Source organism: Pristiophorus japonicus, chromosome 19 (genome assembly GCF_044704955.1).
Source record: "Pristiophorus japonicus isolate sPriJap1 chromosome 19, sPriJap1.hap1, whole genome shotgun sequence".
Lineage (NCBI taxonomy): Eukaryota > Metazoa > Chordata > Chondrichthyes > Pristiophoridae > Pristiophorus > Pristiophorus japonicus.
The window spans coordinates 12,432,510-12,493,737 of NC_091995.1; the positions used below are offsets into that span (position 1 = coordinate 12,432,510).

At 45.0% G+C, this 61,228-nt stretch overlaps 1 protein-coding gene across 1 annotated transcript; it reads right to left on the reverse strand.

The window, feature by feature from the left end:
* Positions 1-11,447: 11,447 nt before the first annotated feature.
* On the reverse strand, positions 11,448-42,593 carry LOC139229712 (zinc-binding protein A33-like). Its single transcript, XM_070861244.1, has 6 exons — positions 42,045-42,593; positions 41,862-41,957; positions 41,536-41,769; positions 24,734-24,756; positions 24,525-24,640; positions 11,448-14,782 (listed from the first exon to the last, which is right to left on the reverse strand). The coding sequence occupies exons 1-6, from the start codon at positions 42,453-42,455 to the stop codon at positions 14,232-14,234; spliced, it is 1,431 nt and encodes a 476-aa protein (XP_070717345.1). The 5' UTR covers positions 42,456-42,593; the 3' UTR covers positions 11,448-14,231.
* Positions 42,594-61,228: the final 18,635 nt, after the last annotated feature.

Below are 61,228 nucleotides of genomic sequence, written 5' to 3' on the forward strand. Positions count from 1 at the left end.
AAACAAGAAAACACAGTAGTAGGCTCAGAGCTACACGAGGATCAGGCTATGGCTGTCCATTTAAAATAAATTGTGGCTGAGCTGGAAAAACATGCACAGATAGTGAATGCACTCATACAGGAGGACAGGAATGCTTCGGACCAGGCTGCACAGAACGAGGTGTGCGTGCTGTTTGGGACATGGTTGTTGGGCGAGGGCCGCAACAACCTGGAGGATTTAAAACAAGGTTCAGTCCCCTCCTGGATCAGTAACAAGCACCTCGCAGCCCTCCACCTATATAGTAATTCACTAAGCTCGTGCCAACTCTGCCTAGCCTCTGAAGCCTACCCTGTCCCAGTAGACTGTGGGAAATCTAACCACACCATTATGGGAATAGTACTAAGGATGCCGGTCATGGGTGGGACAGCCCGACCCGCACCAGTTTACCGGGTGGAAAACATTGGAGTTATTCAAGGAGGTGCCCACATTCGTTTCGCAGCGGTGCCACCCTATGTCATAAAGTCAGCGCATGCTGTGACGGGGACTGACCTCTCTGGGTCATAATACTGTGTCCCCAACACTTGAGTGCCCATTCTAAGTCACAGTGTGGGTTTAAAGCTGCTGGCGCACAGCCTATTAACTGTACCATGGAGGTAATGGCACATGACCATGTCCCTCCACAGGTAGCATACATAGGGGCTGGGACATATTGTGTCACCACCAGTGCGCCCCACTACCAACATGGACACTTCTGGTGTCCGGTGAGTGACAGTAGTTTTTGCTTCAAACCTGAGGCATCAGTTCAAGTGGCCCAGGAACGGATTGTTCCCATTCCTGAACCCTCCACTGTCCACCTCACTGTGAAGGAAAACATTACAAACCTGAAGGATTATGTTGTACATTTTGGCTATGCAATTCCCCCTCTATCCGAACGCCTTACCGTTCTGCTAAAAGCTGTAATAATCTCGCAAAAACATTTCTGTACTCTAGAACAGAAAATAATTGAGATAGGGAGAAAGATTCTCGAGATTACAATTCCGCCTTGGTGGGACATTTTCAGAAATATAGAAGTCCCAGTCTGGATCAGAATCGCTTCCCACACTTTAGTTATCTGTCAACTCGCGATTATTCTTTAATTATGGTGTCTCACTTGCCGAGTGAAACGCAGAAGCTGTCAGGTCAGGCACCAAAGGGTGCTGCACACTCCCTGGCCGAACTTGGGAATCGCGCAGGGAGAGGGGACACTACCATGTTTAATTTGTGTTTAATTTTACCTGCTGTGGAACGCAAATATCGAGTGTTGTAAGAGCGTTAATTAAGATCGTGTTTGACTATGTGCCTTTTATTTTTACTGTACTAAAAGTTGTGTTTGACTATATATCGTTATTTTACTGTGAAAACAGAGTAAAGGAGGGGCGTCGGACCCCTCTACGCTGTGACCGAATTGTAATGACTGTATTCGCCTGTAAACTGCATTGTATTCCAAAGGGGGATGCACGTTAATGTTTAGCTAAGTAAATAAGGCGAAGGTTGGCTCTCGGGGTCAGGAATTTTGCTTACCTTGCATGACACTCAAGTGTGTAGAGTATCACAGGGGGGACTGTAAGAGACAGGCAAAATTTGTGGGAAAACCCCCCAGTGTTTGGACTCATTGGAAAAGAAATTTAATTTGGAACTCTCTACCAGAAAGTTTGAAGTCCTAAAATGCTCATGGAAGAAACTATGAACTTTAATCAAATTTGGGATTCTACAAGACAAATTAAGTCTGTGGGCAGGTCTAGAGAACTAAAGAAGCTAGTTTGATTATTGAAACTGTCTGGGGCATTGAGACTAAAGTAAATTATGTGGAAAATGGATACTCGAAAATCCTTCTCCACAAAAGACATTAACATTGCAACAATTAACTCAGAGATGGCCAGCCATCAACCTGAACTTGGAAAGCCATTTTCAGCCTATGCATAAAAACAAAAGGCCCACTCCAGCCTGCATGCAAAAACCAAGCACAAAAAACATTGCGATTACCAAGCTAATATTTCCATCAATAAACAGATTTAGAAGATCAACCCACCCGAGACATATTAAATCTTTACGAGCCTGCCAAAAATATTACAAGGAAATGTCGAGCCCGCCAAAATTAAACAACGAATTGGCGGACTCGACATTCGGCTCGAAGATTAGGACAGATCCTACAGTATAACTGGCCCCTGTTTTAACAAAGGGTAAGCCATACTACGCCTGTGCCATCAAGAAGGGAGAGAAACCAACGCGACAGTTATAAACTAACTTCTCCAGCCTCGACATCCTGAATTCGAAAAGGAAGGAAGAACATCACCATCGCGGCAGCAACCGACCACAGCCAACGTGGTACCACTAAAAACCACTGCGACCGACAAAGCTTCACAAGGAAGAAACCGAAGAATCGAAAGTTTCCACTCTACAATCTAGGCCTGACTACCATTAGGTGAAAACGCTACCTAAAAGGACTTTGAAGCCTATTTCTAATGAAAGAAAACGGGTACTTACCCCACAAATCTATAACGCGCCCAACCGCATCAGCGGACTCAACCCAACTGAAGATTGCGCAGTAAGAAGTCTTCTCCGACATTCGGGGTACGGCAAGCAGAACCTACAGAATCCAACGAACCCCGAAATCGCGAACTACTGCTAACTGACCAGAAAGGATTGGTAAGCATAGTCTCTGTCTGCCCTGGAGTCTAACCTAGCCAGTATTAGCTATTTGAAAGGTGGGAGGTGTAATTTTCACTGCAACCCCTTTGAATGTATGATATACTGTTCTTTATTAGTGTAATTATAAGTGTGACATTGCATTTTCTTATCCTTAATAAAATCAAAGTTCTTTTGCACTTTATCACATACCCCAAATAAATCCAGAGTCTAGAACCCAAGGGAGTGGTAGCAATTCGAACCGCTCAAGTAGGTCAGAGGTGAACCTGACCCCCGGGACCACCCCTTACACCAAGAAGTGGAGCACGAAATCAAGCGCTCCACTTCCTTCTTGGAGCGCAACAGGGCGCAGGCGGTGCAGTAGTTGTGCACCGCTGTACAATGGGCCATGCAGTGCTGCCGCGTTCCGAGACTCCTTCCCTCCCTTAAAGGGAAGGGCCATTGCTGCAGGCTCTGCATTGGTCCTCAACGGCAGCCGCAATCTGGTCCGATCAGCCTCATGCACTCCAGCAGAGTTCCGGGCTGATCAGTCGTGGCCGAAGAGGAATTTAAAAAAAATTGAATAGCACCATTTTTGAAATGTTGGACTTGCCTCGGTAACCTCCTCTTTAAATATTGCCCCCAAAGCGCCCAGCCAACTGATCAACATCACCTGCAACTGCTGGTGTTTTCATCTGCCGATGCTGCAGGAGGCGAAACCGAAATTCGGGTCCGGGGCACTACCGGGGCGATGCGAAGGAGATCGGGACGCAATGTCCTACTGTCGCTGCAAACCTCCTGTTGAAATTAGTGGGAGTCGTTCAGCTTGCCGCGCCCGATCGATAAGTTGTTAGCGTCCCTTCATTGCCTCCAGAGGCGATAATGGGAGGCGGGAACGTGGCCAATTTCTAGGCCTATGTCTTTTGCCAAGCTTTTAGTCACCCCTCCTATTATCTCCTTCCTCTGGCTTGGTGTCAACTTTTGTCTGATTACACTCCTGTGAAGTGCCTTGGGACGTTTTTCTACATTAAACGAGTTATATAAATGCAAGTTGTTGTTGTACTGGATGCGCAGAAAGTTTCTCCAATTAAATATTTGGAAAACCGATGCCATTGTCTTCGGTCTCCCACCACAAACTCCATTCCCTATCCACTGACTCCATCCCTTTCCCTGCCAACTGGCTGAGGCTGAACCACACTGTTCGGTACATATTTGACCCCGAGATGACCATCCAACCACATATCTATGTCATCAGTAAGATTGTCTATTTCCACCTCTATAACATTGCCTGACTCCATCCCTGCCTCAGCTCATCTGCTGCTGAAACGCTCATTCATGCCTTTGTTACCCCTAGACTTGACTATTCCAACACATCCCTAATCGGCCTCCCATGTTCGGCCCTCTGTAAACTTGAGGTCATCCAAAACTTTGTTGCTCATGTCCTAACTCGCACCAAATCCTCTCTACCCATCATTCTTGTGCTCTCTGACCTAAATTGGCTCCCGTTTAAGCAATGCCTCAATTTAAAAATTCTCATCCTTGTTTTCAAATCCCTCCAAGTCCTCGCCCCTCCTTATCTCTGTGATCTTCTCCAACCCCACACCCCTCCAATTCTGGCCTCTTGAGCATCCCTGATTTTAATCGCTCAACCATTGGTGACCATGCATTCAGATGCCAAGGCCCTAAGCTCTGGAATTCCCTGCATAAACCTCTCCATTTCTCTACCTCTCTTTCCTCTAAAATGCTCCTTAAAACCTTTCTCTTTGACCAACATTTTGGTCATTTGCCCATATATCTCCTTATGTGGCTCGGTGTCAAATTTTGTTTGTTAATGCTTCTGTGAAGTATCTTGGGATGTTTTACTACATTAATGGCATTATAAATACAAGTTGTTGATATTGAGCCATTTAAAATAAGCAAGAAAGTACCTCAGTTAAAATAGCAAGCAGAGGACCATCATCCCAACATGTTTGTCTGAAAATATCATCCAACAATAATACCTAGGCTACTCTGTTTTACAGAGAAGGGTTCACCATCCTAAACAGTTGAGGATTTCTTAACCTGTCCATTAATCCTTGTGATTGTTACCATGGTTCTCCAGATTTCTCTCTCGGATCTACTGTACAATCCCACACCAAGGGGATCTGCATGTGGTGTGTGCCTCACCCTACGAAGTGCAATTATTACTTGGTGCTGCTGGATACAGAAGGCCTGGGTGATGTCGAGAAGGTATGGAGATTTGGATTCCACTTAACCCCATTAACTGGTTAACTAAATATTGTGACCAGGTGACTATATTTTAACCAAATATTTGCTACCTGGTTCTAGTATTGAATTTTAAAATCTCATCAATGATGAGTCTCTGATGGGAACTCCATTCTCTTCTTTTTGTTGTATAATTTGAAAAGTGGCATTGAATCGAGGAAGTAGCGAAGCTTTAATTTAAGGGCACCCTTTGAATGATGTGTTTGCTCAATAAGATTTTGGGGGAAATTTTAACCTAGCCTGCCCATGGGAAACAGATAGTATAGAGTGCAACGCCGTTTTTACGGCCAATATCACTCTCCCGATGAAGTCAATGGAGAGTGATATCGGGTGGGAAGTAAAACCAGCATTTCAGCCGATCCTGTGGGATTCCTACTTGGCCAGTTATGTTTAAATTACCCATTTTCTTTTTGAACTCCGGCTCCAATTTGCACCTCTTGTCTCCTGAAAGCTCTTAACTCCTACAGATGGTTGGTACTACCTGTGCTGGCCATTCTCCTATTCCTCACCAAAATGTGAATCTAGCCATCTTGGCCTTGATATTTTCCCATTTCAGCATCCAAGCATAAAGGCCTCGTGAAGCGGAAGCACTCAACAGATTTTTGGATACATTCTGCCCACAACCTGCCTATGTTAAAATTATTTCCAAGAACCACTTCTGCCCAACAAAGCTCTCCAGTTAAAATTGCAGCCAGAGCCCGATGACGTCATCACACAGTATCTTTTAATGACTGAAGCTACTGTTTCATTTCTCGACAGAGGTTTAGCAATTGCAGCTTCGTTGAAAGGAAACCTGTTTTTCAAAAGACACAATGGGACCGATCATATGTTGGTGGACTACTGATGGAACGGAAATGTTCTGTCGTTAGTGATATAGCCGGACCGTCTAATCAAATGTATTAGTTTACCCTCATCATACCCTCACTGTTTCATATCATTGTACCAGGAGCATGATCTCAGTGATCTCACATGAGTTTCTGGAAGACCTTTTGAGCACATTGAACAGTCCTATTTTGCATATCTTCAGTGCAGTACTGAAGTAGTGCTGCGTTGACATAGGTCTCGTTTTCATATCGAATGTTTAATTGAGTAAATAGTTTAAAAGTAAAGAGCTTAAAAGTAAAGAGCTTTGGAATGTCCTGGGGTGATATATTCAAGTTTTTGTCTTTCTTTCCAATAAAGTGGATTGAAGAGGCCATTGATTCTCTGGTTCAAACCAAATTTATTCACGCTCTATCAGTATCAGAGTCACAAGACAAAATGGAACTCTTAAATATAGATACATTTCAATCCTACAAAATGAGCACATGCGTAAGGAATATAAGTTCTTTCATCTCTAATTATTACTGTTTATAATTAGTTTAATTGATTAGTTGCATAATTGAAATAGTGTCATTGAAAAGTGCCTCTGTGTGGTTAATTTGTATGCATTTCTCACTAAATTAACATATTCGCAATATTCACTCAAATATCTCTGAATCCAGGAAATGGGATAAACGTTCCCTGTCAATGCATTAGAAATGTTGTCAGCTCCTGAAAATGATTACTTTTGACCAGCCTATTACTGACCAGAATTTGCAACCAGTTGGGACCCTCCCAGAAAGCCAGCTCAAAGCCCTGTTTGTTGACAAGTGTTGTGAGTTCTGTCAGTACAGAACTAAGTGGATCAGGAAACGCCAGCAATACAATAGCGCAAAAAATATGTGAATCCAATAAAACTTTGTTCTAGGGAATTTGGTGCTGCAATGGGTGAGAGGTGACAGAAGTGACCTTTATCCAGAGAAGTGTTGCCTTTTTGCTATTTACTTATTGTTAATTTGTAGGATATGTAATAGGCTTTAACCTACACTCTGGGTTGCAAGATATATTGCACTAACGTCCCAACGCAAATGTGTTCTATTTCAAGAGTTGGCAATCTTGATTAAAACCTATGTTGACACAATAACCAGTGGGGCAGTGCCCTGCCTAGACAATGCTGTTACTAGCTTGGCCAAGGTTGAGAACACAGCAGCTGTTGCAGATGCCCTAACTCAGTACAAGAAACAAATGGAAGGGATGGTCAAGCTGCCGGTTGAAAATGAAAAGCTGACAGGGATACACAGGCAATGCCAGAAGGAGGCCTTTGACCTTTTCATGAAGCGCTCCTTCAGTGACCAAGATCAGGAGTATAACAAGCAGCTTGTGGTGAGGGTCTACTTTGTTTCTCTTTATTTCACGTAAGTTGTTTCCTTCTAAGTTGCTCAGCCCTCACAATCCCATAAATCGTACCTTGGAGAGATCCAATATCGGTTCAGAATCAATGCTAGGACAATATTCAGTTGTTGTACTGTGCAGAAGGAACAAATGGGGGCAGGACACCTTTTTGGGGAGCGTGGAATGTCAGAGTGCTCCCAGAGGTCACAGGATGATCACTGCCGCAGAGTTGGATCAGCTCAGTCCATATTATTTTTATTAAGTAATAAGTTTTACAAGAATACAAGGGCCTTATGTATGACAAAAGTCCTGAAATAGAAATTGTGGCCCGTTGCTCCATATTATATGAAGATTTGTTTTTCTTCTTGCTATCCCCATAGCCATTGACTCATGTTGGAGTGCAGCCCAACAGCAGGGGGGTAGCTGCTGTCTGCTTCCTTACCCAAGTGGCCATTATTTTTGTACAAGTGCAGACAGTGAGGCACAGGCTTTCCAGGCCACCACACCCCGCCCCCCCCCCCCCCCCCGTCTCTCAACTAATTGTGGGCGGGACTCTTGCTCACCACAGAGATACGTCACTAGCCCTGGCTGACTTTCTAGCCTTAGGGTAATTAACAAATTGGAGACCGGCTCCTTGGCCTCTTGTTAAAAATAGGATGAAGTTTCAACTTGGCAGGCCTTCAGAAAAAGGCAGCCTTCAATTTTTTTAATGGGAAATATTTTGTCCCTGCTTTTTGGCCCTGTGCAAGGCAGTTCTCCCTGAGTACTTGCACAGACCCTGGCTTCTCCCAGATTTCTGGCCTTTTATCGGCTATCATGAAATTATTTTTTTTAATTCTCAGGTTGTGGTTCTGAGAAGGTGGTTATGGGCTGCCTTCTTGAACCTCTGTAGCTGCTTGATACACCCGAGTGGCTTGTTAAGTCATTTCAGAGGGCAGTTAAGAGTCAACCACGTTTGTGTAGGACTGGAGTCACATATAGGCCAGACTGGATAAGGACAGCAGGTTTTCTTCCCTGAAGGACATTCATGTACCCGTTGGGTTTTTACAACAATCCAACAGCTTCATGAATTCAAATAGAGTAGTGCGATGGCTTAGATTCTCCTATGATCATATCCTTTGCTTATCCTATCCTGATCCTGCTCCAAAGATCAAAGTCCATTGTTTTAGGCTTTCCATTTTTTTGGATCTGAGAGAAATCAAGAGATGATGATTACATGATGTTGAACTTGGGTTTTAAAAGCCTGTAATATGTGAAAGGGAGAGAAGACACAGAGATATGGAATTCTACAATTTAGAGATCATGGGAAAGAATGAGCCAGAGTAGGAGTCATGAAATGAGTATTGATTTCAATATTGTTGAGATCATGGGAGGAATAATGTCTACAGTGGTATATTTGGAGTTTAGGATGGTAACAAAAATCCACCTCCAATGGAGGCCCTATTAAAGGGAAAAGGAAAATGCTACTGCCATGAGCAGGGCTCCCTCAACAAATAGAATAAATGTACGCCATATAACTTATTTTAAAAAAAAGAGTTGCATTTATATATCGCCTTTCAGGGATCAGGAGGTCCCAAAGTGGTTTACAGCCAATGAAGTACTTTTGAAGTGTAATCACTGTGGTAATGGTTAGTTACAAAGAAGCAAATGATTTGCACTGTCAAATTGATGAGTTGAATCCTAAAATGGAGACATTTCACAGGAATATTTAACCTCGAAATGTGTGATATTAAAGGATGAATACTTAACATGTTCATTCGATATTCTCTCTACTGTGTTAACAGAAGGGTGACTTTAACATATCCCTACAGGGTCACATCACTGTTTAACAGCTGCAAGCGAATTCCACAACCAGCCATTTCTTGTCTTAAGTAATTATGCAATGATCACTTTATTCGCTTCACTTACAGCCTTGTTTTTAACCTTTGATATTTTCTGCAAAGTTGGTTGAGATCAATTATAAACCCAGCAATCACTGATATTCAAGCAATGTTGTACACCCTGTGATGCTAGCTATGTCTTTCAGTACAATAAAACTAGGAGAAATATATTTTGCTTGTAAGTCTATCACTGCCAGACTGCTCTGAAGATTCCCTCTGAACTCTTTAAGGTGTGTTTTAACCATCCTACCCCCTTTCACCTTCCAGCCGACTCCTTTAGAATTATCACAGGGTAATTACAGATAAGGAAGACCATTCGGCCCATCTTAGTTGATCCATTCAGATAGAATATGATGCCCCTTCAATTCAATTGTAACATTCAAATACGTTTTGAATGATTCTTGGGTTTTTGCCTCCATTACTCCATCTTGAAGTTTAATCCATGTGTTGATCACTCTGTATGTTAAGGTGAACTTCCTGATATCAGCCCGAAAATTATTGTTTACCAGTTTGAACCTGTGTCCTCTAGATGTTCTCCTACAGTTTAATTTAAAGTAATATTCTGGTTAACTTGTTTTTATACCCTTAACAATCTTATTTACCTCTAAGATCACTTCTCAGACAACTTATTTCCAGGCTGAAAAGCCCAAGTCTTCAGTCTTGATTCATAACTCAGACCCTTGACACTGGGGATCAGTCTCGTGACTCCTCTCTGCACTGACTCCAGCACTTGGCTGTCTCCCTGACTAGTTGGTGACCAGAACTGGACACTGTACTCATAGTGCAGTCTGACCAGAGAACTATAAAAGTCAGTTACATTCTCTGGCATTTGTTTTCCTGTTTTGGAAAGTAGTTCACCATCCTGTTGGCTTTGTCGGCAATGGTTGAACAGTTGAGCGGCAAGTCTACAAAGGCGGCAATGTCTCTTTCAGCTTCACCTTCAGCTAATACACCACCATTCATGGAAAACGCACGTTGTCCATTTTCCCCTTCCTACCTGTCGTACTTTATACTTTCCTGCATTAAATTTGATGCCATTTTGTTCTGCCCACTTACAGATCTCGTCCAACTCATTCTGTAATTTTTGAGCTGCCTCCTCTGATTCCAGGACCCCGCCTAGTTTGGTATCATCTGCAATGTGACCAGTTACATTTTCTCGACACTGCAATAAAAACACTTCTACCCATGCTGCTCTCAGCTGGGGCTGATGGGGAACTGCTACCATTGCCCTCAGTGGGTAACAATTCCTTTGGTCACTATGCGGGGCTTCTTCTGCTCGTCAACAGGATTCTTTCAGATCGTGTTGATAAATTTTGCCAGAAAGAACAGAGGAAATTGTCACAAAAATATTTACACCATTGTTACATGAAAGACAGAACAAACGTACATTGATACAGTGCCCTCCATGATCTCAGGACGTCCCAAGGGAGTTTACAGCCAATTAAATACTGTTTTAAAGTGTAGTCACTGTTGTAATGTAGGGAAACATGGCAGTCAATTTGTGCACAGCAAGATCCCACAAACAGCAACATGATAATGCCCATATAATCTATTTTTTTACAGATGTTGGTTTAGGGATAAATATCAGGGAATTGTTCATGAGGGTGTGAATTCGCTGTGGCAAATACTTATTTTAAAGGATTAGTGGTTGTGTGAGTATAGGTGACAGTGAGATGTCATGAACACACTAAGCATTCACCTGCTAATAGCGCCAATATATTTTTTAATTTGTTCTCAGGATGTGGGTGGTGCTAGCAAGGCTGCATTTACTACATTGCCCTGAGAAGACTATGATGGACCTTCTCCTTGAACCTCCCACAATGGTGATAGGTAGGGAATTCCAGGATACCTATGAAGGAAAGAAAGAAAGACTTGCATTTATACAGCGCCTTCATGGTCTCAGGAATTCCTAATGCATTTTACAACCGAAGAAGCACTTCTGGTGAAGTCACTGTTGTACTATAGGAAACATGCTTTTCCATTTCCTTGCTCCACCTTTTATAATCAGATGAGTCTGATAAGCAATGTTTAACTGCTGAGCAGAGGAGCACGGCCCCGCTGCAGAGCGAGTGAAGGCGGCTGGACAGCGGGTGTGAGCTGCGTGCTCAAACCTCTACAGACAAAGCGCGAGTGGCTGGTGTGTTCTATCAAGCGTTCTTTCTAAAGAAGGAATAGTCAGATATACAAAATTATAGAAATTTCAGGGGTGTTTGAACAGCCTGATCTTGCTCCCTCCCTGCCAAGGCCCCTGCGGTGCACTAGAGATTACAATATGCAGAACATTAAACCATTACAGCATACAGGAAGGGGACCCTCTGATGAGATTTAGGGGGAAGGTAAAAACTTTGAACAAAAATACAGGAAGTTGCAAAGCACGAAATGTTACTTCAGTGGTGGTATTCAGGCAGCTTTAATAAGCCAAACCGGTGGCCCTTGGAGAAATTTAGACATATTTTGAATATTTGGATTTAAATTTAATATTTCTCAACCTCTTACAAAGGGCAGACTAATGATAACATATTGTCATTGATACTAACCTTGTTAATATGACATAGTTGGCATAACAAAATGGGAATATAAACATTTGGGTAAATTACTGAGTTACATAAAACTTAAACAAAGAACATGAATTACCTGCTGTTCCGATAAGCTGCCTTCTAATCTAATAAACACAGACCTTTGCTCACACTGAGAGTGTTCTGTGCTTAATAGATTGTCAGGCATGTGGCAGCAAATCAATCATCAAAGTGATTGCAAAAGTATCAAATTCACAATATTCCAGCTGGAAAAATTACAGAAACAAAATACATCTGGAAATGTACATTTCTGTGCCGTTATAGACATTGACATGAAATTGGTCCCACTGAGACTTGGAAACATACACGGGAAGCAAATAAAGATTTTAAGATCATTCCAGATGAGGAAGGCTATTCTGCCCATCTTGATCCATCCAAAGAGATCTTCACATCAGCCCATTGTAGTATCAACTTGTTTCTGAAATGATTCCGGGGTCTTTGTCTCCATCATTCTATTTGGAACTTTGCTCCATGTGTTGATGACTCATTAGGGTGAATTTTCAGACCTCCCGCTGGTGAAAACAAGGTGGTTTTGCCCCCAAAAAGATGGGCAGTGACGTTGCATGACGTTGTATAGCCATGGTGATATTTCCCCGAAATGATCATTGAGTGGCAGGTATACCTCCCAGTCAAGTGGTAGGCCCATTTAAAATATAAATCAGGCTCATCTAGAATCATAGAATCATACAGCACAGATGGAGGCCATTCGGCCCATCGTGTTTTTGTCGGTTTTTTGAAAGAGCTATAATTTTTTGAGAATTTTAGCTATGTGTAAAGTTTGGAAAGGCAGGGGGTGTTTTCTTTGGAATAGAGGAGGCGGAGGGGAGACCTGATTGAGGTGTATAAAATTATGAAGGGCCTAGATAGAGTGGCTATGAAGGACCTATTTCCCTTAGCAGAGAGGTCAATAACCAGGGGGCATAGATTTAAAGTAATTGGTAGAAGTATTAGAGGGGAGTTGAGGAGAACTTTTTTCACCCAGTGGGTGATGGGGTTCTGGAACTCACTGCTTGAAAGAGTGGTAGAGGCAGAAACCCTCATCACATTTAAAAAGTGCTTGATATGCACTTGAAGTACCGTAACCTACAGGGCTACGGACCAAGAGCTGAAAGTGGGATTAGGTTGGATAGCTCGTTTTCTGCTGGCACAGATATGATGGGCCAAATGGCCTCCTTTTGTGCTGCAAATTTCTATGATTCTATAATTAGTTGCATTCCCAGGTTTTTTTCCCCATATCCCTGCAATTGTTTCTCTTTCAAGTATTTAACCAATTCCCTTCTGAAAGTTATTGAATCTGCTTCCACAACCCTTTCAAGCAGTGCAGATCATAACAACTCACTGTGTAAAAAAAATCTTATCTTCCCTCTGGTTCTTTTGCCAACTACCTTAAATCTGAGTCCTCTGGTTACCGATCCTTCTGCCAGTGGAAGCAATTGCTGCTTATTTACTGTATCAAAATCTTTCATAACATTGAACACCTCTATTTAATCTCCCCTTAACCTTCTCTGCTCTAAGGAGAACAACCCAGCTTCTCTAGATGTACACATGACTCTGATTGACATGTTTTGACTGAGCTGGGCAGAGTGTGCACCATACACACTCTGAGCACTATCAGCTGACAGTCCGGCCAAGGAGGATCCCAAAGGAAAGTTCCCCTTCATTACTGTGGGACAGGGTGGACCAGGAGCGCTCCCCAAAACCAGACTTTGCTACAGCCGCTCTGGTTTCTCCCTCCAGACATCGTATAGTTCAATATCCTATTCATTCGTTGATTGCTGCTCTGTAGGCAGGTTGGGCCTATACTCATTGGAGTTTAGAAGATTGAGAGTTAACCTTATTGAAACATACAAGATTCTGAGGGGGGCTCGAAAAGGTAGATGCAGAGAGAATGTTCCCCCTCGTGGGGGAATCTAAAACTAGGGGGCATAGTTTCAGAATAAGGGGTCGCCCATTTAGAACTGAGATGAGGAGAAATCTGTGGAACTCTCTGTCCCAGAGAGCTGTGGAGGCTGGGTCATTGAATATATTTAAGGTGGAGATAAGATAGATTTTTAAAAGTAAGGGAGTCAAGGGTTATAGGGAGTGCGCAGGGAATTGGAGCTGCGCCCATGATCAGATCAGTCATTATCTTATTGAATGGCAGAGCAGGTTCGAGGCGCCAATAGCCTACACCTGTTCCTGTTTCTTATGTTTCTTATTATTTGGCCATAATTAGCATTGTATTTACCAGCTTGAGTCTCTTATAGGTTTAGCTTCAGCTATTTCAGCCCCATTCACTCAGTGTGCCTTGGCTCACTAACAGCCTTCACTTAGTGGGAGTACTCTTGCCTCTCTACAGACTTGAGCACATAATCCTGGCTGACACTTCAGTGCAGTACTGAGGGAGCACTGCCCATCTTTTAATTCTCCTCTGTCTCTGTACCCTGATGATTCTCGATGTTCTTGAGGTTTTTATTTAATTTTACAGGAGTCTCTGGAGCAGTTGTGATTAGTTTGCTCCACTGCACCGATTAAACAAACAACTATCACCAACAAGACATTGTCACTCTGTTGTACCCGTCCTGACCTCAGGTGACATTGGGACTATCCGCACCCACCGTGACTGAGACCGACGCCCATCAGTTTGCAGCGGACAGGAGGCAGGTAGCCAGTTTGGAATTATGGGATGTGTCTGTTAGTGACCTTTAACCCTGCAGATTGTCATCGGTGCTGATTGTTTCCCACCACAATTCCATCCTGGACTGAAGATCGGAAAGAGTTTCTGAGCGAAAGTGTGAGTGAAAGTATGGAGATGGGTCATGTTATCTGCATTGTAAAATGACACCTGTCCACCCTCATAGTCCAGGTACACCCCGATCTTCCGCAGCTTCACATTCGGGGTGAGTGGGGTCCATAACGGGGAGGTGAAGGCAACATGGCCAATTCCAGGGAATAGCCACACAGTCCAGAATCCAGTCTCTGGTCTCAGTCTGATTCCCCCTTTCCTGTTGACAGACTCTCGGGCCACTCCCACAACCCAGTCAGACTTGTCCCCCACCTCCACCTCCCAGTAGTGTCTCCCAGATATGAATCCCTCTGATCCCAGGACGCAGGCCCAGGAATCAAATCTCTCTGGCGTATCAGGAAGGTACTGCTCTCTGTCTCCGTCTCGCACACTGGTCCAGTCCTCAGATATGATGAGCCGGGGATTCGCTGTGTTTGGATCTAGAGTCAGAGAGGCTGGAGCTGGGAAGAAGTTACAATAACACAGTCAGTGATTTAGATTGTTGCTGTGATTTATTCAAACACTTTTCATTTTAAAGTGCGCACTTGGGGGATTCCTGGGAATTTATGTGTTTTAAAGGGCTGCAGGTTCTGTTACTGGAATCTGCTTTCACCGGGCTTTATGTTCCTGGAACCGCTCTGACCTCCCAACCCGGTAAGTGCTGAATGGGGACCGGACGCATGATATCATAGAATCAAAGAAACTTACATTTGGAACATCATGCCTGTGCCGGCTCTTTGAAAGAGCTGTCCAATTTAGTCCCACACCCCAATTCTTTTCCCATAACCCTGCAAATTAGTCCTCGTCAAGTACATGTCAATTGCCTTTTCAAAGTTCCGATGGAATATGATTGCACCACACATTCAGGTACTGCAGGTAGTTAACAACCCTCTGTGTGACAACATTTCTGCTCATTCCCCCTCGATTTCTTTGCCAATTATTTTAAATGCATGATCTCTAGTTACCAACACACTTGTCCCTACTTGTTCTAACAAAAACCCTCATAATTTTGAATACTACTATTAGGTCTGTTATATATGCAGACTATAGATATACTCACTGTGTAGTCACTGTATAGTTGCATAAGATGGATACTTGTTTACCTGATGTACTATCTATAAGGTTTACACTGTGTATATACTGTGGATGGGCAATGGCAGACATTTAGAGACCGCATGGATGAACTACAACAATTGTACATTCCTGTCTGGCGTAAAAATAAAAAAGGGAAGGTGGCTCAACCGTGGCTATCAAGGGAAATCAGGGATAGTATTAAAGCCAAGGAAGTGGCATACAAATTGGCCAGAAATAGCAGCGAACCCGGGGACTGGGAGAAATTTAGAACTCAGCAGAGGAGGACAAAGGGTTTGATTAGGGCAGGGAAAATGGAGTACGAGAAGAAGCTTGCAGGGAACATTAAGACAGATTGCAAAAGTTTCTATAGATATGTAAAGAGAAAAAGATTAGTAAAGAAAACGTAGGTCCCCTGCAGTAATAATCAGGGGAAGTCATAACGGGGAACAAAGAAATGGCGGACCAATTGAACAAGTACTTTGGTTCAGTATTCACTGAGGAGGACACAAACAACCTTCCGGATATAAAAGGGGTCGGAGGGTCTAGTAAGGAGGAGGAACTGAGGGAAATCCTTATTAGTCGGGAAATTGTGTTGGGGAAATTGATGGGATTGAAGGCCGATAAATCCCCAGGGCCTGATGGACTGCATCCCAGAGTACTTAAGGAGGTGGCCTTGGAAATAGTGGATGCATTGACAGTCATTTTCCAACATTCCATTGACTCTGGATCAGTTCCTATGGAGTGGAGGATAGCCAATGTAACCCTACTTTTTAAAAAAGGAGGGAGAGATAACAGGGAATTATAGACTGGTCAGCCTGACATCGGTAGTGGGTAAAATAATGGAATCAATTATTAAGGATGTCATAGCAGTGCATTTGGAAAGAGGTGATATGATAGGTCCAAGTCAGCATGGATGTGTGAAAGGGAAATCATGCTTGACAAATCTTCTGGAATTTTTTGAGGATGTTTCAAGTAGAGTGGACAAGGGAGAACCAGTTGATGTGGTATATTTGGACTTTCAGAAGGCTTTCGACAAGGTCCCACACAAGAGATTAATGTGCAAAGTTAAAGCACATGGGATTGGGGGTATTGTGCGGACATGGATTGAGAACTGGTTGTCAGACAGGAAGCAAAGAGTAGGAGTAAATGGGGACTTTTCAGAATGGCAGGCAGTGATTAGTGGGGTACCGCAAGGTTCTGTGCTGGGGCCCCAGCTGTTTACACTGTATATTAATGATTTAGACGAGGGGATTAAATGTAGTATCTCCAAATTTGCGGATGACACTAAGTTGGGTGGCAGTGTGAGCTGCGAGGAGGATGCTATGAGGCTGCAGAGCGACTTGGATAGGTTAGGTGAGTGGGCAAATGCACGGCAGATGAAGTATAATGTGGATAAATGTGAGGTTATCCACTTTGGTGGTAAAAACAGAGACAGACTATTATCTGAATGGTGACAGATTAGGAAAAGGGGAGGTGCAACGAGACCTGGGTGTCATGGTACATCAGTCATTGAAGGTTGGCATGCAGGTGCAGCAGGCGGTTAAGAAAGCAAATGGCATGTTGGCCTTCATAGCGAGGGGATTTGAGTACAGGGGCAGGGAGGTGTTGCTACAGTTGTACAGGGCCTTGGTGAGGCCACACCTGGAGTATTGTGTACAGTTTTGGTCTCCTAACCTGAGGAAGGACATTCTTGCTATTGAGGGAGTGCAGCGAAGGTTCACCAGACTGATTCCTGGGATGGCGGGACTGACCTATCAAGAAAGACTGGATCAACTGGGCTTGTATTCACTGGAGTTCAGAAGAATGAGAGGGGACCTCATAGAAACGTTTAAAATTCTGACAGGGTTAGACAGGTTAGATGCAGGAAGAATGTTCCCAATGTTGGGGAAGTCCAGAACCAGGGGACACAGTCTAAGGATAAGGGGGAAGCCATTTAGGACCGAGATGAGGAGGAATTTCTTCACCCAGAGAGTGGTGAACCTGTGGAATTCTCTACCACAGAAAGTTGTTGAGGCCAATTCACTAAATATATTCAAAAAGGAGTTAGATGGAGTCCTTACTACTCGGGGAATCAAGGGGTATGGTGAGAAAGCAGGAATGGGGTACTGAAGTTGCATGTTCAGCCATGAACTCATTGAATGGCGGTGCAGGCTAGAAGGGCCGAATGGCCTACTCCTGCACCTATTTTCTATGTTTCTATACATGCTGGTAGCACTAGAGGGTGCAACTGGTGGAGACCAGTGTTTCCTGCCCTGGTGGCAGCGGCTGTATAAAAGGGGAGCCACCATGCGGCTGCCTCACTCTGGAGTTACGAATAAAGGACCAAGGTCACTACAGTTTAAGTACAACACATTGCCTCGTGGAGTCATTCATCAGTACACTACAGACATAATAAGGTCTTTTCTTAACCTCTGCTCTAAGGAGAACAATCCCAGCTTCTTCAATCTCTCCACATAACTAAACTCCCTCATCCCTGGTATTATTCTGGTAAATCTTGTCTGTACTGAGAGCCTTGACATTCTTGACAAACATTAGGCTGGAAATTCGGTTCCGGCCATATTCATGGCGGGGCGGTAAGTATAACGGCCTCTAAAAGTTTGCGCCTCCAACCGGGAAATTTGATTGAAATGCAGCTAGTTTGAAAGAGGGCGTTAAATCAGGCATTCCACACCTGTGCTCAGCCTTTCTAACCAAAAACCTCAGCGCTAAAACACAACATGAAATGCGCAAACTAAGAGGCCCGCGATAGATCCCGAGCCGAGACGAATTTTAAAGGCATGGAACTATAAGTACGCGCAGTTCCAACTGTGCGGGAAAATGGAGGAGCAGGAAGGCTGCCATCATGCACGCCGGTTCTCAGTCACAGCGGCTGAAGCATTGATAGAGTCTGTAGAGAGGAGGTGGCATGTCTTGCATCTTCCTGGAGTCAGGAGGCCTGTTCCAAGAGTTTTTCGGAGGCTTTGGAGGGAGGTGCACAGGATTTCTCAGCTAGCAACACAGTGGGGAAAACTGCGACACAATGTTGCAAGAAGTTTCATGACCTCACGATGATCATCGGGGTGAGTACCCTTTATATTAATGCACCAATGCCATGATTTCAAACTCACTGACTCACACAATATAAAGTCTTTGCAGAACGTGGCCCTTCTCTATATGTTCCAGGCCATGGTGTGGGTTGGTGATACCACCTTAAAGCAGGTATGCCCTGTGCATGTAAGTGTCGTGCACCTTGTTGTTCCCTAATCATTCTCACCCCTCCTCACACTACCCTTTGACTCTTGATATGCGTTTGTCAAACATCACCCTGAACCGTAATCTGGGTGGTTCTCAGCTCATCTTTCCCTTCCCACATGCTCTGTGCGCAGTCACGCAGGTTATAATGGACATCTTTACACTTCCGGACAGTAGCAGTTACTCTACTATGGAAGGCACATGTGTCACACGATGAGCTGCACACTCACTTACTTGTGCAGCAAGTGCATCCAGCTGTAGCTCCTGACAAACCGCATTGTGGCACTAGAGCTGCGCATGGATTCACTCTGGAGCATCCGCGATGCTGAGGTTGTCATGAAGAGCACGTTTAGTGAGTTGGTCACACCGCAGGTAAAGGTTACTCAGGCAGATAGGGAATGGGTGACCATCAGGCAGATCAGCGGAAGGAAGGTAGTGCAGGGGTCCCCTGCGGACATCCCCCTCCAAAACAGATACACCACCTTGGGTGCTGTTGGGGGGGATGACTCATCAGGGGAGGGCAGCAACAGCAAAGTTCATGGCACCATGGGTGGCTCTACTGTACAGGAGGGCAAGAAAAAGAATAGGAGAGCTGTAGTGGTAAGGGCTTCTATTTAAGGGGAATAGACAGGTGTTTCTGCGGCCGCAATTGAGATTCCAGGATGGTATGTTGTCTCCCTGATGCAACGGTCAAGGATATCTCGGAGCGGCTACCGGATATATTGGAGGGGGAGGGTGAACAGCCAGTTGTCGTGATGCATATAGGTACCAACGATATAGGTAAAAAACGGGATGAGGTCCTACAAGCTGAATTTACGGAGCTAGGAGTTAAATTAAAAAGCAGGACCTCAAAGGTAGTAATCTCACGATTGCTACCAGTGCCACGTGCTCGTCAGAGTAGGAATTGCAGGATAGTTAAGATGAATATGTGGCTTGAGGAGTGGTACAGGAGGGAGGGATTTAAATTCCTGGGACATTGGAACCGGTTCTGGGGGAGGGGGTCCAGTACAAACCAGACGGGCTGCATCTGGGCAGGACCAGAACCAATGTCCTAGGAGGAGTGTTTGCTAGTGCTGTTGGGGAGGGGTTAAACTAATATGGCAGGGGGATGGGAACCTATGCAGGGAGATAGAGGGAAGTAAAATGGGGGCAGAACCAAAAGCAAAAGATAGAAAGAGGAAAAGTAAAAGTGGAGAGCAGAGAAACCCAAGGCAAAACTCAAAAAGGGCCACATTACAGCAAAATTCTAAAGGGACAAAGTGTGTTAAAAAGACAAGCCTGAAGGCTCTGTGCCTCAATGCGAGGAGTATTCGTAATAAGGTGGACGAATTAACTACGCAGGCAGCTATTAACGAATATGATATTATTGGGATTACAGAGACATGGCTCCAGGGTGACCAAGGCTGGGAACTTAACATCCAGGGGTATTCAACATTCAGGAAGGATAGACAGGAAAAGGAGGTGGTGTAGCGTTGCTGGTTAAAGAGGAAATTAACGTAATAGTAAGGAAGGACATTAGCTTGGATGATGTGGAATCTGTATGGGTAGAGCTGCGGAATACCAAAGGACAGAAAACGCTAGTGGGAATTGTGTACAGGCCACCAAACAGTAGTAAGGTTGGGGACAGCATCAAACAAGAAATTAGGGATGCGTGCAATAAAGGTACAGCAGTTGTCATGGGTGACTTTAATCTACATATAGATTGGGCTAACCAAACTGGTAGCAATACGGTGGATGATGATTTCCTGGAGTGTATTAGGGATGGTTTTCTAGACCAATATGTCGAGGAACCAACTAGAGGGCTGGCCATCCTAGACTGGGTGATGTGTAATGAGAAAGGACTAATTTGCAATCTTGTTGTGTGAGGCCCCTTGGGCAAGAGTGACCATAATATGGTAGAATTCTTTATTAAGATGGAGAGTGACACAGTTAATTCAGAGACTACGGTCCTGAACTTAAGGAAAAGTAACTTCGATGGTATGAGATGTGAATTGGCTAGAACAGACTGGCAAATGATACTTAAAGGGTTGATGGTGGATAGGCAATGGCAGACATTTAAAAATCACATGGATGAACTTCACCAAGTGTACATCCGTGTCTGGAGTAAAAATAAAACGGGGAAGGTGGCTCAACCGTGGCTAACAAGGGAAATTAGGGATAGTGTTAAATCCAAGGAAGAGGCATATAAATTGGCCAGAAAAACCTGAGGACCGGGAGAAATTTAGAATTCAGCAGCGGAGGACAAAGGGTTTAATTAGGAGGGGGAAAAGAGAGTATGAGAGGAAACTTGCTGGGAACATAAAAACTGACTGGACTGGAGGGTAGCTAATGTAACACCACTTTTTAAAAAAGGAGGGAGAGAAAACGGGGAATTATAGACCGGTTAGCCTGACATCAGTAGTGGGGAAAATGTTGGAATCAATTATTAAAGATGAAATAGCAGCGCATTTAGAAAGCAGTGACAGGATCGGTCCAAGTCAGCATGGATTTATGAAAGGGAAATCATGCTTGACAAATCTAGAATTTTTTGAGGATGTAACGAGTAGAGTGGACAAGGGAGAACCAGTGGATGTGGTGTATTTGGAGTTTCAAAAGGCTTTTGACAAGGTCCCACATAAGAGATTGGTGTGAAAAATTAAAGCACATGGTATTGGGGGTAATGTATTGACGTGGATAGAGAACTGGTTGGCAGACAGGAATCAGTGAGTCAGGATAAAGGCGTCCTTTTCAGAATGGTAGGCAGTGACTAGTGGGGTGCCGCAGGGCTCACTGCTGGGACCCCAGCTTTTTACAGTATACATCAATGATTTAGATGAAGGAATTGAGTGTAATATCTCCAAGTTTGCAGATGACACTAAGCTGGGTGGTGGTGTGAGCTGTGAGGAGGATGCTAAGAGGCTGAAGGGAGACTTGGACAGGTTAGGTAAATAGGCAAATGCATGGCAGATGCCACCTTCCTCCTATCTCCCTTCCCCCTCCCTGCTGCTAACCACACATCTGTTGCTTTGTGCTTAAATATGATCAGGCAGAAGCACGGCTGCCTGCCCCTGAACCATCAACATCAACCAACAGGGAGGGGTTGATAACTGAGCGGTTTGCACCATCAGTATTAGCTGCATCCTTCAGCTTCCTCCATTCAAGAGACCCGATGCATTATGAGCCGCGCACATATGGCTCTTGCACCGGTGGCATTGCCATGCTGCCTCCAACCTGGATGGTGCTGCTCCTGGTGAGGCATGCTAGGCTCCTGTTACACGTTCTCCTCCTCCTGATGTGAGGCTGCAGGTCTGCCTGTGGGAGATGGCATATCTCTTTCAGCACTTCCTCTCGGAAGCGCATCCTTCTCACATACTCTCTCTCCTCAGAGAGCTGGAGGTATGAGCATTGCTACCTATAATCTCATGGGGGGTAAGGCCTCCTGCCCAGACACCCACACCTCTCATTTGTGGCGCTGCATGGCCAAAAGCCCATCGATCTTCACGTCGCCAAAGCAGAGCATGGAGTAGGTGACGCTGGCAAACTAGTAATGCACCAATTAAATTATTTCACTCAAGGTGCAAGGACCCCGTCATGGCAGATCATTTCTCAGATTTAAAGACAGAGGTTCACGCAGCGTGCTGTGCGAAAACGTTGCGCTCAATGTATCCTCTCATTTATGATCCTCCTCCCGCCCTTTAAATAGGCTGCAGATAGCGCCAGCGGAACATGCAACTGCCTGGTTTTTCAGGAGTTATATGGGGCGGACGCTAAATGAGCCGTATCCAGCTAATTTTACCACCGGGGCTCTAGCAGGACTTTGCCAGACGACTGAGGTCATGATCTGAATGAAACTACAAAGCTGGCTGCCCAGGCCGTAAGCAATTCGAGACGCATTACAGAGGCAGTATACAACTGTATTTCCAGCCCATTATGCTTTACTTCTGCCTTTTCTTCAGCCTCTGGTATCCTGCTTCGATCCCAACCCATTACAAGGAACCCCCCCCCAGTCTCCTGTGGTTCTCAGCGCTGACCGAGTGACCCACGGGCTTTTAGAATTAATCAAGGAACCAGCGCCAAAAGGCTCAGATGTGGCTTGGAGGCACAATCTCATCCTGAAGGCATAATCCCTGATACCCCCACATCACGAATAAGCACGACCGAAGAGGGGAGACGGGTAAAGATACAGAAAGCAAAGAGAAAGAAGTTAAGAAAAGTAGTAAAAGAAGAAAAAAAGTAAGGAAGGAAACTACATTTTTAAAAAAGCTCAGCAGAGGGAATGGGAACAAAAACAGATCCACAGAGGCATAACATCAGCGGCTATTCAATGTGATGCACCATTGTCACATCTCTACCCTGATACTCCCTCTGGATGCACAAAAGTCATTTGTCTAGGGTAGTGGAATGTTTTCTCAAAGCAATTAAGAGAATAAACTTTGGTGACACCTTTAGGAAGTGATTGCAATCCAGTGCTTGTTCCCCATGTCCACAGTGAGCACCAGCTGGACATGAGTCTGGCACACAAGATGAAGCTGCATCAGAAGGATGAGTATTGTAGAGGAGGAAAGGTTCAGATGGGAAGGGAAAGGGGTGAAGATGGATACCTCTTGCTGAATTCTGCAAGGTATTTCTGGTTTGTGGAGGCAGTGGTTTAGCTGAGAATCCCTGTATTGGTCATGTTGCGAGAGCTGAAATTTTCAGCTGACTAGTTGAAGGCGATACTTTTTTTAAGAAGGTGGATTTGGTGCATGAATAGCACTTTTCATTGAATCATTACAACCCAGAAGGTGGACATTCGGCCATTCGAGCCGTGCCGGCTATCCGCAAGAGCACTTCAACTAGTACCAATCCCCTGCCCTTTCCCCGTAGCCCTGCAAATCTTTTTCCTTCAGGTACTTATCCAATTCCCTTTTGAAAGCCACGATTGAATCTGCCTCCACCACCCTTTCAGGCAGTGCATTCCAGATCATAACCACTCGTTGCGTAAAAAAGTTTTTCCTCATGTCACCTTTGGATCTTCTGTTAATCGCCTTAAATCTGTGTCTTCTGGTTCTTCCCTTCTGTAATGGGAACAGTTTCTCACTATCTACTCCGTCCAGACCCCTCATGATTTTGAACACTGCTATCAAATCTCCTCTGCTCTCAGGAGAACAAACCCAGCTTCTCCAGTCTATCCACATAACTGAAGTCTCTCATCCCTGGAACCATTTTTGTAAATCTTTTCTGCACCCTCTCTAACGCCTTCACATCCTTTCTAAAGTGCGGTGCCCAGAATTAGACACAATATTCCAGTTAAGGCCGATTGAGTGTTTTTCAAGGTTCATCATAACTTCTTCCTTGCTTTTATACTCTGTGCCTCTATTTAAAATGCCAGGATCCCATATGGTTTTTAAACCGCTTTCTCAACCTGCCCTGCCACCTTCAATGATTTGTGCACATATACCCCCAGGTCTCTCTGTTCCTGCACCCCCTTTAGAATTGTACCCTTTAGTTTATCTTGCCTCTCCTTGTTCTTCCTACCAAAATGTATCACTTTGCAGTTTTCTGTGTTAAACTTCAACTGCCACATGTCTGCCCATTTCACCTGTCTATGTCTTCTTGAAGTCTATCACTGTCCTCCTCACTGTTCACTATATTTCCAAGTTTTGTGTCATTCACAAATTTTGAAATAGTGCCCTGTACACCCAAGTCCAAATCATTAATATATATCAAGAAAAGCAATAGTCCTAGTACCAACCCTTGGAGAACACCACTGTATACCTTCCTCCAGTCAGAAATACAACCATTCACCACTTTTATTGCATTCAGGGCCGACATTAAGCACGTTCCTTTGCAACAACTTTGAACTAAATGATACAATCTGATTTGTTATACAAAGAACTGAATTATGAATCAAAACTAGAGAACTTATATGTGTTTTACCGGGATCAATGGCATAGATCATTTCTCTCCACGCTGTGTACTGTAAAGGGCCGTTGAACTTTTCAATAGACAGGGCGGCATCTGCTAATGACAGCATATTACCATCCTCGCTAATCCTGCAAATATTAAACAGTTGGATATAAAATGGCCATAAGTACTTTTGTGTTATTTTACCAAACTGCAGAGTTTCAGTAAAGAGCAAGTCCTACCTCCTCTTCTGACAAGTTTCCTCCTGAAATAAATAAAAAACAAATCTGAGTTGACAGAGACTGAGCGTCTATATCCAGGCAGCAGGAATTGCACCCATATTGTTACAAGCTGCTGATAATTCCAAATTCTCATTGTTGCTGACACACAGATAGATAGATGATATTACAAAAAGTATATAGAAGCCCTGGAGATAGTGTAATAAAGGACAAGAATGATATCAACTGGCAGGGTACAACTTTCAGGAAAGGGGCTCTTTTCTCTCGAAACGGGAAGACTGCGAGGTGACCTAATAGAGGTCTTTAAAATTATGAAAGGGTTCGCTAGGGTAGATGTAGAGAAGATGTTTCCACTTGTGGGTAGGCCTAAGCTAGGTGCTATCAATATAAAATAGTCATTAATAGATCCAATTAGGAACTCAAGAGAAACTTATTTCCTCAGAGTGTAACAGAAGGTTAGAAACATAACTAACAGAAGGTTAAAACAGAGTAAGGGATTGATCATGCTAATAGGGGTATACTACAGATCACTGAACACTGGTAAGGAGGTGGAGGAAGATATATATATGAAAATATGTCAAATGAGTAAAGGACATAGAATAATAATCATGAGAAATTTTAACTACCCCCAAATAAATTGGCAAGAAGAGGCAACAAAAGTGATATGGGGAATGGAGTTTTTAGAATCTGTGCAGGACCTCTTTCTCATTCAGAATGTAAAATGTTCAACAATAGAGGGAGTACAACTGGATCTAATAATGAGAAATGAACTGGAGCAGATTAGAGAAGTAGCTTATATGAGGACATAAGAAATAGAAGCAGAAAGCCATTCGGCCCCTCGAGCCTGCTCCACCATTCAATAAGATCATGGTTGATCTTCTACCTCAACTCCACTTTCCTGCACTCTCCCCCAATTCCCTTAATATCCAAAAATCTATCGATCACTTTCTTGAATTTACTCAACGACTGAGCCTCCACAGCGATTCCAAAGATTCATCACCCTCTGAGTGAAGAAATTTCTCCTCATCTCAGTCCTAAATGGCCAACCACTGATTCTGAGATTGTGACCCCTGGTTCTAGACTCCCCAGCCAGAGGAAACATCCTTTCAGTGTCTACACTGTCAAGCCCTGTAAGGATTTTCTATGTGTCTAAGAATTTTGTATGTTTCATAGGGGAACATCTAGACTAGAGCGATCATAACATAATAATGTCCTTCTCCATCTTTACGGTAAAGATTGAGAAGGACATATGTAAGACAAAGACCAAAGTAGTAAATCAAAAAAAAGCTGATTTTAAGGGGTGAGAATAGAACTAGGGAAAGTAAACTGGAAAGAATTACTGACAAACAAAGGAATAGAACAGCAATGGGGAACATTTAAAATAGTGATCAAGAGAGTCCAGGATAAATGTATCCCACTAAAAAGCCAGGACAAACTAGCCAGTAAAGACACACAATGGATGAAGAGAGAAATACGGGCAAAATTGAAACTGAAGAAAAAGGCATACACAAGTACATAGACAATCAAGGAGCAGTTGACAAAGGAGTATACGAAAAGGTTAGGAAAGGAGTCAAAACAATTAGGAAGGAAAAAAAGAAACTATAAAATTGAATGATCAAGGAATATGAAAAGAAATAGTAAAAGTATTCTACAGACATAAAAATAAGAACAATCGGGATAGAGATAGAGCCACTAAGGGAAGCATGATAAACTCACAAGTAATGACAGCAAAATGGCAGAAATATTAAATAATTAATTTGCCTCTGTGTTTATCATGGAAAGTAACATGATGGACGTGGCATTTGAAGAAGAGATCAAAAAGGATATAAAAACATTTAAGGTAGAAAGGGGGAGATAATTGATAAACTAATCAAATTTAGAGAGGATAACACCCCTTGTTTGGATGGATTGCAGCCGCACATATTAAAAGAAGTTAAGGAAGAGTAGCAGAAGCACTATTACACATTTATAAAAATTCATTATAAAAGCAAATAGTGCCAGAGGACTGGCGGACAGCTAATGTGATTCCTATATATAAAACAGGAGATAGAACAAGTCCAGGAAACTATAGACCAATTAGCTTAACGTCGGTGGTAGGAAAGATAATCGAATCCTTAATTAAAGATGTAATAGAAAAACATCTAAACTGAAAATGTAATAAAGAGTAGTCAGCACGGATTCCAAAAGGGAAGGTCATGCTTAACCAACCTTATTGAAATCTCTAAAGAAGTAACAAAGGATAGATAAGGGTAATGTAGTAGATGTAATATATTGGGATTTCCAAAAAGCCTTCGATAAGGTAAAGCATAGTAGATTCATGATGAAGGTTAGAACATGTGGAATCAGGGACAAGTTGCAGAATGGAGAGCAAGCTGGCTACAAAACTGAAAGCAGAGAGTAGCGGTTAAAGGAAGTTACTCAGGTTGACAAATGGTGCGAAGTGATGTTCCACAAGGTTCGGTGCTGGGACAACTGCTGTTCACTATTTACATAAATGATTTAGACTCAGGAATCGTAAGTACAATTTCAAAATTTGTAGATGACACCAAATTGTGGTGAGTAATTAATACAGAGTACAGTGACAAAATACAGGAAGACATTAATAAACTTGTAGAATGGGTGTGTAATTGGCAAATTAACTTCAAAATAGGTAGTGTGAGGTAATGCATTTTGGTCGGAAGAATAAGGAGGCCACATACTCCTTGGAAAATAAGTGTCTAAATGGGGTAGAGGAACAGAGGAATCTGCAGGTACAGATACATAAATCACTCAAAATACTGACGCAGGTTAAAAAGACCATATTAAAGCAAACAAAGCACTGGAGTTAATTTCTAGAGGGATAGAATTGAAAAGCAGAGACGTTATGTTAAACTTGCATAGAAGCTTGGTTAGACCACATTTGGAGGACTGTGAACAGTTCTGGTCTCCATATTATAAAAAGGATACAGAGGCACTGGAGAAGGTGCCCAAAAGATTTACGAGAATGATATCAGAACTGAAAGGTTATATGTATCAGGAAAGATTGAACAGCCTGGGGCCCTTTCCTCTAGAAAAGGAATGACTGAGGAGTGACCTAATAGATTATGAAAGGGTTTATTAGGGTAGATGTAAAGAAGATGTTTCCACTTGCAGGAGAGACCAGAACTAAGGGCCATAAATATAAGATAGTCACTAATAAATCCACTAGAGAATTCAGAAAAAACTTTTTTACCCAAAGAGTGGTTAGAATGTGGAACTCACTACCACATGGAGCAGATGAGGCAAATAGTATAGATGCATTCATAGAATCATAGAAGTTTACAGCACGGAAGGAGGCCATTTCGGCCCATTGTGTTCATGCCGGCCAACAAGAGGCTATCCAGCCTAATCCCACTTTACAGCTCTAGGTTCATAACCCTGCAGGTTACGGCACTTCAGGTGCACATACAAGTACTTTTTAAATGTGGTGAGGGTTTCTGCCTCTACCACCCTTTCAGGCAATGAATTCCAGACCCACACAACCTTCTGTGTGAAGAAATTCCCCCTCAAATGCCCTCTAAACCTCCTACCAATTACTTTAAATTTATGCCCCCTGTTTGTTGACCCCCTCTGATTCATGTAGAATCATGTAGGGTGGAGTTAAGAAACAACAAGGGGCAGAAAACACTTGTGGGAGTAGTTTATAGGCTCCCTAACAGTAGTTGTAGTGTTGGGCAATGTATAAATCAAGAAATTAGAGGTGCATGTAACAAAGATAATACAGCTATCATGAGGAAATTTAATCTTCATATAGACTGTGCAAACCAAATATGCAGTAATAATGTGAAGGACAAGTTCATGGAATGTATGCAAGATACTTTTCTAGATCAGTATGTCGATGAATCAACCAGGGAATGGCTATTATAGATCTATTATTGTGCAACAAGAAAGGATTAATTAATAACCTTGTAATAAAGGAGTCTCTGAGGAAGAGTGGATCATACTATGATTGAATTTTATATTGAGGTTGAAAGTGATTTAGTTAATGACAAAACTAAGGTCTTAAATCTGAACAAAGAAAACTACGTAGGTACGAGGGGTGAATAGGCTAAGGTAAATTGGGAAACTAGATTAAAAAATACGATGGTAGATAAGCAATGGCAAATATTCAAAGAATTCATTCATAATTCGCAACGAATATACATTCCCTTAGGGAATAAAAACTCCAAGGGAAAAGTGGTCCAACTATGGCAAACAAGAGAAGTTAAAGATAGTATTAGATGAAAGGAAGAGGCTTATAATATTGTCAAAAAAGTAGTAAGTCTGAGGATTGGGAAGATTTTAGAATTCAGCAAAGGATAACCAAGAAATTGATAAAGAATGAGAAAAGAGAATACGAGAGTAAACTAGCAAGAGACATAAAAACAGATTGTAAAAGCTTCTATAGGTCTGTAAAAAGGAAGAGATTAGCAAGATAGGAGAAATTATAATGGGGAATAAGGAAATGGCAGAAACATTAAACACATACTTTGTATTTGTCTTCAGGTGAGAAGACACAAAAAACATTCTGGAAGTAGTGGGGAACCAAGCGTCTAGCGAGAATGAAAAACTTAAAGAAATTGGTATTAGTAAAGGAGCTAAAATTAAATAGATAAGTGATATTTATTATCTAAGGAAAACTAATTAATTAAATCAGCTGTTTGCTGAGTAGTGGCAGGGTGTGTTTTGCTAAGGTTTAGAGTTTAGTCCTACTTGACGGTTCCAAGTCTAAATAGAGTGTGCAGGTAGAGAGGGAGTGGGTGACTCCCGGTCAGAAGAGGAGGACTAGGCAGGTAGTGCAGGAGTCCCCCGAGTCCATCTCGCTCTCAAACCAGTACTCTGTTCTGAGTACCGGTGAGGGTGATGGTGTCTCTGGGGAGTGCAGCCAGAGTCAAATCCATAGCACCATGGTTAGCTCAGCTGCACGGGGGGTGGGAGAGGAAGAAGAATGGAAGAGCTATAGTGGTAGAGGATTCAATAGTCAGGGGAACAGACAGGCGTTTCTGCGGCTGCAGACATGACTCCAGGATGCTATGCTGTCTCCCTTGTGCCAGGGTCAAGAATGTTACCGAGTGGCTGCAGGGCATTCTGGGGGGAGAGGGTGAACAGCCAGAGGTCGTGGTCCATATCGGGACCAATGACATAGGTAGAAAGAGGGATGAAGTCCTGCAGGCAGAGTTTAGGGAGCTAGGAGAGAGATTAAAAAGCAGGACCTCAAAAGATATTAATCTCCACATTACTCCTGGTGCCACAAGCTAGTGAGTACAGAAATAGGAGGATAGAGTAGATGAATGGGTGGCAAGAGGGAGGGCTTTAGTTTCCTGGGGCATTGGGACCACTTCTGGGGGAGGTGGGACCTGTACAATCCGGACGGGTTGCAGCTCAACAGAGCCGGGACCAATATCCTCGTGGGGGGGGGGGGGGGGGGGGGGGGGGTTGGTGTTGGGGGGGGGTTGGTGTTGGGGAGAGTTTAAACTAGCTTGGCAGGGTGGATGGGAACCTGAGAATAGATTCAATAGGAAGGGGAGTAAAGCTGGAATTCGACAGCAAAACTGAAGAAAGTGAGTTTGAAGGACGGGAAACAAGCAGGAAAAAAGGGTAAAAAAACAAATTTAAAAGCTCTTTGTCTAAATGCACGTAGCATTGGTAACAAAATAGATGAGTTGACGGCAGAAATAGATACAAATGGATATGATCTGATAGCCATTACAGAGACGTGGTTGCAAGGTGACCAGGACTGGGAACTAAATATTCAGGGTATTTGACAATTCAGAAGGATAGTCGGAAAGGAAAAGGAGGTGATAAAGGATGGAATCACTGCAATAGTGAGAAACGATATTGGCTCAAATGATCAAGATGTTGAAACAGTTTGGGTGGAGATAAAGAATAATAAGGGGAAAAAGTCACTGGTGGGCGTCGTCTATAGGCCCCCTAACAGTAACAACTCTGTTCGTCGGAGCATTAACCAAGAAATAGTGGCGGCTTGTAAAAAGGGAACAACAATAATCATGGGTGATTTTGACCTCCTTAATGAAAGGACAAATCATGTTGGTCAGGGTAGCCTTGAGGAAGAGTTCATAGAGTGCATAAGGGATGGGTTCCTTGAGCAATATGTAACGGAACCAACCAGGGAGCAGGCTATCTTAGATCTGGTCCTGAGTAATGAGACAGGATTAATAAACAATCTCCTCGTAAAGGATCCTCTTGGAATGAGTGAGCATAGCATGGTTGAATTTCAAATTCAGATGGAGGGTGAGAAAGTTGGATCTCAGACCAGCCAACTAAGCTTAAATAAAGAAGACTACAAAGGTATGAGGGCAGGATGGTTAAAGTGGAATGCGAAAATAGATTAAAGTATAGGACGGTTGATGAACAGTGGCATACATTTAACAAGATATTTCATAACTCTCAAGAAAAATATATTCCAGTGAGGAGGAAAGGGTGTAAAAGAAAAGATAGCCATCCGTGGCTAACTAAAGAAATAAAGGATGGTATCCAAAGACAAGGGCATACAAAGTGGCTAAAACTACTGAGAGGACAGAAGATTGGGAAGCTTATAAAAGCCAGCAAAAAATGACAAAAAAAATGATTAAGCAAGGGAAGATAGCCTATGAAAGTAAACTAGCACGAAATATAAAAACAGATAGCAATAGTTTCTACAGGTATATAAAAAGGAAAAGAGTGGCTAAAGTAAATGTTGGTCCCTTAGAGGACAAAACCGGTGAATTAGTGATGGGGAACATGGAGATGGCAGAAACTCTGAACAAATATTTTGTATCAGTCTTTACTGTAGAGGACACTAAAAATATCGCAACAGTGGATAGTCAAGGGGCTATGGGAGGGAGGAACTTAACACAATCACAACACTAAGGAGGTGGTACTCAGTAAGATAGTGGGACTAAAGGCGGATAAATCCCCTGGACCTGATGGCTTGCATTCTAGAGTCTTAAGAGAAGTAGCGGCAGGGATAGTGGATGCATTGTTTGTAATTTAACAAAATTACTTGGATTCTGGGGAGGACCCAGCAGATTGGAAAACTGCAAATGTAACGCCCCTATTTAAAAAAGGAGGCAGACAAAAAGCAGGAAACCATAGACCAGTTTGCCCAACATCTGTGGTTGGGAAAATGTTGGAGTTAGCATAATTCAATCAGGCAGAGTCAGCATGGATTTATGAAGGGGAAGTCATGTTTGACAAATTTGTTGGAATTCTTTGAGGATGTAACGAACAGGGTGGATAAAGGGGAACCAGTGGATGTGGTGTACTTGGACTTCCAGAAGGCATTTGACAAGGTGTCACATAAAAGGTTACTATACAAGATAAAAGTTCATGGGGTTCGGGGAAATATTAGCATGGATAGAGGATTGGCTAACAAACAGAAAACAGAGTTAGGCTAAATGGTTCATTCTCGGGTTGGCAATCAGTAACTAGTGGAGTGCCGCAGGGATCAGTGCTGGGAGCCCAACTATTTACAATCTATATTAACGACTTGGATGAAGAGACCGAGTATAATGTAGCTAAGTTTGCTGACCATACAAAGATGTGAGGAAAAGCAATGTGTGAAGAGGGCACAAAAAAATGTGCAAAAGGACATAGACAGACTAAGTGAGTGGGCAAAAATTTGGCAGATGGAGTATAATGTTGGAAATTGTGAGGTTATGCACTTGGGAATATAAAAGCAGGGAAGTCATGCTACAGTTATACAGGGTATTGGTGAGGCCACACCTGGAATACTGCATACAGTTTTGGTTTCCAAATTTAAGAAAGGATATACTTGCTTTGAGGCAGTTCAGAGAAGGGTCACTAGGTTGATTCCGGAGATGAGGGGGTTGACTTTTGAGGAAAGGTTGAGTAGATTGGGGCTCTACTCATTGAAATTCAGAAGAATAAGAGGTGATCTTATCGAAACATATAAGATTATGAGGGGGCTTGACAAGCTGGATGCAGAGAGGATGTTTCCACTGATAGGGGAGACTAGAACTAGAGGGCAGAATTTTAGAATAAGGGGCCGCCCATTTAAAACAGAGATGAGGAGGAATTTCTTCTCTCAGAGGGCTGTAAATCTGTGGAATTCGCTGCCTCAGAGAGCTGTGGAATAAATTTAAGACAGAGATAAGACAGTTTCTTAACCGATAAGGGAATAAGGGGTTATGGGGAGCGGGCAGGGAAGTGGATCTGAGTCCATGATTGTATTAAATGGCGGAGCAGGCTCAAGGGGCCATATGGCCTACTGCTGCTCCTATTTCTTATGTTCTTATGTTCTTATTAGTACTAGAGAAATTAACGTGACTAAAAGTCACCAAATCCCCTGGACCTGATGGCCTACATCCTAAGGATTTAAAAGAGATGGCTACAGTGAGAGTGAATGCATTGAGTTTGATCTTCCAGAATTCCCTAGATTCTAGAACGGTCCCAGTAGATTGGAAGCTAGCCAATATAGCCCTGCTATTCAAGAAAGGAGGGTGAGAGAAAACAGGGAACTATAGGCTAGTTAGCCTGACATCAGTAATAGGGAAAATGCTGGAATGTATTATAAGGAACGTAGTAACAAGGCACTTAGAAACTCATAATATGACTGGGTAGAGTCAACATGGATTTATGAAAGGGAAATTCTGTTTGACAAATCTGTTAAGAGTTTTTTGAGGTTGTAACTAGCAGAGTAGGCAAGGGGAAACCCAGTGAAAGTAGTGCATTTCGACTTTCAAAAAACATTTGAAAAGTTGCCACACAAGAGGTTATTACATAATATTAGGATTCATGGGATTGGGGGTAATATATTCGCATCGATTGAGGATTGGTTTATTGGACAGAAAACAGAGTGTAGGAATAAACAAGTCACTTTCAGGTTGGCAGGCTGTAACTAGTGGGGTACCGCAAGGATCAGTGCTTGGGCCTCAGCTATTTACAATCTCTATCAATGACTCCAAAGTGTAATGTATCCAAATTTGTTGACGATACAAAGTTAGGTGGGAAAGTAAGCTGTGAGGAGGATGCAAAGATGCTGTAAAGGGATATAAGCAGATTAAGTGAATGAGAAGAACGCGGCAGATGGAATTGTGGCCCCTATTTTCCACTTGCTGGATTTTTGGTGCCAGCACATGTTAACATGATTTTTTTTGTTCGTTTGCGCCAGAAAAAGAAAATCGGGACTTTAGCCAAATAAATATGTGAAGTTAGTCGGGAGGCAGAGCTTCAAGTCAGCGCTAAAAACTCTCGAAAAAGCTGAAGTTGCCAGGGCAACCAGAGACGCTAAAGCCCGCTCCCCCGAAAGGACTGCTAACCCACTGCTGCCGAAAGGGCCACAAAGAACCTCTCCCCCTGGCTGGACCTGCTCCCCCCCGGCCCCCGCTGTACCCACTGCCACTGCTCCCCCCCAGTTGGACCCGCGGCCACCGCTACCCCCCCCCCCCACCCCCGGTTGGACCTGCGGCAATCCCGGGCCGAATGGCCCTCCTGTTCCCGAACTTTAACTCGGGGAGGGTGGGGCCATTCGGCTCAGGATTGCAGTGGATCCAGCGGCGGGGGGCGGGGGCGCGGGGAGAAGTCCTATGGCCTGGGATTGCAGCAGGGGGAGATTTTCAGCCCAGAAATCTTCTTCCCTTGCTCCAAAGAGAATTCCCTATGAAAATAAAGTATTTTATTTTGTATTCTTATTGCCTCGCTCCTGTCCTTTTGTGCGCCACGCCAATTCCTTAACTTAACAGATGTGTTTTTATTGCGGTGCTTTTGGTCAGTGTGCGCCACACTGAAAAAGATTGTGGACGGCCAAAATCGGTTCAAGGGCCAAAAAGAGCGCGGAAATCAGCTTTCAACCAGACCTCAGCCAAAAAATCTTGTGGACAAAAAAAACAGCGCTGACAGTCGCCACTAGCATACAAACTTTGAGCAAAATTGCAAAATCATGGTTGCTCCAAAAAAAATCAGCAGACGCCAAAAAAACAGCACCCAACAGTGGCGAAAATAGAGTGCATAAAGTGGAGAAAAGTGAGTTATCTGCTTGGGTAGGAAAAATAGAAAAGCAGAATATTTTTTAAATGGTGAGAGATTGGGAAATGTTGGTGTTCAGAGGGACCTGCGTGTCCTTGTTAACATGCAGGTACAGCAAGCAATGAGGAAAGTAAATGGTATGTTTGTCTTTATTACAAAAGGACTGGAGTATAGAGTAAAAGGGGTGGAAATTGCCCCTTCCCTTAAGACCTATTACTGCCGGAAATCAGCGGCCATGCTGCGGAGTGCAGTGACTGCCGATTTTTTATATAATGGCTGCCAATTTGAAAATTCCACTCCTGCGGTATCCCGGCAGTGACCCTTCCCCCCCCCCCGCCCTACCGTTCCACTGCTGCCAATCCATCCTAAGTGCGTCATCAGATCGTGCAATGCCGATGTTGCACCAACCCCCCCGCCGATGGCAAAATTCCACGGAAAAAATCATGCCCTCCGCCGAGCGGTGCCAAAGGCTGCTTTTCTCTGCAAGTGCAATGAGGCTGTAGTCCCTGTAAAATGGCGGTGCGGCTCCCATTAAAAGAGAGGACCTATTGCCGCTGCCGTCATTTTTTTTTTGTCGGCAGTCTGCCATGTCGGGTCGACAATTATGCCCCCCCCCCCACCTCCCCGGGTTCGGCCAGGCCGCCAACAGGCAGCATGGTACCCCCTCCCCCTCTTGAGTGCCAGGCTGCTGGTCCGGCCGAAACCCTCCCTGGTGGCCCAAAAGACCGAACTTAAAAAAATCACGCAGGCTCTCCTCTTTAGGTGAAGGGGAGAGCCGTGGTGACGCGGCGCCGTGATGACATCATCAGCGCTACAGCGGCAGCCATTTCACCCGCCCCCAACTTCTGTGTCTCTAGAATCTGAACTTTCGCTTACCACCCCACTTCCACCCCCACTTTGACCGAATTCTGGTCCGCCAAAAAAAAAGACGATCTTAAATGCGCGACGAAATGTAAAGACTTGCGCATGAGCAGATGTTGACCAGGACTAAACAGTGGCATCCATCTAGTTTTGCCTGGAGTGAGAGAGACGCGGTCGGTGGGATGGGTGAAAGGGGGATGCGGAGAGGGAGGGAGATGGGAGAGAGGGAGACCCGGGGGGCGGGGAGCGGTGGGGGGAGAGAGAGCGACGTGAGGGGTGGGAGGGGGGGGGGAAGAGAGAGAGGTTGGGGGGGGGGGAGAGAGAGAGATGGGGGGAAGAGAAAGAGAGCGGGATGTGGGGGGGGGGCAGAGAGAGAAATGGGGGAGAGAGAGATGGGGACGAGGGAGAGGAGATGGGGGAGGTGGCAGAGAGAGAGAGACGGGGGGGTGGGGGAGAGAGACGGGGGGTGGGGGAGAGAGACGGGGGGTGAGAGAGAGAGACGGGGGGTGAGAGAGAGACGGGGGGTGAGAGAGAGACGGGGGGTGAGAGAGAGACGGGGGGTGAGAGAGAGACGGGGGGTGAGAGAGAGAGACGGGGGGTGAGAGAGAGACGGGGGGTGAGAGAGAGACGGGGGGTGAGAGAGAGACAGGGGGTGAGAGAGAGACGGGGGTGAGAGAGAGATGGGGGTGAGAGAGAGACGGGGGGGTGAGAGAGGGAGAGACGGGGGGGGGTGGTGAGAGAGAGAGACGGGGGGGTGAGAGAGAGAGACGGAGGGTGAAAGAGAGAGACGGAGGGTGAAAGAGAGAGATGGAGGGTGCGAGAGAGAGACGGAGGGTGAGAGAGAGAGATGGGTGGTGAGAGAGAGAGAGAGAGACGGGGGAGCGGGTGAGAGAGATGGGGGGCAGGGTGAGAAGTGAGAGACGGGGGGGGGGGGGGGGAGGGTGAGAGAGAGAGATGGGAGGGTTGAGGGTGAGAGAGACGGGAGGGAAGGCAGAGAGATGGGGACAGAGACTGGGAGAGAGAGCGAGACGGGGGAGAGAGAGAGACGGGGGGAGAGAGAGAGAGAGAGAGACGGGGGGAGAGAGAGAGACACGGGGGGAGAGAGAGAGACGGGGGAAGAGAGAGAGACGGGGGGAGAGAGAGAGATGGGCGGGAGAGAGAGAGATGGGGGGAGAGAGAGAGAGACGGGGGGAGAGAGAGAGAGACGGGGGGAGAGAGAGAGATGGGGGGAGAGAGAGAGACGGGGCGAGAGAGAGAGACGGGGCGAGAGAGAGATGGGGGGAGAGAGAGATGGGGGGAGAGAGAGATGGGGGGAGAGAGACGGGGGGAGAGAGAGAGACGGGGGAGAGAGAGAGACGGGGGGGAGAGAGAGACGGGGGGGAGAGAGAGACGGGGGGAGAGAGAGAGACGGGGGGAGAGAGAGAGAGACGGGGGGAGAGAGAGAGACGGGGGGAGAGAGAGAGACGGGGGGAGAGAGAGAGACGGGGCGAGAGAGAGAGACGGGGGGAGAGAGAGAGAGAGACAGGGGCGGGGGAAAGAGATGGGGGGGGAAAGAGTGAGAAACAGGGAGGGAGGGAGAGACGGGGAGTAGAGAGGGGGGGAGAGATAGAGATGAGGAGGGAGGGAGAGAGAGAGATGGGGGAGGAAGAATTGGGAAGGGGGGAGAGAGGGCGGGTCGGGGAGAGATGGGGGTGTGCTAGAGATGGGGGTTTGGAGAGAGAGACTGGGGGGGGGGAGAGAGAGAGAGAGAGAGAGAGAGAGAGAGAGAGAGAGAGATAGAGACGGGGGGGTAGGGAGAGAGAGAGACGGGGTGAGACTGTGGAAGGAGGGGGAGACACACACACACACACACACACACACACATACACAGTGACACACACACAGACTCACACCCATCATCATAGGCGGTCCCTTGAACGAGGATGACTTGCTTCCACAAGAGTTCACAGGTGTTCCAGTCCTGAACTCCAATTGAGGGGGTGGAAGATGCCTGTGCGTGGATTTTTTTAACGTGTGATGACCGTTGCACATCAGCCACCACACGGGCTTGACAGAGCTAGGTCTTGGTCCACTGGCAAGGATTAACCAGGACGACTGAAGATCAACTCTGCTGCATGGACCTCGGGCGCACACATATCGCAGTGTGGGCTGGCCCGTGCTGCCCCTGGGCCCTCGGCTCTTCTGGAACCCGTACCCTCATCTGTCGCACTTCCTCCACAATCTCTCAACACTCCTCCGCCATAAACATTCACCTCATCTCGCCATTCATTCGCCCCGACCTTCCCATTCCTCTGTACCTGGGCCCTGCCGATGTTCCTGCCAATGCTCCAAAACGGCGACCAGGGTTTTGATGATGTCATCCAGTCGCCCAACTCAAAATCATCACATACTTGGAGCAGCTTGCGCTGGAGGTTGAAGTGGCATGCCGTTCCAGAACTTTTATAGCTCGACCTACGGAGCTGTTCCCTCATAGGTCGAAGGCGGCCACAATATCCCAGGTCCGCCGCTCCAGCTCTTTTATAGCCCGACCTGCGGGGCTGTTCTCTCTCAGGTCGGGGGGGCCACGACTGATACACACACACAGACTGTGACGCACACACACACACACACAGACTGGGGAGAGAGGGGGGAGAGAGACAAGGAAGGGAGGGCAATGGAGAGAGAGCCGGGGGGCGGGTCATTGGGGAGAGAGCCGGGGGAGGGGGGTGTTGGCGCAGGGGTTTGTCATTGGAAGGGGAGCATCTATGAAGGTCCTGGGAATGCTGAGTGACTCCTGTGTCCTGTCCCTCGCCCTTTGCTCTACTCTCTGTGCCTGTGCCCTATGCCCTTCCCTGTGCCCTATGCTCTGCCCTGTGCCCTATGCTCTGTGCCCCGCCCCCTATGCTCTGTACCCTGCCCTGTGCCCTATGCTCTATGCCCTGCCCTATGCCCTGCCCTGTGCCCTGTGTCCTGCTCCCTTTGCCCTGTCCTGTGCCCTCCCATCGTCTCCCCCTCCCCCATCCTGTCTGCCTCCCTCCCTTCGTGTCTGCCCCCCTCCAGTCCCGTCAGCCCCCCTCCCCATGTCACGTCTGTGTGCCCTCCCCCCATGTCTGCCCCTCGCCCCTCCCCCTCACCATGTCGTGTCTGCATCGCTTCCCGTCCCGTCTGCCCCCCCCTCCCCAGGTTGTGTCCGTCTTCTCCCCCATCCCGGCCACCCCTCGCCCGCTCCCCATGCCATGTCTGCCTCTCCCCCTGTTGCGTCTCCCCCCCTCCCTCCTGTCTGCCCCTCCCCACGTCGTGTCTGCCCTTCCCCCCCCGTTGTGTCTGCCTCCCTCCCCCCCCGTCGAGTCTGCCTCCCTCCCCCCCCCCCCGTGTCTGCCCCCCGCTCCCCCCCATTGTGTCTGCCCCCTTCCCCCGCCGTGTCTACCCCCGCTCCCCCCCATCGTGTCTACCCCCTCCCCCCATTGTGTCTGCCCCCCTCCCCCCATCGTGTCTGCCTCTCCTCCCCCCCATCGTGTCTGCCCCTCCTCCCCCCCCCCCATCGTGTCTGCCCCTCCTCCCCCCCCCCCATCGTGTCCACCCCTGCTCCCCCCCCCCATTGTGTCTGCCGCTGCTAGCCTCCCATCGTGTCTGCCCCTGCTCTCCCCACCCCACCCCGGCATGTCTTCCTGGCTCTCCCCCCTACCCGACCCCAAAGCTGTCTTTTTGTACACATGCACAAATCTATTCAACGCAGTCGCAGGGTGTGACGCCTTTGGACCGAACGACCCGGAAGCGTTCTGTGCATGCGCTGCGCAGAAAGCCACTGCACAGCATTTAGTCATTGTCGACAAACACTCCGGGAAAAAAAAGCCAAAGAGCGGAATTTAGTTCAAGGAACTACTGCATCCACCGTACCGGTAAAATCAACTGAAACGGGTTGGTGCACCCCATTTCCAGCGGTGGGCAATTTCGGCCCCAAGAAATCTTACTAAAATTATACAGGGCCTTAGTGACACCACACCTCGAGTAATGTGTACAGTTTTGGTCTCCTTACTTACGGCAGGATATACCTTAGAGGGAGTGCAGCAAAGGTTGACCAGACTGATTCCTGGAATGAAGAGATTGTCTTATGAGCAGAGATTGATGAAAGTAGGCCTTATTCCTTAGAGTTTAGAAGAATGAGAGGTGATCTCATTGAATCATATAAAATACTTAAGGGGCTTGACAGGGTAGTTGCTGGGAGGATGTTTCCTCTGGCTGGGGAGTCTAGAACCAAGGGTCACAGTCTCAGAATAAGTGGTTGGCCATTTAGGAATGAGATGGGGAGAAATTTCTTCACTCAAAGGGTGGTGAATCTTTGGAATTCTTTACCCCAGAGGGCTGTGGATGCTCTGTCACTGAGTATATTCAAGACAGAGATCGATAGATTTTTGGATAATAAGGGAATCAAGAGATATGGGGACAGTGCGGGAAGTGGAGTTGAGGTAGAAGATCAGCCGTGATCTTAGTGAATGGCAGAGCAGGCTCGAAGAACTGAATGGCCTACACATGCTCCTATTTCTTATATTCTTATAATCAAGGGGAAACTAGATAAGCACGAGGGAGAAAGCAATAGAAGGATAAGCCGAGAAGGTTAGATGAACTAGGGTGGGAGGAGTCTCGTGTAGAGCATCAAGAGAAGCATGGTCCAGTTAGGCTGAGTGGCCTGTTTCTGGGCTGTAAAATTCTATATAATTCTATGTACAATATATTTGAAAACCAGACAACAGAAATTACATCAAAGTTGTTAAATGCAGAAGAAAGAAACAGGATATAGTTGAAAAATCTGATTTGTGTTAACAGGTACTGGAAATCAACATCAGTCCCACGAACAGGCACCGTAGCCAGAGTTTTAATCGGGAGACAAATTGGGAGCGGTGTGCTAGGAAGCGGACGTGAGAGTCGAGAGAATGGGTTTACCGCAGGTCCTGCTGAATTTAACAGGTGTGGGAGGAAAGCATCAGGATCAAAGGATCGTGGGAGGGGGTGGGGTAAGGAAAAGTAGATTGAGGTCGGAGCATCGGTGGGGGCAGGGTGGTGGGGGAAAGAGAGCATTGAGATTGGAGGATCGGAGGTGGGGGGGCGGGAGAGATGTTCAGGGTCGGAGCATCGGTGGGGGGGGAAGGAAGAGAAGATGGGAGCCGGTGCACCGGGGGAGGGAGAGGGAAGCACGGGGCCAGAGGATTAGGGGTGGGAAGATGATCGGAGGCCTCGTGGGGGAGGGTCTCTGATCACGGGGGTGGGTGAGGGTGACAGTCCTCACCTTATTTTAGCTGATGGGTTCTCCAAGGCCTGCCATAGTTAAATTTGAAATGCTGGATAAATCGGAGGCACACCAGCCTCATTATAATATTTAAATGGTCGACCCTATGCCTGGGAGTGGGTTGGCTGTCCATTCCATCCCACCTCCATTAAAACCGAAGGTCAGTGGGTTACAGGTGCCTTCGGGTTGGCTTCAGTTATTTAAAGCTCTTTAACCTCTCACCTGATCCCAACCCGCCCATTTATTGGGGTTAAAATTCCCCCCCCCCCCCCCCCGTGACTCTCACACCCACCGTACCAGACACTACATGTAACTGTAACTGGATTGTAATGTGAGTGGCGGGAGAATATTAAACTTGGGCAACACAGGAATAATTACAAGCTAAGTGTCAATATCACAATAACTCATTCCCAGGGAGGTTGCAGGTATTCCCAGGATACTATAAATATTGGTGGGTGTTGGTTCGGTGACAGATCCACCCCAGAATAGACAAAGCAATTGATCGGTTTAAATCTGTTCTGAATTATTGGGGAAATGCTGCATTTATTTCAAAATTATCTCCCATCATTTTGTGTCATTTTTTTTTGTCCTATAATACTCTTGAAGCACCTTGGGACGTTTTACTGTGTTAAAGGTGCAATATAAATACAAGTTATTGACAGCACTTTCACTGAACTAAACTGAAATATAATCTCACCTTCAGAAATATCAGTCCGTCTTTTTGCTCCATCTGTTTTTGCAGCTTTGAGAGTTTCTCCTGAACAGAATTTAAATTCTCTTGAATCTCTCGAAGATTTTTCTCCATTGTTTCCACAATCTTCCCCTCTTGTTCCCTGAGATCTCGGATTAAACGCTGCTCTTTCTCAGTGAGAATCTGGTGCATTTTAGCGAACTCGGATGTGATGTGTGTCTGCAGACTGCTCGACTGTTCCTACCAAATGAAATGTGAAACTAATTAATGTACCGCGATAGAGGGAACAAAACTAACCGAGCTCCCAGAAAATCAGCTCAGGGTGAACTTACCTTTATTTCGGATATCTTCTGTTTCTGCTGTCGCTCAGTTTCTAGAACCGCCGATTTCTTCTCTGTGAGGGAATCTAAGGAAGATTTCACCCGACCCTGGGTTTGGAAGAGAAAATCACAGAATAAAATTGTTAGACCATGAAAACGTGATAAAATAATGTGATCAAATCTGTTTCCTTTTACCTTGTAGATTTTAACAGCTTCTTTAATGGGTATGCAGCGGTGCTCTCTGTGTTCCCGCGAATCTGTACAAGTGTAACAGATCAGTTTCTTGTCAGTTTCACAAAACAGCTTCAGTTCGTCCTGATGTCTCATACAGTGAAGTTTACTTTGCTTCTCTTTCGGATGCAAGTTTAATTTTCGTGCTTTCTCCGCCAGACTCGCTAAGGCCCAACTGGCTCTGAGGTTTCTTTCTGGAAACTCCTCTCTGCATTCCGGGCAGGACTTTGTCTCCTTCTTTCCCCAACACTGTGAGATACAGGAGCGGCAGAAGTTGTGCCCACACTCCAGTGAAACCGGATCGGTGAAGAAATCCAGACAAATGGAGCAATTTAAATCTTCTGTGAAATGTTCTGCTTGCTCTCTGGAAGCCATGTTTGCTCAGCACTTCCTGTTTCAAACCGCTCTCACTCTCAGTTTCAATATTACTGAGCTGCCCAACACCCTCAGTTCAGCGATTTGCTGATGAAGTTCACTACAATACTCGGGGAATTATTATATATTAGTCTATGTTCCGTCCTCTATTGCGCGGGGAGCCAAATCAGTGTAAAAGATAAACAAGGTTAGAGGGTGGAGAGTAAAGGTTCATGCAGTGGGTGGAGAGAGAGGTAGGAGACTCAGATAGGCGGGGATTATTGCACTTTGCTTCAGGCCGAACTCGCTGCCGAATAAAATAGATTTGGTGAAACTCGGGGCTAATAGATAGTTCCGCAAACGGAATCGTGTTATTGATTGTAGCCACTCATTCTAAAACACAAAATGCCACACATGTCAAGGAGCTGTCTGGAACCCAAGACCAGTTTCAGTGCGTCCTGATTCAAACTGCTGGTGTCCTGTTGCAGTCGGTACCCAGTCTTTGAGTCCCTGTAAGTGCTATTCACATCTGGATGAAACAATGTCGCATTTAAAAAGAGAAAAGACCGTCTGTGATGTTTCCGGGTGCACCCACCGTCGGACTGAGAGACAAACCGGCATTTTACTCCAGGTGCGAAAACGGACAGGGAAAAGGAGGAAGGGTGAGGAGAGATGAACGCTGATCTGAAAGAAATTGATCTGTTGTATGCAATGCTATCATGCAAAATGTCCCATCCCTGTCAACAGACCCAACCTTGGGCAGATTTTCGTCTTTACCATCAGGCATCACCTGGCGGGAACTCGGGGATCAGAAAGGAAACATCTGGTAGGGCGGATCACACACTGGTAACAGACTCCCAAATTAATCTCTGTTGAACTGAATATTAGTATTAGGCAGTCCCTCCTATCGAGGATGACCCGCTTCCACACCAAAAAGGGATGAGTTCACAGGTGTTTCAATGAGGGACCTGACATTCTCGGTCCCGAACTACATATTGAAGGGTGGAAGATGCCTGTGCATGGATTCTTTTAACATGGGGTGGCCGTTGCACACCAGCCACCACACGGGCTTGACAGAGCTAGGTCTTGATCCAATGGCAAGGGTTAACCAAGACGACTGGAGACCAGCTCTGCTGCACGGACCTAGTGCACACACATGCTCCTTCACCATACAGGAGGGCGGGTATCACTGCAGCCCTGTAGACCATGAGCTTGGTGCCAGATTTGGGGGCCAGATCTTCGAACACTCTTCCTCAGGCAGCATTGAATGAATGGAAGGAAACTCGGGCAGGTTCTGCTATCCGCCTATGATTCTCTGTGCTACAATTTCATTTCAGTGCTCTGCCCAAGCAACTCTTAACCACCCAGGCGATAAAGATTAAAATCTACTTCATTGTATTCTGGAACATACTTTCACCCAGTGTTTATACTATGGGGAGTGGCCAACTATATCTGGGAAACGTGGACCCACAATAAATTCAATGGATGGCGTGTACCCGTAGAGCAAGTGCTCATTGCGCTCCCTCTCCCAATCACTCTTCCCCCTCCATTGCCTTTAGGGACTGACCAAATGTGCTGGTGAGTTCAACGCTGGAGCCAGCCAACATAAAGAAGGTCGCACCTGCCCACCCGCCAGCCGTGAGCGACCAGTAACTTGTATTTATATAGCTCCTTTAACGTAGTACAACGTCCCAATGCGCTTCACAGAAATATTATGACAAAAAAATTGACACAGAGCCATATAAGGAGAAATTACACCAGATGACCAAAAGCTTGGTCTTAAGGAGCATCTTAAAGGAGGAAAGAGAGATGGAGAGGTTTAGGCAGGGAACAGTCAGGGAGGGATAGATAGAAAAGGAAAAGGGGGAGAAAAAAGTGGAAACAGAAATGAATGGCTTGGTTCCGGAGCGGCAGCCACATTGTGCACATGAATGGACACAGGGAAAAACTCAGGTTACATAAGCCTGATTATCGAAACGTATAAGATTATGAGGAGGCTTGACAGGGTGGATGCAGAGAGGACGTTTTCACTGATAGTGGAGACTAGAACTAGGGGGCATAGTCTTAGAATAAGGGGCCGCCCATTTAAAACTGAGATGAGGAGGAATTTCTTCTCTCAGAGGGTTGTAATTCTGTGGAATTGGCTGCCTCAAAGAGCTGTGTAAGCTGGGTCATTGAATAAATTTAAGACAGCGATAGACAATTTCTTAACCAATAAGGGAATAAGGGGTTATGGGGAGCGGGCAGGGAAGTGGACCTGAATTCATGATCAGATCAGCCATGATCGTATTAAATGGCGGAGCAGGCTCGAGGGGCCGTATGGCCTACTCCTGCTCCGACTTCTTCTGTTCTTATGTTCTTATATAGTATTAGTGGGATACATATTTCAGCCTCAAGCTATTGGCTCAGCACCACTGAGATGGAAAATTTCTTTCAGATTTGTTCTGTGAAACCTGGCAACTTTCCCAACTGCCTAAAACATAGCCTGTTCACAATATCCAGGCTACGTTTTAGGTAGTTGGGAAAGTTTCCAGGTCACGGTGAAGTTAGAATTCCTCCTCTGACTGCTGGAATTAAGAGTTTATTGTAACTTAACATCACAGTCGAGAACCTTTTGCTGATCTACAGGAAACTACTTAAGAGGGAGAGAGAGGGAGGGAAGGAAACATTCTCTATAAATGAAAGTGCAGAAATTAAACCAACAACAGAAACATAGAAACATAGAAAATAGGTGCAGGAGCAGGCCATCCGGCCCTTCGAGCCTGCACCACCATTCAATAAGATCATGGCTGATCATTCCTTCAGTACCCCGTTCCTGCTTTCTCTCCATACCCCTTGATCCCTTAAGCCGCAAGGGCCATATCTAACTCCCTCTTGGCTATATCTAACAAACTGGCATCAACAACTCTCTGCGGTAGGGAATTCCATAGGTTAACAACTCTCTGAGTGAAGACTTTCCTCCTCAGCTCAGTCCTAAATGGCTTACCCCTTATTCTAAGACTGTGTCCCCTGGTTCTGGACTTCCCCAACATCGGGAATATTCTTCCTGCATCTAACCTGTCCAGCCCTGTCAGAATGTTTCTATGAGATCCCCTCTCATCCTTCTAAACTCCAATGAATACAGGCCCAGTCGATCCAATCTCTCCTCATATGACAGCCCTGCCATCCTAGGAATCAATCTGGTGAACCTCCGCTGCACTCCCTCAATAGCAAGAATGTCCTTCCTCAGATTAGGAGACCAAAACTGAACACAATATTCTAGGTGGGGCCTCACCAAGGCACTGTACAACTGCAGTAAGACTTCCCTGCTCCTATACTCAAATCCTCTTGCTATGAAGGCCAATGTACCACTTGCCTTCTTCACCGCCTGTTGTACCTGCATGCCAACCTTTAATGACTGATGAATCATGACACCCAGGTCTCGCTGCACCTCCCCTTTTCCTAATCTGCCGCCATTCAGATAATATTCTGCCTTCGTGTTTTTGCCCCCAAAGTGGATAACCTCACATTTATCCACATTATACTGCATCTGCCATGTATTTACCCACTTGCCTAACCTGTCCAAATCACCCTGCAGCCTCTTAGCGTCCTCCTCACAGCTCACACCGCCACCCAGTTTAGTGTCATCTGCAAACTTGGAGGTTTTACACTCAATTCCATCATCCAAATCATTAATATATATTGTAAAGAGCTGGGGTCCCAGCACTGAGCCCTGCGGCACTCCACTAGTCACTGCCTGCCATTCTGAAAAGGACCCTTTAATCCCGACTCTCTGCTTCCTGTCTGCCAACCAGTTCTCTATCCACATCAGTACATTACCCCTAATACCATGTGCTTTGATTTTGCACACCAATCTCTTGTGTGAAAGCCTTTTGAAAGTCCAAATACACCATATCCACTAGTTCTCCCCTGTCCACTCTACCGGTTACATCCTCAAAGAATTCCAGAAGATTTGTCAAGCATGATTTCCCCTTCATAAATCCATGCTGACTTGGACCAATCCTATCACTGCTTTCCAAATGTGCTGCTATTTCATCCTTAATGATTGATTCCAACATTTTCCCCACTACTGATGTCAGGCTAACTGGTCTATAATTACCCGTTTTCTCTCTCCCTCCTTTTTTAAAAAGTGGTGTTACATTAGCAACCCTCCAGTCCATAGGAACTGATCCAGAGTCGATAGACTGTTGGAAAATTATCACCAATACATCCACTATTTCTAGGGCCACTTCCTTAAGTACTCTGGGATGTAGACTATCAGGCCCTGGGGATTTATCGGCCTTCAATCCCATCAATTTCACTAACACAATTTCCCGCCTAATAAGGATATCCTTCAGTTCCTCCTTCTCACTAAACCTTCGGACCCGTAGTACATCGGGAAGATTATTTGTGTCTTCCTTTGTGAAGACAGAACCAAAGTACTTGTTCAATTGGTCTGCCATTTCTTTGTCCCCCAATATAAATTCATCCGAATCCAACTGCAAGAGAGCAACGTATATTGGCCTGTAGGAAAAGGTTTAGAGACAGGATGTAGGGGTAGGGGTGGTACTTCCCTTTAATTGATTGCACTCTCTGACCCTTCATACACTTTGGTATAAAATGTAGCCACTTCCAGTTCAGTTGGGTTGCTAACGCTGCAGGTTTGTCCTGGAGTCTCCAGGAATTAAAAATGAATCTAATGGACATTGCTGCGCTCAAACTCGAGATAAATGGCATTGGAAAAATTGTGATTTTTCTGCCAAATGTCTTTGAAGATTTTTATTTATTCGTTACAAAAATGTTGGAGATGGGAATAAAGGTTGTTTGACTGGGCTGGGTGGTTGGAGTCATGTAATGAATCCTCCAGCAATGTATTCAATCATAGTTGGCAACCCAAAGTTCAGACCAGCTAGAAGAGAAATGTTAAACTATTTTTGAGGCTGTATCTGATATTTGCTCCTGCTTTATACTGTGATGTCTAGGTAACATAAGCATAGTCAATGTGGCTGCAGGGACTGGTTTCCATCATCCCGAGAGGGGTCAGAGAGGAATTATCCAGATCTCCTCTCCACTCCCCCCCGCCCACGCGCCCCCCCCCCCCCAACCTTTGGCCCTGTTTTTTGCCTCTCCTCGGAGGTTACATGAATACTGGGAGGTGGAGAGGAAGTGTCTAGCGATGATGTTGTAAACATAATGGGGATAATTTTAACCTGACTTGCCGAGCGGGAAACCTGCAGGATCGGGTGGAACATTGGTTTTTCACGTCGCCCAATATTACACTCCATTGACTTCCACATTACCACACCAGGCAGTTCATTTATCCACTGAACAATGGTGAGCCTTCTAATTACACAGCTAATTGCTCTGAGTGCTGGCAGAATTGAGCTCTGGGTTGAGTGCAGGGAGATTATCGCAGTTTAGTAAACAGCTAAAGTAGACCAGAGTGTAAGTGAAGAGATGTAAGTTTGCAGTGGGTGTTTTATGTATCAGTAAAAAGGCAAAATGAGATCGCTTCCCAATTAATGACTGTTGTGAACAATGGAAAAATTCAGATCAGTAGGAGGCACTCTTCTAAAATATGATGTTGGTGCAGAGTGGCCAGTCCTTTAGCTTATATCAAATCCAACATCTAACAGCTCTGCATATGGATTTTGGATGCCGAAAGTAGAAGTTGGATTACTACTAGCCTTCCACTCCTTTTGTTTAATTGTGTGTGCTGATCATTAATTCACCATGCCATGCTCTGGGAACATTCTCCAAAAATCACCCCTCCTTTCTATCTCCTCCCTTCGTTCAAAACCTTCTTAAAAACCTTGCATCACCTGTATTAAAGAAATAAATCACATTTATACAGTGCATTTCATAAGAACATAAGAAATAGGAGCAGGAGTAGACCACCTGGCCCCTCGAGCCGGCTCCGGCATTTAATTAGATCATGGCTGATCTGATCATGGACTCAGCTCCACTTCTCTGCCCGCTCTCCATAATCCTTTATTCCCTTATCGCTCAAAAATCTGTCTATCTCCGCCTTAAATATATTCAATGACCCAGCCTCCACAGCTCTCTGGGGCAGAGAATTCCATAGATTTACAACCCTCTGAGAGAAGAAATTCCTCCTCATCTCAATTTTAAATGGGCGGCCCCTTATTCTGAGACTATGTCCCTTAGTTTTAGTTTCCCATTTGAATGGAAATATCCTCCCTGCATGTACCCTATTAAACCCCCTCAGATATGTTTCAGCAAGATCACTTCTCAGTCTTCTGAACTCCAATGAGTATAGGCCCAGCCTGCTTAACCTTTCTTCATAAGTCAACCCCTTCATCTGAGGAATCTACCCAGTGAATGTTCTCTGAACTGCCTCCAATGCAAGTATATTCTTCCTTAAATACGGAGACCAAAACTGTATGCAGTACTACAGGAGTGGCCTCACCAATACCCTGTACAGTTGCAGCAGGACTTCTCTGCTTTTATACTCTATACCTCTTGCAATAAAGGACAACATTCCATTGACTTCTTGATTACTTGCTGTAGCTGCATACTCACTTTTTGTGTTTCATGCACAAGGATCCTCTGTACTGCAGCACTTTGCAATTTTTCTCCATTTAAATTATAATTTGCTTTTCTATTTTTTATGCCAAAGTGGATAACCTCACATTTTCCCACATTATACTCCATCTGCCAATGAAGTACTTTTTTGAAAGATAGTCACTGTTGTAATGTAAGGATATGCGGCAACCGATTTGGCCACAGCAAGCTCCCACAGACAGCAATGTGATAATGACCAGATAATCTGTTTTTCGTGATGTTGGTTGTGGAATGTTGGCCAGGACACTATAAAACATGGAATTTAATGTCTGGCCAAGTACAACACATTAAGAAATGTGACAAATTGCCTCAAAGCATCATTTATGAACCCTATCATGAGAAGATGATTCTATTGACCTGGCACCTTAGACCCTTCAGTGGAGCGACATCTTTATGATGTTGTAAATGGTATTGAGGCCCAGAGACTCTGCTGGGAACAGTGCATAATACAAAGCAGCTGTAGATTTATTGTAACTGTATGAAAGCCAATAAGATTTCCTCTTTGTTGATCAGATATGTTTCTGATCTTCTTGATGTAATCCTGTAATCAGAAATTGAGATTTAATTGGTGTCTCCTACTTGCATGAAGGAGAGAACTTGCATTTATGTATCAGGATGTCCCAAAGCGCTTTACAGCCAATAAAGTACTTTGGAAGTGTAGTCAATGTTTTAATGTAAGAAATTGTGATGGCCAATTTGTGCATAGCAAGCTCCTACAAACAGCAATGAGATAACTGACCAGATAATCTGTTTTTTTAGTGAGGTGGGTTGAGTGATAAACATTGATTAGGACATTGAAATTTCAGCACAAAAGAAAGCGACTTGTCCAATTGTACCTGTGCCTTTGCTAACTTCATATTGGAGCTAACGACTCGAATCCCATTTCCCTATTTTCATCCCATACGCTTTAATTTTTTTATATCAGGTTTATTTGTTTTGATTTTGAATATCCTGATTATTTCAGTTTCAATGATCACTTATGTTAATACATAATACGTTCCACATTCTAAATAATCCTTTACAGGAGGAAAGCTATTCAGATTTCCCCATTATGATTCATGTATGAATCCCGACCATATGCTACCAATCCACTGATGACTGGAAATAATCTTTTACTCTTTACCCTCCGAAACCCATTCAAAATTTTGACCCCCTCTCCCCCCGCCCCCCACCCGCCCCCACCCCCCTGCGTTCCAGTGAAGGTTGATGGGGACATAAAAACTGACTGCAAAAGCTTCTATAGCTATATGAAGAGAAAAAGATTAGTGAAGACAACCGTAGATCCCTTGCAGTCAGAATCAGGTGAATTTATAATGGGGAAAAAAGAAATGGCAGACCAACTGAACAAATACTTTGGTTCTGTCTTCACAAAGGAAGACACAAATAACCTTCCAGAAATACTAAAGGACAGAGGGTCGAGTGAGAAGGAGGAACTGAAGGAAAATCCTTATTAATCAGGAAATTGTGTTGGGGAAATTGATGAGATTGAAGGCCAATAAATCCCCAGGGCCTGATAGTCTGCATCCCAGAGTACTTAAGGAAGTGGCCCTAGAAATAGTGGATGCATTGGTGATCATTTTTCAACAGTCTATCAACTCTGGATCAGTTCTTATGGACTGGAGAGTAGCTAATGTAACACCACTTTTTGAGAAAGGAGGGAGAGAGAAAACAGGGAATTATAAACTGGTTAGCTTGACATCAGTGGTGGGGAAAATGTTGGAATCAATTATTAAAGATGAAATACCAGCACATTTGGAAAGCAGTGACAGGATCAGTCCAAGTCAGCATGGATTTATGAAAGGGGAATCATGCTTGACAAATCTTCTAGAATTTTTTGAGGATGTAACTAGTAGAGTGGACAGGGGAGAACCAGTGGATGTGGTGTATTTGGCCTTCCAAAAGGCTTTTGACAAGGTCCCACACAAGAGATTGGTGTGCAAAATTAAAGCACATGGTATTGAGGGTAATGTACTGACGTGGATAGAGAATTGGTTGGCAGACAGGAAGCAAAGAGTAGGAATAAACGGATCCTTTTCAGAATGGCAAGCAGTGACTAATGGGCTACCGCGAGGTTCAGTGCTGGGCCCCCAGCTATTTACAATATACATCAATGATTTAGATGAAGTAATTGAGTGTAATATCTCCAAGTTTGCAGATGACACTAAGCTGGGTGGTGGTGTGAGCTTTGAGGAGGACGCTAAGAGGCTGCAGGGTGACTTGGACAGGTTAGGTGAGTGGGCAAATGAATGGCAGATGCAGTATAAAGTTTAATTTGTTTTAATTGCCGGTGCTTTTAGTGTCCCCTTCCCTTTTATAGGGGGCACTGGAAAAATCTGATTTTAGCGCCCAAAAAAACCCCCCAAAAAAATGAAAAACACAAAAAAAAACCAAAAAAAGGAAAAAAGGGCCTTGTAAATGTCTGGTGTGTCACCCAGGTCGGGTGGCACCGTTTAATGTTTTATGTTTTTGCAGGTGAACTCCAAAAAGAGTTTCATGCACAAGGACCATCAGCCGGTCCAGGCAGCGGGCGGTCGAGGGGGTCGTTCAACCTGACTGCCTGCCTCTCTTCCGCTCTTACATCCGGTCCAGGGTGTCCTTGGAGATGGAGCACGCGGTATCCACCGGTACCCTCACGGCCTTCCGCGAGAGGTGGGCACCGGAGGGACTGGAGTGCATCATCACGCCCGGCAACCAAATTTTAATTTGATTTTACATTTTAAAGTTTAATTTGTTTTAATTGCCGGTGCTTTTAGTGTCCCCTTCCCTTTTATAGGGGGCACTGGGGAAAAAAGGTGATTTTAGTGCCCAAAAAAAAAACCCCCAAAAAAAGAAAAACACAAAAAAAAAACCAAAAAAAGGAAAAAAAAAAGGGCCTTGTAAATGTCTGGTGTGTCATCCAGGTCGGGTGGCACGGTTTAATGTTTTATGTTTTATAGGTAGACTCTAAAAGAGTTTTATGCACAAGGACCCCCAGGTCCCTCTGCAACGCAGCATGTTGTAATTTCTCCTCATTCAAATAATATTCCCTTTTACCGTTTTTTTTTCCAAGGTGGATGACCTCACATTTTCGACATTGTATTCCATCTGCCAAACCTTAGCCCATTCGCTTAACCTATCTAAATCTCTTTGCAGCCTCTCTGTGTCCTCTACACAACCCGCTTTCCCACTAATCTTTGTGTCATCTGCAAATTTTGCTACACTACACTATGTCCCCTCTTCCAGGTCATCTATGTATATTGTAAACAGTTGTGGTCCCAGCACCTATCCCTGTGGCACACCACTAACCACCGATTTCCAACCCGAAAAAGACCCATTTATCCCGACTCTCTGCTTTCTGTTAGCCAGCCAATTCTCGATCCATGTTAATACATTTCCTCGGACTCCGCGTACCTTTATCTTCAACAGTAACCTTTTGTGTGGCACCTTATCGAATGCCTTTTGGAAATCTAAATACACCACATCCATCGGTACACCTCTATCCATCATGCTCATTATATCCTCAAAGAATTCCAGTAAATTAGTTAAACATGATTTCCCCTTCATGAATCCATGTTGTGTTTGCTTGATTGCACTATTCCTATCTAGATGTCCCGCTATTTCTTCCTTAATGATAGCTTCAAGCATTTTCCCCACTACAGATGTTAAACTAACCGGCCTATAGTTACCTGCCTTTTGCCTGCTCCCTTTTTTAAACAGAGGTGTTACATTAGCTGCTTTCCAATCTGCTGGTACCTCCCCAGAGTCCAGAGAATTTTGGTAGATTATAACGAATGCATCTGCTATAACTTCCGCCATCTCTTTTAATACCCTGGGATGCATTTCATCAGGACCAGGAGACTTGTCTACCTTGAGTCCCATTAGCCTATCCAGCACTACCCCTTTAGTGATAGTGATTATCTCAAGGTCCTCCCTTCCCACATTCCCGTGACCAGCAATTTGTGGCATGGTTTTTGTGTCTTCTACTGTGAAGACTGAAGCAAAATAATTGTTTAAGGTCTCAGCCATTTCCACATTTCCCATTATTAAATCCCCCTTCGCATCTTCTAAGGGTCCAACATTTACTTTAGTCACTCTTTTCCATTTTATATATCGGTAAAAGATTTTACTATCTGTTTTTATGTTTTGTGCAAGTTTACCTTCGTAATCTATCTTTCCTTTCTTTATTGCTTTCTTAGTCATTCTTTGCTGTCGTCTAAAATTTTCCCAATCTTCTAGTTTCCCACTAACCTTGGCCACCTTATACGCATTGGTTTTTAATTTGATACTCTCCTTTATTTCCTTGGTTATCCACGGCTAGTTATCCCTTCTCTTACCGCCCTTCTTTTTCACTGGAATATGTTTTTGTTGAGCACTATGAAAGAGCTCCCTAAAAGTCCTCCACTGTTCCTCAATTGTGCCACCGTTTAGTCTGTGTTTCCAGTCTACTTTAGCCAACTCTGCCCTCATCCCACTGTAGTCCTCTTTGTTTAAGTATAGTACGCTCGTTTGAGACACTACTTCCTCACCCTCAATCTGTATTACAAATTCAACCATACTGTGATCACTCATTCCGAGAGGATCTTTTACTCAGAGATCATTTATTATTCCTGTCTCATTACACAGGACCAGATCTAAGATAGCTTGCTCCCTTAAAGGTTCTGTAACATACTGTTCCAAGAAACAATCCCGTATGCATTCTATGAATTCCTCCTCAAGGCTACCCCGTGCGATTTGATTTGACCAATCGATATGTAAGTTAAAATCCCCCATGATTACTGCCGTTCCTTTTTCACATGCCTTCATAATTCCCTTAATTATTGCCCGCCCCACTGTGAAGTTATTATTTGGGGGCCTATAAACTACGCCCACCAGTGACTTTTTCCCCTTACTATCTCTAATCTCCACCCACAATGATTCAACATTTTGTTCATTAGAGCCAATATCGTCTCTCACAACTGCCCTGATATCATCCTTTATTAACAGAGCTACCCCACCTCCTTTCCCTTCTTGTCTATCTTTCCGAATTGTCAGATACCCCTGTATGTTTAATTCCCAGTCTTGGCCACCCTGCAACCACGTTTCTGTAATGGCCACCAAATCATACCCATTTGAAATGATTTGTGCCGCCAACTCATTTACTTTATTTTAAATGCTGCGTGCGTTTCGGTAGAGTGTTTTAATACTAGTTTTTAAACCATGATTTTTAGTTTTCACCCCTCCTGCAGCCCCTTTATATTCATACATATTGTCCCTTCCTATCACCTTGTGGTTTACACTTACCCCAGTGCTATTCTGCTCTGTTGCCTCCTGCCTTTTGCATTCTTTCTTGGGGTCCTGTTCATCTGAGCTCTCACGCACTCTAACTAGCTCAGAACCCTCTCTTGGGTTCCGAATACTCCTCGCATTGAGGCACCGAGCTTTCATGCTTGCTTTTTTATTACACTTTGACTCTTTAGAATTTTGCTGTACAGTGGCCCTTTTTGTTTTTTGCCTTGGGTTTCTCTGCCCTCCACTTTTACTCATCTCCTTTCTGTCTTTTGCTTTTGTCTCCATTTTGTTTCCCTCTGTCTCCCTGCATTGGTTCCCATCCCCGCTGCCATATTAGTTTAACTCCTCCCCAACAGCACGAGCAAACACTCCCCCTAGGACATTGGTTCCGGTCCTGCCCAGCTGCAGACCGTCCAGTTTGTGTTGGTCCTACCTCCCCCAGAACCGGTTCCAATGCCCCAGAAATTTGAATCCCTCCCTGCTGCACCACTGCTCAAGCCACGTATTCATCTGCGCTATCCTGCGATTCCTACTCTGACTAGCACGTGGCACTGGTAGCAATCCCGAGATTACTACTTTTGAGGTCCTACGTTTTAATTTAGCTCCTAGCTCCTTAAATTCATCTCGTAGGATCTCATCCCTTTTTTTACCTATATCGTTGGTACCAATGTGCACCACGACAACTGGCTGTTCACCCTCCCTTTTCAGAATGTCCTGCACCCACTCCGAGATATCCTTGACCCTTGAACCAGGGAGGCAACATACCATCTTGGAGTCTAGGTTGTGGCCGCAGAAACGCCTATCTATTCCCCTTACAATTGAATCCCCTATCACTATCGCTCTACCACTCTTTTTCCTGATCTCCTGTGCAGCAGAGCCAGCCACGGTGCCATGAACTTGGCTGCTGCTGCCCTCCCCTAATAAGTCATCCCCCTCAACAGTACTCAAAGCGGTGTATCTGTTTTGCAGGGGGATGACCACAGGGGACCCCTGCACTACCTTCCTTGCACTGCTCTTCCTGCTGGTCTTCCATTCCCTATCTGGCTGTGGACCCTTCACCTGCAGTAAGACCAACTCGCTACACGTGCTATTCACGTCATTCTCAGCATCGTGGATGCTCCAGAGTAAATCCACCCTCAGCTCCAATTCCGCAACGCGGACCAGCAGGAGCTGGAGGCAGATAGACTTCTCGCACACGTAGTGATCAGGGACACTACTTCTGCACCTATTTTCTATGTTTCTATGTTTCTATGAATATAGCACCAAGAGTTCCCAGTCTATCATCAAAACTATTTCTTCATCCCTGGTATCATCTTACATAATCTACTTTACAACTCCGATGGTTCCGATATTCCTTCTACAATGTGGTGCCAACAGTGCAAATAGTACTGGGACTGTGCCTAACAAATGCATTGTACAGCTTTGCCAAAGGCACCTTGCATTTGTATTTAATGCCTATTCCTGTTCCTAAATACCCTTCAAAAAGTATTTAATTGGCTTTAACGTGCTTCCGGATGTCCTCATGTCATGAAAGCTGTTGTATAAAAGTAAGTTCTTTCTTTATATGAAGCTTATTCTTTGTGCTTATAGGGTTCCTTCCCTCTATTTGAACCTTGGTTTATCTAAGCTATATCTAATAGCTTCCAGTCTCCCTATAATATCCTTTTTCTGAGTGTCCATATGATTTTTGTACCTCGTAGGATTAATTTACCCTATAGTGAACTTGGTCTGTGAGTTCCTCGGCTGCCTGTCCCCTATATTAACCTTGGTCGGTGAATCGATATGAGTTTTATCACTATATATGAAGTCTGTGTAGCCATCAGGTTCCTTTCCCCATATCAACCTTATTGTATGTGCTCTTAGGCTTCCTGTTCCCAATATTGTCTTTAATCTGCGTGTCCACAGGATTTTTGTCCCTTCTATGATCCTTCGCTCTGTGTATCCAGTGGAGCGAGAGTAGGGAGTGAAAGGACCCGCATGAACCGGGGGCTGGGGCAGGGATCAAAAAGTATCTGTAGTCACGATGTTGTCATCTCACATGACCTCTCTATTCCCATCATCTCAATTATAGACAAGTCCTTCTCCAACCACTTTCTTGTATGTCTCACCATCCACATCACCCTAACCCCTTCCAACTGTGCCTCCTTCTGCATCTGCCCCGGAATAAAAACTCTCACCCAAGTCCCTTACAACTGCACTTTCAAACTCCAACTGCCTAGACTTTTGCTTTCCTTTTGCCACAATACATCTACAGTCATTGATCTACTCAACAAATCCCTCATGCCTTTATCCTCAGTAAAACATTTAGGGGGGAAAATTTGAATGAAATGGAGAAGTATCGCCAGGATAGATGGGGCAGAGAATGGAGCGATATTCAGCACTTTTGTGGGAAAAAATGAACGGGGGGTGAGGCGGGGGCAGAAATGGCCTCCATGGAGTGCTGCAGGGGCAGAATCAATGACTGAGGACCCAATGTCACCAGACTCACAATCAGTCAGAACAAGACATTTGGTCCCTGGCATTCTTAAAGGGCAGGTCTTTCAAGTAGGTACTTCTCATTCTCATCAGTTGAATTATTGCGCTTGTGTTGTGTGCAAAAATGGCAGCACGAGGACAACCAAATTCAGCAATGCCCAAATTGAGACGCTGGTGCAAGCTGTGGAGGGCAGGAGGCGCCTCCTATTTCCAATGTCTCAGCAGGTCTTCTGCAATGCTTCGGCAGTGGTGGCTGTAGAGGTGCCGGCCACCTCAATAGTGGACCGGATAGGGACTCAGTGCCGAAACAGGTTCAACGACACCACTCGAGTGGTGGAAGTGAGTACATGTTCCCCCTCCTATTGACCTACGGCCACTGAACCTCTCCTTCCCCAACTCTTACTTATCTGTAAATGCGGGTCAGGCAGCATCTGTGGAGAGAAACAGAGTCAACGTTTCAGGTCTGTGACCCTTCGTCACAACTGGCAATAGTTCGAAATGTAACAGATTCTTAAGGAAGTGCAAAGGGCACTGTAAGGGGAAGGGGAGGAAAGAACAAAAGGGAAGGTATGCGATAGGGTGGAAAGCAGGAGAGATTAGAGAGACAAAAGGGACGATGGGCCAACTTGAGATGGTAATGGCACAAGTTGGGAAACAAAAGATGAGTCTAAAATTCCCAGCTGCCATGGGAAAGAGAGAAAAAAATAAAAAGGGGGAGGGAGTTTTGTTAAAAAAAAGGCAGGAAAGGAAACAATATATGGGCAGAGGTTATGGTCTGAAATTGTTGAACTCGATATTGAGTCCAGAAGGCTGTAAAGTGCCTAAACGAAAGATGAGGTGCTGTTCCTCGATCTTGCGTTGAGCTTCATTGGAACAGTGTAAGAGGCCAAGGATGGAGATGTCGGAGTCGGAGTGGAGCGGAGAATTAAAATGACAGGCGACCGGAAGCTCGGGGTCATGCTTACGGACTGAACGAAGGTGTTCTGCAAAGTGGTCACCCAATCGATGCCTTTTCACTATGGATGTCCAATCCCTCGACACTTCCATCCCCCACCATGATGGCCCGAGGGTGCTCCACTTCTTCCTCGAGCAGAGGCTCAACCAGTTCCCATCCACCAGCACCCTCCTCTGCCTGGCTGAACTTGTTCTCACATTGAACATTGAACAGCTTCTCCTTTGACTCCACTCATTTCCTCCAAATTAAAAGTGTTGCTATGGGAACCCACATGGGTCCAAGCTATGCCTGTTGATTCATGGGATACGTGGAACATTCTTTATTCCAGTCCTACTCGGGTCCGCTCCCTCACCTCTTCTTCCGATACGTTGATAACTGTATCGGTGCCGTTTCCTGCTCTCGCCCTGAACGAGAAAATTTCATTCACTTTGCATCCAATTTCCACCCTTCCCTCACCTTCACATGTTTCATCTCCGACTCTTCCCTTCCCTTCCTCGACTTCTCTGTCTCCATTTCTGGGCATAGACTATGAACAAATATTCACTATAAGCCCACTGACTCCCACAGCTACCTGGCCTACACTTCCTCCTACCTCGCATCCTGTAAGGACTCCATTCCATTCTCCCAGTTTCTCCATCTCGTCGCATCTGTTCTGACAATGCCACCTTCCATACCAGTGCCTCTGATATGTCTTCCTTTTACCTCAACCGAGCTTTTCCACCGCCATGGTTATCATTGCCCTCAACCATGTCCATTGTAGTTACCTCTGCTCTCACCCCTTCCCATCCCTCCCAGAACCATGACATAGAAACATAGAAAATAGATGCAGGAGTAGGCCATTCGGTCCTTCGAGCCTGCACTGCCATTCAATAAGATCATGGCTGATCATTCCCTCAGTACCCCTTTCCTGCTTTCTCTCCATACCCCTTGATCCCCTTAGCCGTAAGAGCCATATCTAACTCCCTCTTGAATATATCCAGTGAACTTGCATCAACAACTCTCTGTGGCAGGGAATTCCACAGGTTAACAACTCTCTGAGTGAAGAAGTTTCTCCTCATCGCAGTCCTAAATGGCCTACCCCTTATCCTAAGACTATGTCTCCTGGTCCTGGACTTTCCCAACATCGGGAATATTCTTCCTGCATCTAACCTGTCCAGTCCTGTCAGAATTTTATATGTTTCTATGAGATCCCTTCTCATCCTTCTAAACTCCAGTGAATACAGGCCCAGTCGATCCAATCTCTCCTCATATGACAGTCCTGCCATCCTAGGAATCAGTTTGGTGAACCTTCGCTGCACTCCCTCAATAGCAAGAATGTCCTTCCTCAGATTAGGAGACCAAAACTGAACACAATATTCCAGGTGGGGCCTCACCAAGGCCCTGTACAACTGCAGTAAGACTTCCCTGCTCTTATACTCAAATCCCCTTGCTATGAAGGCCTACGTACCATTTGCCTTCTTCACCGCCTGCTGTACCTGCATGCCAACCTTCAATAACTGATGAATCATGACACCCAGGTCTCGCTGCACCTCCCCTTTTCCTAATCTGCCGCCATTCAGATAATATTCTGCCTTCGTATTTTTGCCCCCAAAGTGGATAACCTCACATTTATCCACATTATACTGCATCTGCCATGTATTTGCCCACTCGCCTAACTTGCAGCCTCTTAACGTCCTCCTCACAGCTCACACTGCCATCCAATTTAGTGTCATCTGCCAACTTGGAGATATTACACTCAATTCCATCATCCAAATCATTAATATATATTGTAAAGAGCTGGGGTCCCAGCACTGAGCCCTGCGGCACTCCACTAGTCACTGCCTGCCATTCTGAAAAGGACCCGTTAATCCCGACTCTCTGCTTCCTGTCTGCCAACCAGTTCTCTATCCACGTCAGTACATTACCCCCAATACCATGTGCTTTGATTTTGCACACCAATCTCTTGTGTGGAACCTTGTCAAAAACCTTTTGAAAGTCCAAATACACCATACCCACTGGTTCTCCCCTGTCCACTCTACTGGTTACATCCTTAAAAAATTCCAGAAGATTTGTCAAATATGATTTTCCCTTCATAAATCTATGCTGACTTGGACCAATCCTATCACTGCTTTCCAAATGTGCTGCTATTTCATCCTTAATGATTGATTCCAACATTTTTCCCACTACTGATGTCAGGCTACCCACTTTCTCTCTCCCTCCTTTTTTAAAAAGTAGTGTTACATTAACAACCCTCCAGTCCATAGGAACTGATCCAGAGTCGATATACTGTTGGAAAATGATCACCAATGCATCCACTATTTCTAGGGCCACTTCCTTAAGTACTCTGGATGCAGACTATCAGGCAGACTATCAGGCCTAGAGATTTATCAGCCTTCAATCCCATCAATTTCCCTAACTCAATTTCCCGCCTAATAAGGATATCCTTCAGTTCATCCTTCTCACGAGACCCACTGTCCCCTCGTACATTCGGAAGGTTATTTGTGTCGTCCTTTATGAAGACAGAACCGAAGTATTTGTTCAATTGGTCTGCCATTTCTTTGTTCCCCATTATAAATTCACCTGAATCCAACTGCAAGGGACCTACATTTGTCTTCACTAATCTTTTTTCTCTTCACATATTTTTGCAGTCAGTTTTTATGTTCCCTGCCAGCTTCCTCTCGTACTCTATTTCCCCCTCTTAATTAAACCCTTTGTCCTCCTCTGTTGAATTTTAAATTTCTCCCAGTCCTCAGGTTTGTTACTTTTTCTAGCCAATTTATATGCCTCTTCCTTGATTTAAACACTATCCTTAATTTCCCTTGTTAGCCACGGTTGAGCCACCTTCCCCGTTTTATTTTTACTCCAGACAGGGATGTACAATTACTGAAGTTCATCCATGTGATCTTTAAATGTTTGCCATTGCTTATCCACCGTCAACCCTTTAAGTATCCTTTGCCAGTCTATTCTAGCCAATTCACGCTTCATACCGTCGAAGTTACCTTTCTTTAAGTTCAGGACCCTAGTTTCCGAATTAACTTTGTCACTCTCCATCTTAATAAAGAATTCTACCATATTATGGTCACTCTTCCCCAAGGGACCTTGCACAACAAGATTGCTAATTAGTCCCTTCTCATTACACATCACCCAGTCCAGGATGGCCAGCTCTCTAGTTGGTCGAGAAAACCATCCCTAATACACTCCAGGAAATCCTCCTCCACCGCATTACTACCAGTTTAGTTAGCCCAATCAATATGTAGATTAAAGTCGCCCATGATAACTGCTGTACCTTTATTGCACACATCCCTTATTTCTTGTTTGATGCTGTCCCCAACCTCACTACTACTGTTTGGTGTACACAACTCTGTACACAACTCCCACTAGCGTTTTCTGCCCTTTGGTATTCCGCAGCTCCACCCATACCGATTCCACATCATCCAGGCTAATGTCCCTCCTTACAATTGCATTAATTTCCTCTTTCACCAGCAACGCCACCCCGCCTCCTTTTCCTCTCTGTCTATCCTTCCTAAATGTTGAATGCTCCTGGATGTTGAGTTCCCAGCCTTGGTCACCCTGG

Coding starts and splice junctions, on each gene's coding strand:
- LOC139229712 (XM_070861244.1), bottom strand. CDS start 42,455: ATGGCTTCCAGAGAGCAAGCAGAACATTTCACAGAAGATTTAAATTGC. Junction 41,770..41,861: donor AGAAGATATCCGAAATAAAG/GTAAGTTCACCC, acceptor TTCATTTGGTAG/GAACAGTCGAGCAGTCTGCA. Junction 24,757..41,535: donor ACGGACTGATATTTCTGAAG/GTGAGATTATAT, acceptor TATTTATTTCAG/GAGGAAACTTGTCAGAAGAG.